This window comes from Coffea arabica, chromosome 8c, assembly GCF_036785885.1.
Source record: "Coffea arabica cultivar ET-39 chromosome 8c, Coffea Arabica ET-39 HiFi, whole genome shotgun sequence".
Lineage (NCBI taxonomy): Eukaryota > Viridiplantae > Streptophyta > Magnoliopsida > Gentianales > Rubiaceae > Coffea > Coffea arabica.
In genome coordinates, this window is record NC_092325.1 from 30,332,873 (window position 1) to 30,404,961 (window position 72,089).

At 33.6% G+C, this 72,089-nt stretch overlaps 4 protein-coding genes across 27 annotated transcripts; 2 read left to right on the plus strand and 2 right to left on the minus strand.

The window, feature by feature from the left end:
• Positions 1 to 5,757: 5,757 nt before the first annotated feature.
• On the plus strand, positions 5,758 to 6,714 carry LOC113705967 (cytosolic sulfotransferase 15-like). Its single transcript, XM_027227868.1, has one exon. The coding sequence runs from the start codon at positions 5,758 to 5,760 to the stop codon at positions 6,712 to 6,714; it is 957 nt and encodes a 318-aa protein (XP_027083669.1).
• A 9,801-nt stretch (positions 6,715 to 16,515) lies between these two features.
• On the minus strand, positions 16,516 to 16,896 carry LOC140013468 (uncharacterized). Its single transcript, XM_072062756.1, has one exon. It carries the CDS (start codon positions 16,894 to 16,896, stop codon positions 16,516 to 16,518), a length of 381 nt encoding a protein of 126 aa, XP_071918857.1.
• A 3,308-nt stretch (positions 16,897 to 20,204) lies between these two features.
• Positions 20,205 to 21,111, plus strand: LOC113705966 (flavonol 3-sulfotransferase-like). Its single transcript, XM_072062757.1, has 2 exons — positions 20,205 to 20,251; positions 20,643 to 21,111. Exons 1-2 carry the CDS (start codon positions 20,205 to 20,207, stop codon positions 21,109 to 21,111), a joined length of 516 nt encoding a protein of 171 aa, XP_071918858.1.
• Positions 21,112 to 25,108: 3,997 nt separating this feature from the next.
• LOC113705530 (probable protein S-acyltransferase 19) lies at positions 25,109 to 37,572 on the minus strand. 24 transcript variants are annotated; one of them, XM_027227415.2, is made up of 14 exons: positions 37,356 to 37,572; positions 36,795 to 36,892; positions 36,302 to 36,351; positions 36,025 to 36,079; positions 35,169 to 35,275; positions 34,866 to 34,918; positions 31,769 to 31,882; positions 29,581 to 29,991; positions 28,388 to 28,456; positions 28,234 to 28,305; positions 28,020 to 28,148; positions 27,841 to 27,921; positions 27,566 to 27,766; positions 25,109 to 26,614 (listed from the first exon to the last, which is right to left on the minus strand). In XM_027227415.2, the coding sequence occupies exons 5-14, from the start codon at positions 35,182 to 35,184 to the stop codon at positions 25,523 to 25,525; spliced, it is 2,238 nt and encodes a 745-aa protein (XP_027083216.2). In that variant the 5' UTR covers positions 35,185 to 35,275; positions 36,025 to 36,079; positions 36,302 to 36,351; positions 36,795 to 36,892; positions 37,356 to 37,572; the 3' UTR covers positions 25,109 to 25,522. The 24 variants fall into 24 exon arrangements, with proteins under 24 accessions (XP_027083216.2, XP_071920268.1, XP_027083213.2 ...); XM_072064167.1 differs by having other exon boundaries at positions 36,025 to 36,082; XM_027227412.2 differs by having other exon boundaries at positions 36,302 to 36,377.
• Positions 37,573 to 72,089: the final 34,517 nt, after the last annotated feature.

Consider the following 72,089-nt stretch of genomic DNA (forward strand, 5'->3'; position numbering starts at 1 on the left):
TGCAAGCCATACTAGTATTATACTAAGATCTATTTCAAACTGACAAGATTGGATGAGCAAGCGATAGGTAATTAAGAGTGTCCACTGCCAGAGTTTTCAGCGAAGCATCACTTCCTAATTTTGCCTTCTTCCATTTTTCTAAGATTACCATTCTGCTCCGAATCATATAAGACAAACAGCGATTCTATCATTTGTTGGCAAGCGCTCAATCATTAAGTGTAATATTTTTGTTTATCAATCCCAAGAATGTAAAGATTGAAATTAAAACCACGTATAGCATAAGAGCAACTACAATGAGGTGAGCGGTGTAATATATATTATGCGCATCGTCAGGTTTGCACCATGTCATGAAGCTAAAAGCCATGTTTTTAAACTCGGATCAGCCTGCCTGACCGGTCGAACCGAAAATCAGCCAACCATCTGGTCCAAGGGTTTTTTCCAAATTTTCCATTCTAATGATTTATTTTTTTTTAGCAAAGTAGAATCAAGTCAATAAGAAAGCATTGAGTTTGTTTGGACAAGCTAAATTTGGTTTGCAAAATTTGTTTTCACAAATTTCAATCACCTTTTTATATTCCCAATCACCTTTTTATCTCACATACATCACATCACAAAAAATGCTACAGTAAATATCTCAAATAAATCATCCAAATAAACTCTTATCCAAACAAACTCATTGTGTTTTTGTCATAATCTCATGAGACATCCTTTATACTAAATTGAGGGAATTTTTCTTAAAAAAGGTCGTATAACTTCAAAATATCAAAACTAAAAAAAAGGAAAAAAAGAAAAGAAGAAACCGGACTCACTACCATTTTGATGGCTTCTTCTTCTTCCCTTTTTTCAAACTCCTTTGACCTTTGAATAGCGCCAAGAATTAGTGTCGAATGACGTTAGAAATCTAGATTAGGAGAAAATTTTCATTCTCTAAATTCACTAAACCCCATTTCATGCAACTAAGTTTTCAAAGATTTGAAATCAAATTGGAAAAAAAAAATGGGAAAAGAGCAAAGAAGGGAAGAGAATAGATAAGAGGGAAAAAGGAAAATAATGAAGAAAAAGAGAGTTTTCATATGTGTTTGGTTTGTGTGGGACAAAAGAAAAGAAGAGAATTACTGACCTTATGGTGCAGAAAAAAGAAAACCAAGAAGAAGAAACAAAGACAAAATGAAAAGGAAAGCAAGAAGGAAGAGGCGGCTGCTGACAAAAAGAAAGCACTAGGTTTAGCATTTATTAGCTTTAGATGCCCTCAAATATTTTTATAAGTTCATTTTGATCCCATATTGTTTTAGTAAAGTATAAAACTAATCTATTACATTTTTTAAATTACACTTTTTACCTATAACTTTTAAATTTTTTAAGTGAAATCCTTTTGGATAGTGGTTGCAATCGGGTCGGGTCGCAGGTTGGTGGGTCGAGTTAAGATTCAGGTATTCCAGACAACACGTCAACTCGAATCTGACCCGAAAATTTAAATGGATCAACTTTCTTGACCCGAACACAACTCATTAATTTTGCAGGTTACCCGAACCCAACTTGAATAACTCGTTTACTTAACTTTCTTTTTATTTTTTTAAACTTCTCACTTTGGTTGTTTGGTGATTTTTTTTTATAATGGAGTTTTCATAAGAATATAGAAAATTGTAGCCCAATTTCATAGTAGTTTTTTGGTTTTTTTTTTTGTACAAAAAAAATCATGAACAAAAACAAAACTACTACACTTTCACAAATATTGTTTTGCATAATACTCATGATTCTGTTCTCGTAATACTAATTTATAGCCTTAATTAGTTTTCTTTTTATTTACTGTATACCTCTAAGTTATTAATTAAAGTATAAAATTACATATTAAATGGGTCAAACGAGTCAACTTGTGTTGACCTGAATTTGACCTGTTTGCTTAGCTGGTCATTCGGGTCCGACCTAAATTTGACACGAACCTGTGAAGAATAAACCCACACCCGCTAATTTCGTGTTTGGTTCGAGTCGTATTTTCGAGTCATATCAAGAATTGCCACCCTACTTTTGGGTTAAATTTAAACTCATCAAATGTGTATATAAAGTTACAAACCACCAATTTCAGGGCAATTTTTATATATTATATTGATTATATATTATTTATATGTATTTATGACATATTTATGACATCATCCAATTTGACCCCTGGGCTAACTGGTCGAACCCATCGACCCCTAACTCCTGAGTTCTACCGAGTCACTATCCGGTTCGAGTTTTAAAACATAGGCTAAAAATGGACCTGACTGTGATGACAATAAGAGAAAGGACCTATTTAGCAACGTTCAATTCTGTTTTTTTTTTTTTTTTTACAATGGACATTTTCTAGCCATTTATAACGGTCATTTTCTAGCCATTTTACAACGAACATTTTAGTTTTCTCTCTATAAGTACACAAGACACTTTTTTTTTTTTATTTCACCTCACAATCTCCTACTCCATTATTTCTCCTACTCCCTTATTCATTGTCTTCAACCTCTTTACATAATTTTTAAAAATTTCAGTATTTTGTCATTATGAATGAGAATTTTAGTAGTTTTAGAAATATGTTAAATGCTCCAAATATAGAAATTTCATCCCCTTCAAAAAATCAAAACCACCAAAATTTTCAAAATTACCCAAATTATCGGCTAATTGATTAGAATATAGATGTAAAAAAGAAAAGTCAGGCACTTACGGATCTGATAGAGCGTGTGTATAAAACTATGGGTGCCGGCCCGACACCTGACAGAAACCTTTTTTTTTTTTTTTAAACATGTCAGGTGCCAGGCTGTCCGGCACCTGACACATTTTTTTTTAAAAAAAGATGTCACACAGCCCGGCACCTGACATCCAATTGAGTGAATGTGAATTTCACATTCACTCAATTGAGTGAATTGCAATTCACTTTATTTGTTAAGCTAGTTGATAAATGCAATTCACTTTAATTAGTTTAGTGAATTAATTAGTTTAATTAATTGAGTGAATTAATTTTAAGAGATTCGATTAAATGCATTTAATTAAGGTGATGAATTAGGTTTAATTTATTATTTATTAAATATTCATTTATTTGTTATAAATGATTTAATTATTTAATTATAATGCATTATTTGTTGTTATTTAATTACACTTTATTTGTTGTTATTTGTTATACTATTTGTTATTATTCGTTGTTATTTAATTACCCTTTATTTGTTGTTATTTGTTATATTATTTGTTATTATTTCTTATAATTATAGAATAGCACTTGACAGGAAATTTTTTTTAAAAAATCTATCAGGTGTCGGATTGTGTCAGCCCGGTACCTGATCGAATTTTTCTGAAAAATAAAAAAAAATTAATAAGTCTACCAGACCAAACAAAATGTGCCGAGTAACAAAAAATCCTTAGTGAAACTTTCCCACTAGAATTCAAATCACTTGACTTGAAATACAATTATCTAGTATTCATATTCTTTTAATTTTGAATTTTCCTCTTTCATTTATAGCTTCTCATTTTATTCTCAAGAAAATATCGTAAGGCTGAAATTGTGATATGATTAGTAATTCTCAATCACAATTTGTGACACGTTGCATCATGCAAAAGATCAAAACCCTAAACCCTAAACACTAAACCCTAAACCCTAAACTCTAAACCCTAAACACTAAACCCTAAACCTAAAAACCCTAATCCCTAATCCCTAAAGCCTAAAGCCTAAACCCTAAAACCCTAAACCCTAAACCCTGAACCTTGAACCCTAAACCCAAAACCCTAAACCCTAACCCTAAACCCTAAACATTTTAGATTTTGTATTCATTCTCGTGTTGGTACTTATATTGAATTTTTGTAATTTACCAATTGAACATAATGCATACTAATAGAACATCTATTTAAGTTCTGAATTTTTTTCATAGTTTGTATTGTGAGGATAATTTCATAAATCTCCCATACAAAAAAAATCAAAAAACCAAAACAAGAAAAAAAGTTTAATAAAAAGCTGAGTCGACCTGAAGTACTAAATACTTTGAAATTTAAGTTAATTAATTTACATTTCAAAGTTGAAACGTAAGAAAAAGAAGAAAATAGATTTGTGCAAAATCACTAATTACTCCTATAGGATGTTAAACTACAAAAATGTTTTTCAAACAAAATATACCATTCATTTTGTAATAAGATGTAGTTCTCAAATTGTTGAGAAATAATTTGTTAGAATTTTTATGTAATTTTTAATGTTCACTATAATTTTATAAAACTAAATTTATTGTGCAATATATAAAAAAAAAAGGACCAAAAAAGAGGAAAAAATGCATAGCGTGACAACGGTGAAATGGCTAAATATAAAAATAACGATAAGCATTCAAATAATAAAAGGCTAAATTCCCATATTATAATATTTGATATTTAGCAAACATGTAATGAAGATTGTATATTTTGTCTACCGAGAAGATTCCGATCTAAACCCAAAAGATTGTATATTTTGTCTACCAAATCATCATAACCTACCATCTCTGTAAGGAACAACACTTGTTTCGGTATAGAAGGATCATATGAAATTGCCCTCCTTCGTTTATAATTTTTCCACGCCAATATACTTGAATCACCAAGCAATTATTACTTGACATGTTATACCTATTAGAGACGAGTGTTGATAGCATTTTAGAACCTCATTAATATGCTTATTTGAATAATTAATTAATTGAATCAAATATATATAATTTATAACAAATAAATAAATAATTGCGATTCTATAATTATAAGAAATAATAACAAATAATATAACAAATAACAACAACTAAAGTGTAATTAAATAACAACGAAAAATAACAAATAGTATAACAAATAACAACAAATAAAGTGTAATTAAATAACAACAAATAACAACAAATAACAACAAATAATGCATTATAATTAAATAATTAAATCATGTATAACAAATAAATGAATATTTAATAAATAACAAATTAAACCATCACCTTAATTAAATGCATTTAATCGAATCTCTTAAAATTACTTCACTCAATTAATTAAACTAATTAATCCACTAAACTAATTAAAGTGAATTGCATTTATCAACTAGCTTAACAAATAAAGTAAATTGCAATTCACTCAATTGACTCAATTGGATGAATTGCAATTCACTCAATTGGATGTCTGTCAGCCCGGCACTTGACATCTTTTTTCAAAAAAAAAAGTGTCAGGCCTGACATGTTGAAAAAAAAAAGTTCCTATCAGATCCGCAAGTGTCTAACTTTTTTTTTTTACACCTATATTCTAATTAATTAGCCCAAATTATCCAATTCCAATTCCAATGTATAATTTTTAGAAAATACCAATGTATTATTTTTCAGAGACAAAAAATATATATATTATTAAAAGTCACAAATTAGTAATATTATCTTTTAACAAATACAAAATGTAAAATGTAAAAAATTCTAATGAAAATCAATAATTTATTTTTAAATTATTAAAATAAATATTTGATATGCTTGTGGACCCATGCTATTATATTATGTTGAGTTTAATCTATTGTAAATGAAAGTATAATAAAAGAGGAAATAGTGAAATGTTGAGGTCGCATGTAGAAGAGTGTAATCCAGAGTGTAATCCACTGCGGCTAAGGAATTATTGAGGCTAACCCACAACATCCCATTATTGAACAAGTTTTATAAATGTGATATTGTTGGATTCAACAAATCCTGCCTTGCTGATATCTATCCACTTTACTTTCCCATTGAAGAAACACCAATATTCCGTCCTTCACCCTCAACCAAAGTTGTAGAGGATATGGATGAATTTCAAGGATTGCTACAAACAATTCCTAAAGAAGTAAACTGGGATGGTCTGTTGCTATACTACTACAACAATTTTTGGTGTCCAGGAGGAGTGCTTAAATCCACAATTTTCTTTCAAAGAAACTTCAAAGCTAAGGATTCCGACATTATCTTAGCTTCCATCCCTAAATCAGGCACCACTTGGCTAAAATCACTTAGCTTTAGCATCATCAACCGCAAGAAGTGCACAACACCAGAGAGCCCTCTCCTCATCACCAATCCTCATGATCTTGTAAGTTGCATGGAGTATGATTTATTTCTGAAAAGCGAAAATCCTGATCTTGAGGCCTTCTCATGTCCAAGAATTTTATCAACACATCTACCCTACCATGCCCTTCCTCAATCAATTTTGAATACCAAATGTCGCATAATTTATATATGTAGAAACCCTTTGGATCAGTTCATTTCTCTCCGGCACTTTTTGCTTGAAAATAGTGGTGAAGATCAGCAAAAAGCACTTCCTATTGATGAAGCTTTTGAATTATTTTGCAAAGGCATATACCCTTTTGGTCCCGTTTGGGATCATGCTGAGGGGTACTGGAATGCAAGCCTAAATGATGTTCAAAAGGTGGTGTTTCTCAAGTACGAGGATCTCAAAATAGATGCAACTTCTCACGTGAAGATGCTAGCAGAGTTCTTGGGATTTCCTTTTTCTCCAGAGGAAGATGAAAATGGTGTAGTCAAAGAAATAGTTAAGCTTTGTAGCTTAGAGAATCTCAAGAATATGGAGGTGAACAAGAACGGTCTTCTTGTTTTATCTCCAACTATTAAGTTTAAGGCTCGTTCCTTTTTCAGAAAGGGAGAAGTAGGAGATTGGAAAAATTTTCTCAATAATTCCATGGCAGAACGTTACAAGAAGATTATGGAAGAAAAGTTGGGAAAATCTGGTTTGGCATTTGAACTGTTATAAATGTTAAGCATCCCATGGATGTATTATTTTTTTACTTTTTTTTCTTTTTGGTTCAATGCATTTGGTCAAATCCTCCTTCCAGACCGACACATGAAGCCTTATTTGTATTTGAATGCCTTGGATCATTTTATTTGTTCTGTCGTTTTGTCTTGATGACAAACATAACCATTTCAAGTGTGGAGCATAAAATAAAGTGGTTTGAGAAGTATTCTTATCATTGTTCACAGGGTTAACTTTTTTTTTTTACCCTTTCGGCAAAACTCTGTAGAGGATAAATAACCAACTTTAAATTTTACAAAAATAACTAAAAATGATGAAGGGGCACAAGCATGATGACCTTCATTGTAAGAGTAAATGATTCTCCCTCCATCCCAATTATTTAGTCATGTTTTAGGAGTTCAACTTTTTAAAAACAGTGGTTTGATTGTGATATTTGTGCTTCTCTTTCTAATTTTAATCTCATAAATTCAAAATTTAAATTTAAATGATAGCATGCATATAATTAAAAAAAAAAGCTACATTGAAAAGAGAGAATAAAAAGTTATTTGTCTTTTTTAACATGACAAATGTTTTAAAATATTCTAATATAAAAAGGTATGACAATTTCAATTGGACGGAGGCGCAGTAAAATATCTCAAATAAGGTATGTTATGGCCATTTAAAGTTAGAAGACCGTGAATCAATTTCAGAAGGCCATCAGTTGAGATAAAGATCCGACATGGTGAATTGCACAACAAAGCAAAAGCATATGCGATTGGATACAGATGACTGATGGTTTTGCGATTGAGCCAAAAAGTGAATGAATCCGCGTCGAAAGGTTAGAAATAGGCGGGCAGGAAAAATGCTCCAAAGGCATCAAATGAATTATAAATAGGAAAGTTCCATCAAATGAAACTAAAGCTTGCCGTTGTCCGTGTCTAGTGCTTATTAACGGCTACTCAGTCGGTGTCGAAGAGAACTCGTTTTAGACACGATTTAGTTGCCAAACTTTTAGTTTCAAGATTTAAAGGTTCTATATTTAAATTCATTTCTCCCCGTCTGATTTTTTAAGTTTCATTCCTTTCTCACTAAAAATTTTTTAAAAAAAATATGACAACTACTCAATCAGCAATAATATTGGCCATCGATCTAATTTCAAACCACGCGTTCTTTGAGTACACGGAAGCGGTGTCGGTTTCGTGACCTCGCTCTTCTGTGAATTTATAAGAGGTAGGAAGAAAGAAATTAAGGTTATTACCACCAAAGGTGACCAAAGAAATTTTGGTCGGGCATGTTGCATTTGGTTTGCAGTTTTCTTGAGAAAAATTTTTGGATTGCAAATTTGTACTAATTTTGTACATTTTTCATGATCATATTTTTTAGTTACTTTTTAATCTCGTATATATCAAATCATTACAGTATATTTTTTTTTAACAAAAAATTTTAAAAATAGCAATTCAAACGAGCTCTTAATAATAATAATAAAACACCCTAGTAATTTCGTGAGAGCGATTTTTCTTGGATGTTTTAAGCCTTCCCACTGCCGGCAAATAACAATAAACACGTTTAAACCTTACTTTCACGGAGGGCCTCCGCAAAAAATTTGAGCAATCAAAGTATACCCATCAGTCTACATTTGAGAGACGTTGTTGTTCCAGGGCAAGTAAGCATGACATTATATATCTTATCTTATCGTATCTTCTTACCTGCTATAAAGCGCGAGTTTACAATTGAGGTTCCGATTGAATTGATCGATTTCGTCCCCAGATTCTTGCTCTGATTGGCGGTTGTGATTATCCTAGTTTAGTCGTTAATTTTGTGAAATTGTTGGGCATGTTGGTCATTTGGATATGTGATAGTGGGCTTTTTTTGGTATTTGAACTGTGCTGGCAACTGCTAGTAGGGTTGGCAATTTTCGACACGACCTAAAAACACGATACGAATCTAACACGAAATTAATAGGTTTGAGTTGAGGTTTCGGGGGTTTGGGTCAGAATTTGGTTGAACCCGATGAACCTGAAAAGAAAACAGGTCGATTTCGAGTCAACCTGTGGGTGACCTGATATGACCCGTTTACGAATTAAAAATAATTTAATAAACATAAAAATTATTTTATCTAACTTAACTAAGTTTTTCTTTTTTTTCAAAGGCATTAATTACTTAATCTTAAATGAATTTATTTAATTTGTAAGACGTTGAAATTATTATATTTGGACAAATAATATATTATGTTTGGGATAAAACACTTTTACGGTGTTTAATTTATTTTAGATTTGGTTTGAAATTTTTTATTTAAATTTTTATTACTTGATTATATAATTAGTTTTATAAGAAATTGATTTTATTAGAAATTACAGTGATAAATTAATAAATTAAAATTAAATTTCGGGTCAACCTGCCAACCCGAAATTTTCGGATTCGTGTCAGGTATCCTGACCCGTTTCAGATTGACGGGTCAGATTTAGATCAGCGGGTTTTCTATTATACTCGAATTTCAACCCGACCCGTCAACCCGAATTCAACTCGATTACCACCCCTAACTGCATGGGATGTGTTTGATGCCACCACGTGGCAGTTGTAATTTCGGGTTTCATGATTTGTGTCATGCAAAATGCTCTTTCTGTTTTTTTTTTTGGTCCCTTTGTCAATAGTCCTCACCGCCTAAACAAGTGTTGTTTTTTTCTCTTTATCTCATATATTCTCAACTCTCTCCACTCTTCACAGTCGCACCATCCTCTCCGTTCTATCAATCTTCTGCAAATTATGGGGCGTCGAATGTCAAATGTAATAAGTTTATGTGAATTTCCAGGACCCAAAGGCATTACAATTTCTTTTGTTTCACTTTTTGTTATGGTTATTTTCCTTGGATACGGTGAATTTGGTTGCAAAATTAATCTGGCTTTTGATTCACTTTTTTAGGTTTTAGACGAGTTATTTCTATTTTTCTATAATTGACTCAATTTAGAATTTATGATAGAATTGACTCAAATAAGAACTTATGGTGGCTGAGATAATACTAATATTATAAAGGGAAAATGACATGTTTCATCCCTCACATTTCGCAAAAATGTTCTTTTCCTCCCTCACTTTTAAAATGAAGCAAATTCGTCCCTGACATTTAAAAATTAAAACTATTACATCCCTGAATCAAATTTTCAATTTGAATCAAACCATCCAATAACCCAGTAACAAATTTCGAAAATAGAATTGATAAATCATTCGGTCAACTTCATCGTATTCACATGACATTTATTAAACCAAAAAAATAAAAATTATAACATAAAAGGCCATTCTTTGTCTTGGAATAGTAGAGTTTTTTTTTTTGATAAATCTTTTCATGCACCGTTAAATCTTTTAACTAATGGTGATACGAATTCCTTTAGGATGAGACAAATCCGCAATCCCACGGGAAAATCCCAATTCACCAAGGGGACAGGTTTGGATAAAATTTGGATGGAATTTGAGTAGACTGGCCAAAATTTGGTGAACAGCAAATTGGTACAACACTCAATCCACTTAAGAATGCGTTCAAAGTGAATCAAGATTTGGAGTTAAGCAAGAAAATCTACTCAAGTTTCGGAAAAACCTCAAAGACTCAATGTCATTAACTCTTATCTATAGAATATCGTTCTTTACACCATTATTTAAAAGAGATATCAACCTAGACTAAGTCCCATGGATCGGACACTAACAAACCAAACAAACAACTGACTCAATCATTTGGCCCATTAAGCTCAAAGGTTTAACACAAGATTGGCTTTTTATTAACTAAAACAACTATGTGAATAACTAAGTAGAAAACCAAACATTAAATAAATGATAGAAAGAAACCACGGATGGTTAGATTCAAACACCACCGATTAAGTCTAGAAACTTAATCTTCTTTCTCAAGTTACGCCAACGTCTTTCAAACTCCTCAATCCATTTAGCATGAACTTCCTTTGACTTGAATGGGCTTATCCATCAAGTTCTTGAGTTTGAATTTGAACTTGAACTTGAAGCGAGTTGGCTCTTTGACCCTCGAGTCCATCATGAGCTTGATATCCACAACATTTCTTCCATCTAGAAAAGGATTTATCCTCAAATCTAAGATGATACGCATAGCAAAATGCTTCAAATCAATGTCATCACGTCGTTCCACAATTTGCAATAGTGTAAACTCCTTAGACAACAATTTTGGTTGAACAACTGCTAGAATCACATCTCCACTTCCTTATAAATCAACCACCAAATCCATGTGATTGGTAGGAGGATGTTTCTCTTTGGCAACCAAATTCTCTAGTTCATTGATAAGCAGTTCCTTCTCGGAGTATTCATCAATCGATGTTAACATGGACTCACATTCGACCTCCTTAGGGTTCTCATCAATCAGTAGTGAGATAGGATTAGTGTCCTTTTGAGCAGTTTCATTGTGTTTGGAGCTATTTGAATTCTCCTTTCACTTACATTGTAGAAGTTGTACATAGGCTTTCCCTATTGACTTCTCTGTGATCGATTCAACTCCGGATTTAGATTGGGAAGAAATTGTCGATGAATCTTCCCCTTCTTCCTTGAATAGGTTGATGTTGAAAATGTAGAATGCATGGAACCCCTCCATTAGACATCTTGCTTGCCATTCAATCAAGTTGCCTATAGAGCAGTTCAAAAGGTTTAGCAATGATCTGCTTAAGTTCTCCTTTTATTGTATCCATCATGAGATTAAGATCAACTTTCCATGAACTCCCTTTGGCAGATATCTTTAACCTGCACGAAATGTTAGCGGAACAAAAAATATCTCACACACTCAACCTCATGTGTATACCTCAAGCACTTGTGTTCACACACTCTTTTTATGATCTCACACTTATTCAATGCCATGGCACCTTGAATTCACTCAAGATTTGGATGAATATACCAACCAATAAACACCTCAATTATGGCCTAGAAATTGAAAGAAAAAAGCTGAAAATTTGGACAGCAATGCAACAGGGAAATTTCAAGAACTAATGATGGAAATTTTCTAAAGAAGTTGGTGATTTAATGCTGAAAATTTTGGATTTCAATTTCCTAATTAGATTAAGAGTTAGACATCTAAAGATTGCTGAAAAAATAAGGCCATGTTTTCCTAATTCGATGTGGAAGCAATCCAATACAAGAAATATCAATATGATTAGGATTAGCAAAGAAACAAAAGTAGTCACAAAATTTGTAAAATTCGACTAGAATTAGGATTCACATGAATAAAGCAACAAACAAAAAAAAATTTTTTACGGATGAGCAGTGCGATAAATAGTATGTAGGAACAGTAACGCATGAACAGTAACACTACAGTAATGGCTACAGTAATGATAAAGTAATTGCTAGAGTAATGATATAGTAACACTATAGTATTCGCTACAATGCTGTGTTTTTTTTTAAATCAACAAGAAAAGGTAGCCATGAAATTAACACAATCACGACAATGAAGAACACAAGAAGCAATGAGAAAACAGACAAAAATAATTCGAATGGAAGATTTAAAATCCTAAAGACAAATAAACCCTAATTCATAAAAAAATTTTTCAAGACAATTAAGAAGAAAAACAAGAAATTAAAAGGAATATAATCTATCACCTTGAGTTGAAAATTTGATGCCAACTAATACAAATTCTCCAAAGATGAGAGAAATTTGCAATCCCACAAGAAAACCCTCGTTCGTAAGGGTATAGGTTTGGACAAAATTTAGGTAGGCCGATCACAATTGGCTAAATACCAAATTGATGTGACACTCAATCCACTCAAGAATATTCTCAAAGTGAATCAAATTTTGGAGTTAAGTAAGAAAATCAATTCAAACTTAGAGGAAATCTCAAAAACTCAATGTCATAAACTCTCAACTGTAGAACTTTTGTTCTTTACACAGTTATTTAAAAGAGACAGCAACCTAGACTAAGTCCCATGGGCCGAACCCTAACAAACAAAACAAACAACTGACTCAATCATTTGGCCTATTAAGCTCAAAGGCTTAACACAAGATTGGCCTTTTATTAACTAAAACAACTATCTAAATAACTAAATAGAAAACCAAACAATAAATAAACGATAGGAAGAAACTGCGGAGAGTTAGATTCAAACGCCACTAGTTAAGTCTAGAACTTTTCTTTCTCAAGTTACACCTACGTCTTCCAAGCAATGTTTTAAAAACCGGACCGTTAATTGAACCGGTGAAATGAAAGGGTCGAGGTTCAACCAGTCGGACCGGTTCAACCTTGGTTCAATGAATTTTTTTAAAAATAATTTATATAAATATATATATGCACAAAATAAGACATGTAATGGACTAATTTAATACTTTACATGATGAAAAGTTTACTATTTTTGAATAACTTGGATTTTTAAAAATAAATTATTTATTTTTGAATTATAAGTTAAAACAAATAAATTTCATCTCAATTTCAATTATATCTACCAAAAAATCTTAAATCCAACCCAAAAATATCACAATATTTTGAAATTATACAAAATTCACGTCTATGAGAATATAGATATTGTGAACTTAAATTTTAATTTACGTTTTGGGATTTAGAGATTGCAATTTAAAAAAGAAAGTTTGGAATTTGAAAGAAGTCAAGAGAATCGAAAATAGAAATGCAAACTTAATAAGAAACAAAAAATGAGATAAAAGTAAGTGGTTGTGGCATTAAATAATTTGGGTTAAAAAATAATTCTTTTTTAACTTTTTTAATTTAATGGACAAAAACAAAATTAAAAGATGTAAGAAAACATCAATAAATTAAAAATAAAGATGTTTGATTAAAAAGGGAGTGACAAAGGAAAAGAGAATAGAGAGAAAGAGAGAGAGAGTTGAAGATTAAAAAGAAAGAGTCATGAGAGGATGAGATTTTGTAAGAAAAATGGAAAAAAGAAATATGAGTGTTTGTTTTATATAAATAAGTTATAAAAAAATTAATAAGATGTGATAGTGCAACGGTTACTATATTGGTCTTCTATTACAAAGGTCATGAGTTCAAATCTTGAAAGCTACATTTTGCAAAACGCCAAAAAAAAAAAAAAAAAAGAGGAAAACTCGAAAACCGGAAAAAACCGATTCAATCTGGGTTCGACAGTTTCACAGTTGGACCGATTTTTGACCGGATTTCTAGCATGATCAACCTAACATAGAATTGGACCGGTGCCATGGCCGGTTCGCGATTTAACCGATCGAACCGGCCGGTCCGGTCCGATTTTCAAAACATTGCTTCCAAGCTCCTTAATCTATTTAGCACGAACTTTCTTTGACTTGAACGACTTATCCATCAAGTTCTTGAGTTTGAATTTGGCTTTTTTACTCTAGAATCCATCATGACCTTGATGTCCGCATCAAATGGGCTTTTTGTGGTTTGTCTAAATAAATAGATTACATATTAACAACTCAATAATTACTCAAATTATGTATTAATAGTTCAATAATTGGTTCTGCTTCTTAATGACGTACATAAACATCTGTTACTCTTTGGTTAATTAGGAGTTGCTTGTTTTTGCTTGTGTTGAGTCCTGAGTTTGAATTTTAGTTTGTGGGTTTTGTTTCTTAAAACAGATTTTGATTACACTACCACAATTTTTATGTTAATGCTCTTAAAAGGTGTTTCCATGGATATTACAAATATGCCTGATATTGCTTGGGTTGGAAAGACTGTCACACCAGTAGGGCTGTGCACTCTTGTAGATGTCCCACTTTATCTGCACATTTTTCCTCCAGAGCTTGAAGCCAAATTCTTTTTTTTTCCTCCAGAGCTTGAACCCAAATTCCTTAAGCATTCTCTAGAACTTGAACCCAAATTCTATCTTTTTGCTTTGTGATTGGTTGCTAAGGCTGGTTGCTTGGACCAGTTATTTGGTAATTTAGATGAATTTCAGAAATACAAGACTAGTGAGTTTGTTTGGATAGGAAGATTTGCAAACAAAATTTCAAATTTTTTTCTACTTATATCATAAACACAATTTTCAACCATCTTTTTATCTTACATACATCACATTAAAAAAAATGTTACAGTAATTATTTTAAATAAATATTTCAAATAACCTCCTATCCAAACAATTTTTGGTGATTTGGACTGGTTATTTTGCAATTTTTAGTATTTTGGCGGTCTCTTGGGCATTCAGGGATCCAGAGTTAGAGGACGTTGGGCCGTTCTCTTATTTGCCATTGGATTTGGCTGTATTTAAAAGCTGGGCCAATGATTCCAATGGTGTACATATTCCACAGGTTGCACTTTTCTGTAGTTTGTTATGTTATTCGGTGTTCGGTGCCTCATTTATTGTTACTGCCTATTCTTAAAGAATTTGTGGATGTCTTGTATCTGAAGACGAATTTGCTTTTTCCCTTTCTTGCTTTTTTTGCCTTAAGCTTTGTGTGTGTGTGTGTGTTTTTTCTTCTTTTTTGGCAGCCTCTGCCGTCTTTTACTGGTGTATTTGCATTTCTTTCTCATTAGCTATCAACTGAGGACATGCAATATGAAAGAGGGAATATTGTGTCAAGAATTTACGAATGTCTTGTTTATGAAGGTGAATTTGCTTGTTCCCTTTCTCGGTTTTTTCACCATAAGCTTCTTGGTCCTTAATAATTTTAAACCATTTCAAAAATTATGCTTGCATGTTCTTAATGCACGCAAACAATTACCAAAACTTCTATACAATTTTAAGCATTCTAATATCTTTGAATTTTGTATTAGCTCAACGTTCTTTTAGCGTTTACTTACAACAATTACCATGGACAGCTCCTAATTTTTACATGTATTCAATCTATTTATCTATTATCTTGAGCACTTAACAATCAATCTCCTAATATAACCACAGAAAAAAAAATATGAGAATGATTAACAACATTTATAATAATAGTTATAACAAATATAAAATCAACTACAACAAAATCAACTATAATAAAATAGTTAACAATAATAATATAATAGTGCATAAATGTGGTGGATTGAAGCATGGATATCTCTCTTTCTTCTAATAAGCTCTATCATTTTTAATAAAAATAACTTCAAACTTCTAATAATTTATATTGATTTTGATAAAAAAAAAATCTTAATTGTTTTCCCCATTTTAATAAAAAACCTTCAAACTTCTGATAATTTCTATTGATTTTCATAAAAATAACCTAATTTTTTTCCAAAAATTGTTGAATTATAGGGGCCAACTGCAATTAGGGACAACTATTAGTGATTTATTGATGAACTAGTACCATATAGTCTCACTCGTTCATGAATCTATCTTCGATCACCATGGACTAACTACTAGTCCGACTCCCGATTAGTGTCGAAGTAGTCACAAATTACTTGAATATCACTGATTAGTGTTGAACTAATCCATTGTCACTCAGGCTAGTCATTAGTTAATGAGTATTGTACAATATACCCACCATTAGTGCTCAACTAGCTTGGTTTTTTTTTTTAGTCACTTCGAATTTTCTTTGCTGCCTTTGTCTTCAATTATTGACTTCCAAGTTCCAACCAATATGGTTATTCTACATCCGATACAATGAATACAAGACAATCCAACAACTTAGTGACCTATTACAGCTCGTATCTGTGAAACGAAAGATATTAAAGAATAACTTCTGACTTACAAGCAAAAGAATCAAAAGAACAAGAGCCCCCACTCCGGAACTGCTCGAGCTGGCTTGAGTTTAAGTTGCAATGACTGCAATCTTTAAGAAAACAATGATACCTGCTAAACAAATGATTCCTAGCTTTTATTACTTCCTTTTGGTTCCTCCTTCCTTCACTGTTTCTTTTTCTTTATGGGTTCACTGCCATGCTTCTTTCAGTTAAAAACACTTTGTTTTCGGCTGATTACCGCTCATTGAGATAGCAACACAAGACCAGCTTCTAAATCCTCCAACCTAAGAGTAAGTAATTCATCTGTATCTATGCAGTCAAAACTGAGCCTCAAATCCAAATTTTCTCTTGCATTGACTAGCATCGGATCTACTAGACCTCCATTCATTTCCTGGCGCTGCTTTTCCGTCGTTTCTCTGCTACACGACGGGTGCAACTTAAATCCATACAACCAGATACTCTCAACTTGATTAGTCATTTTAAGATGAAGAATCTTGGCAAGATCCTCAGAACTGAAGTCGTTAAAAAGAAAAAACTTTGTTACCCTTCTGCAGAGGCCTTCATTTGAAGAAATCACACGCTTCATTGGTTCACTGTAGCCAGCAAAGATTACAACAACCATGACTGACATTCAACTAGCTTGATTGTTTGGCTGTTTAAAAGGTGATTTTGCAGAGTCATTCACAGGCAAAATTTGCCCCAAATCCAAGAACCTGAAAAATGCTGGAAAGAGCACGTTTTTATGGTATACACAAGTGGTGATTGCACCATAGGCATGAGAAGCTAAGGTTGGGATGATGGTGCAAGTGATCAGAAGAAATCTAAAGCCTGCATTTGATTATTGAACTCATTGCTGGACTTTCGTGTATTAATATTACTGAAACCTTGTATGTAGTGGAATGTTTAATTTTTCAGTCTTAACAAATATTTGATACATTTTTTACATGGATAGGTATCCTAACTTAATTTTGTTTTTCAAATTCTTCATTTTGTCATGATATTAACTACTCTTGTTTTATTTATTATTATTATTTGTTGATTTTATCTTATCATTTTATTTTCTCGTAGTTTGTTAACTTACTCATTTTTCAACATTACCAATTTATGACAAGTTTTAGCCTTCTTTCCTAACTTTCCAAAATAAAATTTTAAATTTACACACAAAAAAATGCTAGATGTTCAAAGTTTTTGGATTAAGTTTTTATGTTAACTTTCACATTATTAGTTCAAATTTTAATATTCTTATTTTTCAATTATTAAATAGTATGTCATTTTGTCAAATTGCGCACGAATGGGAAAAAATTGATAATTAGGTTTATTAGGCATTATAAGTAAATATTTAAAATTAATGATGAGTGTAAAGGATGGTATAAATTGATAATTTAGCTTACAAAAGGAATTTAGATGAGTTTGCAAAAGTTAAAATAAATCAGTTGTAAATAGACAATTAGATTACCCAACTCATTTTCTGATTTACTTATTTATACCTATTTAATTAAATGAGTATCAATAGATTAACTTATTTATACTCATTTTTCATTTTAACCCATCTAAACTCTGCCAAGTCACCCATTTTGATACCTCTAGTGCTCACACATGTAATAATCGTTCCAGAAATGTTGAATTATTGGGGCCAATATACTCACCATTGGTGACTTATTTTATTTTCTCTCACGTACCACATCATAGTTTCACATTAACTCATCGTTACACCGGTCCGTTCATTGGTCTTTTCAACAATGCTTACACCGGTCCGGTCCGGTCCGTTCATTGGTCTACTTTCAGCAAATTTAAAACTCCATCTGCTTTTCATCTTGCATGTTTCCTGTGGCTCCTTTAAAATTAGCTATTGATTTCACGCTTTGTTTTTTTTAGCCATTTTTCCACGCAGCCATCTTTTATTGTGTGGGCCCCACCAACATTCGCCCACGGTACCTGCTACGTAAATGCTCTCCAACCAATAGCTTAACAACACTGGAATTCTTTCACTTCAGTCTTGAACGCCCTCCATGTGTTGACCTTTCAACCCATTTGCAGCCAACTTTTCCGAGTTAATGTATCCTCAATTAATACTTTGTAGAAAACTCCCTGCGTACGTATATATATATATATATATATAACCAGATATCCATAGCACGTATATATATAACCAAAAAAAAAATATATATATATATACATAACCAAATATTCCTAGCAACTACTTCAGAACAAATTCATTTATTACTCTCATCCAAATAGAACCAGACCTCGTAAAAATTGATCCGAATGAATTTGTCAAATCCATTTTCTCTCCAAATCATTATATATATATGTGTGTGTGTGTTGGTTTCCAAGAAGAATCCATGATCAGATTCGCTACTACAGCCACGAATCCGTTCGCGAATTGTGTATTTACCTTTTGTCCAGAAGTTTTGGGCGATGAATCTGCTGCGGAACAGAACATGTTCCTCGATTTTGCTACCTACCTTCTGAACAATTAACTCCGAGTTCTTGACTCGGTAATCATCTATAGCATGGCCTTAATGAAAGCAATAAGAGTAGTATTCGGGCAAGTTATCATGATTTAAGTGGGATGGAGTAAGATCATTCAATCCTGACAATCCAGCACATAGGATCCTGATGCGTATCTCATGTATGTTAAACTACATATACGACATCAAGATATTGAATACTTAAGAATTAGCTTACGGATGAACCAGATCATACTTTTGCATGTTTTGCCATAAAACACTACTCGCATGACAAGCAATTATAAAGGAGTTTAATTCTTTCATTTTAACTTATAAACACATGGAAAACAATACTAAAATTTGACTAAAAATACGTAAAATATATACTGATCACTTCTTATTTGGATGTTGTCGGAATAAGAGAGGAAATTGGTTGCTGCAAAAAAAATTTTAGAGTTTGGCTTGCAAAGAAAGAAAAGAAATGAGGAGGATTCGAAGGATTTTATCCCTCCTTTATTTGGTCAAGCACCCCATTTAATGGGCATGCGTCTCACATGACCTATTTTTGTCCAAATTGCTTTGAGTTTTGTCAATTGTCCTCAAACAGTCGAAATTGAGCAACTTTGAGCATGCGATGTGTCTGGGGCGAGGCTTTGGGAAAGAAATTGGTCATCACGTGTTATGGTACAGAAACCAGAGTTGCAGGAAGCAGAATGAATCTAACTCGAATGAAACTATTCAGTAATGAATCAATGGGATAGTGATTGAATGAACTTCAATTTTCATTAATGAATCGTAACAACAAGTACAAGAACAGAGGAGACGGATTCAGATAAGAAGGTGGAAGATCTGAAAGAAATTTGGGAGGGAAAAAATGAGGATTGTTCCTCAGGTTACTACAATCAATTCCGGATGGAATAATTAAAAATCTCCTCTCACAATGAAGCAGGCATGTCTGCTTATAAAGCTATCCAATTTTTAACAAACTTCTAACTACACCAATAAGAATTAAACACGTGGCTTCCAATACAATCTAAACACGTGGCCTTCTTTTACACAGCTCACTCCATGACAGAGCCTCCCCCTTAAACAATCCTTGTCCTCAAGGATGTTGAACAAAGTTCCAAGCTTCCAAACAAAGTCTTCGGATTGATATTTGGCAATTCGCAGCAAGCAAGTAGTATAAGAAAATGGCAAAGCATTATAAAGACGTACTATAAAGATTGAAAAACATTTTAAAACGAAAAGTATAGAATAAGGAATTATTGAGGTGACACCGCAACATCCCATTATTAAACTAGTACAAATTTTGATATGTGATGTTGTTGGATTCAAGAAATCCTGACTTGCTAATACCGATCCATTTTAATTTCCCATGGAAGAAACGCCAGTATTCGCTCCTTCATCCTCAACCAAAGGTACAGAGAAAATGGATGAATTTCAAGAATTGCTACAAAAATTCCTAAAGAAGTAAACTGGGATGGCCGTTGGCAATGCTATTACGACAATTTTTGGTGTCCAGCAACAGTTCGTAGATCCACAATCTTCTTTCAAAGAAACTTCAAAGCCAAGGATCGCGACGTTATCTTAGCTTCCATGCCTAAATCAGGCACCACTTGGCTAAAATCACTAAGCTTTAGCATCATCAACCGCAAGAAGAACTCAATACTAAAGGGCCCTCTCCTCACCACCAATCCTCATGAGCTTGTACGTTTTCTGGAGTATGATTTATTTCTGGAATGTGAAAAACCTGATCTTGATGCCTTCTTGTGTCCAAGAATTTTCTCAACACATCTACCATGCCATGCCCTTCCTAAATCAATTTTGAATACAAAACGTCGCACAATTTATATACGCGGAAACCCTTTGGATCAGTTCATTTCTCACCGACACTTTTTGCTTGAAAATCGTGGTGAAGATCAGCAAAAGCACTCCCCATTGATGAAGATTTTGGATTATTTTGCAAAGGCATATACCCGTTGGGACCCTTTTGGGATCATGCTGAGGGGTACTGGAATGCAAGCTTAAATGATGTTCAAAAGGTGTTGTTTCTCAAGTACGAGGATCTCAAAATAGATGCAACTTCTCACGTGAAGAAGCTAGCAGAGTTTTTGGGATTTCCTTTTTCTCCAGAGGAAGATGAAAATGGTGTAGTTGAGGAAATTGTTAGGCTTTGTAGCTTAGAGAATCTCAGGAATTTGGAGGGGAACAAGAACGGCGGTGTTAATACTCCAGCTACTAAGTTTAAGGCTAGTTCCTTTTTTAGAAAGGGAAAAGTAGGAGATTGGACAAATTTTCTTACTCATTCCATGGCAGAACGTTACAAGAAAATCATGGAAGAAAAATTGGGAAATGTGGCTTATCATTTGAACTGTTCTAATGGTTGAGCAATATATTAATTTTCGCCTTTTTTGTTGAATGCTTTTGGTCAATCCTCTTTGGAGATCTACAAATGAAGAGTTTTAGTGTTCGAATGCTTTAGATCGATCATTTTCTTTGTTTTGATGATAGACATAACCATTTCTGATGCGGAGAATTTTGAAGTGATTTGAGAAGTACTGTTATCATTGTTTATCAGATTAATAGAACTAAGGGCTGTTTGGAGTTGCTGGAGCTTGTTGAAAAGTATTTTCTCAATAAAGCTTTTAATAAATGTACTTATTAAGTGGTTAAATGCTTTTAAATATGCTGTTTAGTCCTTAAAAAAAAGTATGCTGTTTGGAGACATAGTTTAATAAGTTTTTACTATATTGGATAATGTGTGATTTGAAAATTTTTAAATGTATTTATATCTTTATTTAGTTTATAATATAGGATAAAATGATTATGTTTAATGTTTTATTTTTTAAATCATAAAAGCTACTCTAAAAGCTTTAAATTTGATTTTTTGCTACAAATGCTTTGTCACGCCTCTCTTTTGAAAAATAAAATTACGAGTCATAAAAAATGAATTTTTTGATTAATATGAATTTTTGGTTTTTAGAGAATAAATAAAGAAAAATAGGACTTAAAAAGTGCGACGATTTTGACCCAAAATAATAGTTTAAAAAGGGTTTTTAAGAAAAAATAGGAGCCGATACTTTGTATTAAGTTAAGGTGTACCAAGTCACCCAAAAATATATTTTCAATAAAAAAAAAATAGGTAAAACTCTTTTTAAACGACTCCAGATCTTTGAAAACAAGATAAAAGAGTTCGGGAGTTACGGTTGAAGAAAAAAAAGGCAAAGATTTGATCTAAAACACCCTTTCAACCTAGTTAAAGTTAGTCGCATGATCTAGTCGAATTTTTTTTTAATTTAATCTATAAAACTTATCACATTTGGATGTTACTATATCGATGCGAACCTAAACCTAATGAATATTGAGATGGTTGAAATATCTTTTCAAAGTTTAATTGATGCAATTCACATTAATTGTGATGTCCAAAAATGATTCTTAAAAGAGATCACAAATATGCAAAATGAGACTCAAAGAAAAGAAGAATTATAATGTATAAATATACGTGACCTAAAAAAGAGGAATGCAACATAACAAGTACGGGGGACTAAGATTTGTGACTCAATTTTCCTTTTTATAGAGGAGATACGAGCGTGCTAAGGCTAAGAAGCCGTACGCGTCCATTTCCCATATTTGAAGGGTGACTCTCCTAATCTAGTCACGCAAATGAACTAACCTACTTCTAATTTTGTAAATGGAATGCAAGTCCAAATGTCATGTTTTGCACACATAGAGGTAAGAGAGATAATATATAGAGGAAATATTATGTAAGATGAGAAAAAAATCCTAAAATGAGAATATGCGTGGGGTGCAATAAATGTCACGCAAGCATGTGATTCTAGAGTGTAGACGGCATAAAGGGTCTAGCATTAGACTAATTCATTTCTACAAGTCTTTACTAGCGTTGGACTAGTGAGAAATCGGGGAGCGTGGCCACAACTAGCGTTGGACTAGTGTGGTGACGTTATGCGTTTATTATAACTAAATAAATCATATAAAACATAATTAAAGCAAATAAACACATAATGCACATAGAGCACATAACACATGAGCATAATTTTTAGATTCAAAATCCTAATGAAAGCGAGTAAACACATAAGCAAACAAACATGCAAGCACACAAGGAAATAAACGCAAATGAAAGCCTAACTATTACATTCGAGGCCTAACTATAATTTAAGGGGGGAATTCTAAAAATAATACCCTAACTATTACATTTATCTAACTAAATATATTTTTAACAAAAAATAAAACCTATCTATTACATAGGCTAGTTAAATACATGTCTTGAGCACCTATCTATCACAACTTGTCATTTTAATGCCTCTTAAATAATGATCAAAATTAAATTAAATAAATAAAACTTAAAATGAATAAGAATGAATAATTAAAAGAAAAATACTCAAAACATGCAATTGCACATAAAAACACATTGGAGCACATAAAAGAATTTAAAATAATAAAAGAGATTACCTCCCTTGAAGTTGTGGTTAAATGGGGTGAAATTTGCCCTAATTATGCTCCAAAATTAACAAAATAATCAAGACACCAATTTAATTATAAAACAAATGAAAATAATCATGAAATCTACCAATTAAAGCACTTGAATGAAGTATAATTAACAATTAAAGAAAAAAATAACTTATATTTAAGAAATCAAAACTATCAGGGATCTAATTGAAAAAATTAAGAAAAATTTTCACAAAATTTAGGGTCAAAATTAAAGAAAAATAAAGTCAGGGACCAAATTGAAAGACAACCCAAGTTCTTAAAGCCATAGTACAATTACTTACAAATATAGGGACCACTTTGCAAAATTTGTTACCAGATTTTTCTTAACAAAAGGCCATGGGCCATTTTTCCTCTTTTTGGGCCGAAAATTTCGCAAGCCTAGCCGAAAACATCAAGAAAATATGCAGGCTAGCCAATCACTTTTGACAAACAAACCCAATCAAAAAATGCAAGGGCTTTGGCTTCCAAGCCCAAGACAAACCCAATCAGAACTTATTAAAACCCATTTCCAAAAGTCAAAACATCATAACCAAAGCCGCTGTTAAATTTTCTTACAAACCCCAACAAGACAACTAAAAAAAATATTAAAAACTAATTATGTGTTACAATCCAGGATTGATCTACCCAAAAAAACTCATTTAAAATATAAAGGAGATGATTGAAACTTAAAAGGACAAAAATGGTTCAATTACAGAACCTTTTGGGCCATAACATAATTACTTAGAAAGTCAAGGATCAAAAGGCAGTTTTTAAAAGTTTTGCATGCAAAGCTTTGAAGAAGCTTTCTTCTGCAACCGAAAGCTTTCTTTCTGCAAGTCAAGAAATTTATTCAAACTCAAAATGACAGCCGCAACATTCAAGCCAAATTCATGGAATCATCAACTAAACCCAATAGGAATCACATCCCCACAAACAAAACACAGAACAACATGGGACTAATGGCTCAAAATTTCCCATCCTAGATTTGCAGATAGAAAGGAAAGCAGACAACTTTCACTCATGGACACCGAACAAAACCCCAAAACATAACTTTGCTTATGAACTGCAAGGCTTGCAAAGATAATCAAGGACAAACATTTACATTAACTTCCAAATCTTATCTTCTTTTATGCACACCAGATACATCAGACCCAGCAAAACCATAGAACCCACACCATAAGCTCATGAAAGCATAATCTGAAAAAGGTTCTCTTTTGATGAGTTAAAGATTTTTCCTTTTGTGGATTGCAGCAAGAAAATGAAAGATTAAGAATTACCTTCGATGTTTACACACAGAGAAATTGAGAAAAGTGGGATTCAAAGCTCAAATCTAGAAGCCAGGAACTTTGATGCAGAAACTTTAAGAATGATGAAGGTAACAGGTTCAAGCCCGGATTTGGAGATGTTGCAGAGGTTTTTTCCTAAAAATTTCCAACACAAAATCTTCTCCTCAATCAACGTAGATTTCCCAGAAAAAGAAAAAAGAACTAAAACGTGATGTTTATACAGGAGAAATATTAATATAATAAAAAATGAGACAGAGAGTGTTACAGGATATAGGACAGAAGATCCGTTGTGATATCTAAAACACTAAATTTGCAATCTGATTTTAAAATATTACATTCTAGTTTCAACTGTTCATGTTATTTCTTCAAACTCCAATTAATGATGAATTAGAACTTTAACTTTTAGCTCAGCGTGGCATCTTTGACACATCTTTAGATATGTTTTGATGGACAATTTGTTTTAAAATACAATAAGAACAAAACAAGTAATAAAGCTATATTTCTATATTTTTCCCTTCAGTTCTTAAGATCATTCAATCTTTGACAGGTTCATATGCTAAACTACACATGCGACATTAAGATATTGAATAACTGAGAATTAGCTTCAGGATGAACCAAATGTGACGCAGTTAGTACGTTTTGCTATTTGCTACCTGAAACATTTTTGTTGGCATAAGAATTGGAATGTATCAACAAAAAGTTACAGCCAGACAAGGCAAACCTTTTGCTTGTCTTAATCCTATAACCCTCAAATCATTCTTAATTACAAGCAAAATGATTCAGTGCTCGTGGGAATTGGATGACTTTATCCTACAAATGTACCCTCTGTAGTGTTAATATGGGAAAATCCATACAAGGAGAAACCACTAGAACCTCGCCATTGGTTACAAGAATCACCACTATCGACAGCAAGGTTCCAGGTTGAACGAGGGAGCAGTTCTTTTGGAGGTTTCTCCAACTTCCCTATATTAGACCATCGTGGGCATAGGAAGATATAAGCTATGCAAATAGTTCATATGAGATCCTACTTCAACCCTGATGCAGAGGACGGATTAGAGTCAAAATCTCCTGGAATGAAAACAGGCAACTGGTTTGAGACAGAGTCCCTTTTATATCTAGTGTCTTTAGGCATGATGATTGGAAGCCTATCCTGTCCATCTCTTGCCCCTAAGCCTCTCTCACTCTTCAAACCATCCCTAATTGGACCACTTAGAAGTGGGCCACCAAAAAATATGGACTCCCCAGCATAAAGCAACCTCTCTGACTGTTGGATTGGAAGATTTGTAAGCTGTGAAGATTCCTGTGGGTCAGCAACAGGCTGCTTGTCATTATTTTTTAATCCTGCATTTGTGTTTGACACTCCAGGAACAAATGATCTACTACGTGCATCTGAAGCTGACACTGGGACAGAAACATATCTACCAGCTTCTTGGTCCCAAACAACCGATGTCCTCTTAATATCTCGTAGTAGTGAAGTTGCAGGCGCTGCAGCTGAAAGCAATAATGGGTCAGAAGCACTAACCTTCTGATTGATCTTTACATCAGTGCCAGATGGAGGATGGAGCGTTGGGTCAGCAATCCGTGGGAAAGCAACTCTTGGGGCTAGAGGCTGCTTGGGAACGAGGCCAAGTGTAGAACTAGATGCATTAACCTGTCCTAAACCATGAGCTTGGGGAAGGGGGCTTAGTGTCACGGAGTCATGGACATGGCTTGGACTACTGAAGCTACTCACACTATGCGTGCCAGTTTCATACTCATCCTTGCTACCTTGACTGGGAGCAACTGAGTTTTGCAAAGGAGAAAGTCTCAGTTCATTTTTGTTATCCTTATTTCCTACAGTGTCAGTGCTCATACTACTACTAATGCTCAGATTTCCACTTGAGCTCATTTCAGCATCTGGCAGGCGACGGTTATCAACAGGACGCAATACAGATGAAGATGCCCTGGCTTTCGCTGCTGCTTTCACAGCCTCACTGGAATCTAATTTTGCAAGTTTCCAAGCACTGATCCGAACAGATCGTTTTGGCACTTTGTTTCCCTTTTCTCCAAATGCAGCTGCATCTGGATCAATTGTTGACGGAACCATTCCAGGTTCTAATTGAGGTGCTACTTCTTCCTATATGTATTGTTCAAAGGCAGAGTTAAAAAAGATGAGTAGTTCTAAAAAGAATAACAAGTTAATACTGATATTTAATCAATTGTGAAGTAGTACCTGCAATAGCAAGGCATTTATGCTAAAACATAAGATTTATGAATCCAAAAGCCAATAAAAAAGAAAATGTCAGTCAATTTGTACGCTAAAAGAAAACCAACGAATAAAAAATTCCATCAGTGATCCTACAGACATTATAACAATCCGAGTTTCTTACTTCAATTACTATTTTCAATTGATGCAGAAAAACCAGGCAACAGTTTCAATAAGTTCTTTAAACAGAATTTGCAAAGATCAACTCAACCACAGCAAAATAAGTTCTCTTGCATGACAGTAAGGGAGCCAATAGATGGACATTGTACATAAGGTCAGTTATACGAAATATGATATCAGATCCTAAGTTTTCAGAGCAACTCAAGCCAGGAATAAGAACATTTCTTCAATTAATAATTAATTTCTCCACATCTCAGCCATCTATTTTGCTCTTCTTACGTCATTTGTGACTTGGGGAGGCCGGTCAGGGAAACAATCTGTAAAGGATATTTTTCAATGCTGTAACAATCGGAAGCATCACTGTTCAATAGAAATATTAGACCACTTAATCAACATTTTCTCTAAGCAAACTGAGGGACTGAGTACTCTATTAAGATTATGATACTTGCAAAGTTCCAGAATCTCTGTCCTTTAAGTAAACCAAATATAAAACATAAATAACCACTTTAACTATCACATAGCAGCTGGAACAAGAAGTTTTGTTTTCAGCTGTTCCTGAAAATCTTTAATTTCAAGCAAATCCCTGCACATAAAAATAAACCCTAAATGCTGCAGTTATGAAATTAACCATGTGAAAGATGTTTCCCTTGGTATCAAGACAATCTATCCTGTTTTTGCAGTAATTTGCAGGAGGTAATATACCTGATAATCAACGAACACCCTTGGAGGGGTGCACCATGCACCTTTGTATTGCAAGCCCAAAGAACTTCCACCACTTAATCCTGTAGTAGCAGAACCCGTTGGCGAGTACATAATATTTGGCAGATCCTCATCCATAGATGGCCCAGCCGGTGCCTCACTCATAGCCCTCATTGCCACAACATATTCATAAGTCGTAATACCCTAACACAAAGCATAACCAACATAATTCATCTACCTAAATTTTAACAGCAAAAGTAGATCTGAAAGCAACTGACCTTTCTAATCAGTATCATGTGGAAAAAGAAAAGCTCGCCCAAGGGTACACAAGCAAGGATGGAAACAGCTGTACACACTGCCTGCATCAGAATAGATAACTTGCTAACTATATTTGAATCAAATGCAAAGAGAAGGGAAAAAATTCATCTTATGCCAGTTAAAATTGATAAAATATTACCACAACAGTGGCAAATGGGGCACGAGAGAAACCATTTCCAAGTCTATCAACTATTTCAGCCTCCATGTTCTTCTTGTTAACAAAACAACGCACTAAAACTGCAATCCCCACTGAAGCCTCAATAACAAGCTGAGAGAGAGAGAGAGAGAGAGAGAGAGAGATCAGTAGTATAAGAACAAATATATGAATGAACCAGATAATACTCCAAACTTACCCAAAAGAGACTCAGGGCCATTAGTGCTATAAAAGTTACATAGTTTTTTCGACCAACACAGTTATTGAGCCACTGAAAATCAACATTCAAAATTTAGAGTCCACAAAATAATTGAGGTATATCCCCAGAAACCATAAAAACTAAAAAAATTTACCCGACAATGATGATCAAATCCGTCAACGCATTTATCACAACTTCTGCAGTGTTTACTGAATTTGCGTACCTGCAGCCGAAGCATCGAGTTAAAGAGGCATTCATGTTTGTTGCATGGGCACAAATTATAGAAATTTTATCAACACCAAGTGGTATCCAGAACTTTTACAGATAAAATATAGGCAAGGAATGGCACTCAAAATAGTTATAGATCAAATGGTTTCGAATTGTGAATTAGAAATCCCATGACTATAAAGCAAGTCCACTGACTATGGCACATTAAGTAGAACAGCAGATACAAGTGGTTGCAAATTACTCTCTGACTACAGAATGAAACCATCCATATAGGTTTGGCCTATCAAATTACATAAGTTTGTACACATGTAGCAAGAGCCAGAACATTAAAGATGAATACTACCAAAGGATTACACTGTGGCAGTTATAATACAGTCAACAAAGAGTTCAAGGACATCTAAAAATTAAAAACTTTTGTGATTTTCCTCAGGCTTCAACTAGCATTGGTTGAAGATTGGCAGCCTAATTGGGAGCAAGAATATGTTAGTTAAATGTCTTTATTCATGTTCATCATAATTTATTTCCCGAGATTTAGTAGCTTCTAGACTTTTAGGTCTTGAGGCTTTGTTTGGTCTTTTACTTGTTCACAGGAAATTTCCAGCCATTATGTCACCAAGTGTCTTTTAATTATTTGTTATATTAGATAATTGATTGGAGTCAGTCTTATAGGAAAGTTCCTAAATAATTACTATAACTAATTTTGCTTTCAATTTTAAAATAGGAATTAGGAGTTTTGAAAGTTTTTTGCTTACTCATGTTTCTATGAAAATCTAGGCAGAGAGATTAAAGAATAGGAAACTAGCTCTTTTTAGACATGACTTCGACTTTATGTCAATCATCAAATTGCTTTTTAAAACTTTGTCCCGTGTATGAACATTCATATTAGATCATTTATAGTTGAGGTAACTTTGCTATGAGTACTGGCATTTGTCAAGAGTATCTCTCTCTTTTTTTTTTAAACCTTCTCTTAGTTTTGCAATGGATTGGTATACTTGAAATTTAGCTATGTTCATCAGAAGCATTTTCCATTACAATAGGGATGTAGAAAAGCAAGATTGGAAGAGTATTGGAAATGAGTTATTTCCATCAAGGAAATGTATACCAAACAAAATTAGCTACCTCAGCGTTGCACAATGTGCAAAACAAGGCATCTTCGCCTGCACCTTCTGGATCATCTATGCCATCATGATTACAGCAATCTTCATGTACAAACACTGCACAAAAGATTTTCCCAGGATGCCAACAAGATGACTTCGCGGTTGGAGATGTAACTTGCATGTTAGTACTCCCAGCTTCTAATGAAGCTCTCTTACTGGAGTCAGCTGCAGGAACGGAACTTCTTGAAGGTGATGATACAGAAGAACGAGCCCCAACACTATGTTCATCGAATTTTTGAGGCAAATCCTGAGCAGATAGCCCATTGCTCATGCTGATTTTATTTCTCGGCTCAGAATTAAATTTAGCCATGATGCCAGGATCTGCAGGATTAATTGCAGTACACCGAACATAAAGAACAAATACAAGGGTCGCCTACATGAAGAAGAGCAAACAATCCACATTAAAGTTCATTATTACCACATAACAATCCACATTAAAGTTCATTATTACCACATATAGTAGCTGAAAAGCTGACAACAAAATTAAGTGACTAAAGTAATGCTTAAGCTATAGAAACTAAGAAATCTTCACAGGAAACTGGAAAAAATAAAAAATACCAACACCTCTTTAAAATTGTCATATACGATATCCAGAAAAGGAAAAACAGCATATTCATATTTATGTATCCAGGTCCAAGACATCAGTGCACAGTAGTGATGAACCCAGATTGACTGTTAGCACTATAAAAGGATGTGGATATCGAATTTCGCCAGGCATTCAACCATGTACTAGGCCAATTTGTCAGAGTTGAACCATTTAGTTAATTTCAGGTATAGTCAAATAATTTAAAGTTCTTAAATTTAACAACAGTGAAATGACATGCCAAAAAAGAAAAAAACAGAACGGAGTTATCTGCATCCTGGAGAGGATGTGTGCAATACATTCAAATCTAGTTTCACCAAAGTCAAAATGGAGTTATATTTGCAAATAAAGTCAGCATCTTCCCTAAACTATATTCTACTATAAAAACAGTTCTAAGTTTCCACGACTTCCACATATCATGACTCATTTCTATAAACAAGTCAAGTCGCATCACATGTGCTAGTTCTTTTCCAATCACTAACAACTTAACCGTTTCTCTCAAAATTTTCAGTTTAGTTATGTCTTCAGAATTCCAGAAAGGCAAAGAACTAAGGGGCTGATTACAATCATTCCAATATGGACTGCTTGGTCCAGTACAATGGGAATTGAAATATTGGAATCATGGCTAAAGAATTGGTGATTCATGATTCCCGACCAAATTCGGAGGAATCGCCCAAAACCCTCAATTTAATCCTAATAGTGAACAAATGAACAATTATAAAAAAACAAAGAAAGAAAATATGTCTTAAACTGTTCCCTTTTCTCCATCACTTACCCTCTCTCTGCTCTCCCCATCATCGAGGCTCCTCCTTTGAGGGATTGAATTTGGTTTATTTAATTAAAGTTCCATTTGCTAATTTTCAAAAAAAGGAAAAATAAAAAGACCATCTGCCAGATTTTATATAGATTAGTCATGGATTTTCCATTGACGATTGCAAAACAAAGAACAAAAGAAGTTTTGATTGGTGGTGGTCTCATTATGATGAGCAGTGGTGGTTCAGGATTAATAATTTTGAAGTCCAGCAAAAAATAAATAAAAAATTAATTTTGACACCCATTCCAAATATGTCTATACCAAGCACTAGTGATTAGAATGATGCCACTAATTCAGACCCATAATTATTTTCTATTTATTATTTCATAGATATTTCATTCCAGCTCCAATTCCAAAGCATGAACCAAGCACCCCCTAAAATTCTAACAAATGAGAGAGAGAGAGAGAGAGAGAGAGAGAGAGAGAGAGAGAGAGAGAGAGAGAGAGAGAGATAGGGAGAGAGAGGGAGAGGGAGAGCGAAATTTAATGGTTCACTTTGGAATAGTACAAATAATAAAAGCATTGACAGTCAATAGCAAATGAAGACAGCCAAACACTGAGGCACATGCAAGCTTAATAAGACGTATGGAGGTCAGCCTTGGTTCTTTCAAACAGGAAAGAAATTTGGCCTTTCAACACTACCAGTATGAGTAAAATCTGTAGCCTAAACAGTCAATTCAGGTCCCAACATATGCTCGAGTGGAGCATGTTTTGTAACTACGTAATATGCATAAACAAAACAAAGTTACATACCACAGGAGAATAACCAGCAACCAATGCATACTCCCAAATATTGCGTCCGAGGAAAGGAGCAAAAAAAGCGAAAAATGCAACCACTAATAAGCAATATACTGTAATAGCAACCACCTGTCCAAGAAGTTAAACAGTCCACAGATTTAATGTAAGTGGTCAGCAAATATAGAAAGTAAAGCAACGCACTGGAATTCAAATACGCAAATACAAATATGCATGTAATCCACGATGATGCAAAACGTAATCCTAACAGATATATCTGCAGCATGTATCTTGTTTGAGGCACCTCTCAATGTGTTATTGGAAGTAACTCTCAGTATTTTATCTGAAGTGATTCATAACATTAACACTATACTGAAAGACAGCACAATTAGGAAGTGAGCATCCACTGCCAGAACTGTCAAGCCAGCAATACATTGATCAAATTAGAAGGAAGCATATTATTTCAAGATATCTTCTCTCCAGTTATAAACGAAGTAAAGAAACTTTCTGCTAGTTTAGAATACTCAATTTCTAGTACTCCCTCCATCCCACTTTGATAGCCCTATATTCCTTTTTCATCTGTCCCAAATTGTAGTCCACTTTCCAATTGAAGAATGTAATTGTATTTTAATTTTCCTAAAATACCCTTATTCAATGTAAGTAGTTATTACTATAAACCTACCCCATTTAATGAGAGTTGATTCTTTTTTTACCATCAATTCAAGTTCCCATAAAGTTGTACCATATTTAATGTGAGGGTATTTTAGGAAAATAGCAATCTAAATTTATTTTTCCAACAAAGTTAACTATTTTTTCTTAAACTATGTGAAAAAAGAAACATGACTATCAAAGTGGGACGGAGGGAGTATTAGTTTTCTCCCTTCAGACCTTTTTTTTTTTTTTTTTTTTGCTTATTCTCTTTTCTCTCCATGTCCTATTCACAGTAGAAGGACAACTATTTGTCAGCTTAGCCAATATTCAGTCTCTTTTCTTTTCAAAAATAGAGTGATTCACTAAAAGTTTGTATTTAGGCTCATGCCATATTGTTTTTAACATAAAATTGAAGTAGAACCATACTCTTGTCAGATCCAAAATTAGTTAACCAACAACTTGGTTTGAACAGATCACACTTCAACACTTAGGTATCATATGACCAAGTAGACAAACAAACCAAAAATATCAACTTTAGAAAGAATAAAAGAAGATTCAAACCAGTCAACTAGGCTGCTTTTGGCGCAGGTTAGGAAAAATTCATGACATACTTGTATCCTATAACCCATCAGGTGTTATAAGAAAAAAAAAGTCAAACTACAGCATAGATTGCATTTAGCTTGAGTGTAGAAAGTAGATGAATCCAGGGAACAAGAGTTACATTGGAATACTTTACACCAACTTATGATGGTAAGGGGAATCAAGTAATTTAACTTTGTAATTGAACATGATAAACACTAGGCAAACCTAAACAAACTGTCAAACCATATATGCCACAATTCTACATCACCCAATTTGGTGGTATTTAAACCCTTGATTGTGGCTCCAAAATTGCAATTACAAGATATTAAAAGCACATAATAATGGAACAGATTTAAAGTGTCAAGACCAGACAACAAGACTTGGATTCACTAAGGTCAGGAAAAAATATATGAATGCCATGTTCCAGTATCCTAACCTGAAATTAGCTACCATCGAAAACTCTTAAAATCACAGGACAAATGATTTTTTGTTTTCTTACCTAAAGAAATAGTACCAAGATAAATGGAGGAGACGTGAGGGTAATTGACGATATCCAGACCAAAGTGTAAAGAGGAAGGGGAACAAGGTGCTTCAACTACACATTTCAACATATACAACACTGGCAAAACCTAAACAAACAATATTGGAACCACGTATAGCAAACAATTTCTTAACAACCGAAAGCTAAACTTGCATCTCCCTCAATACAACAATAGATGTTTCAGAGGGAATAGCCAACAACTCAAGGTAAACAGTCTGTAGAAAAAGGATCAGGTTTGGCTTAGCTCTAGCACATAAGCAAATAGCAAAAATCCTTCAGTTGAAAACATTGAGACTTTCTCTTGTATTATTAAATGTATAGGACCCAAAGGAAGTTAAATTGAATGAAACTGGGGTTTATGGCATCCTCATCAAGGTAAAGACATGACTAGTGAAACCAATCCCGGGAGTAACAGATGATGCATTCTTCCTGAATATCAAGTTCTCCAACTACAGTAATAAGATATCTGCTCACTATTGTATCACAAAATAAATCTCCTTAAATGAATTAATTTTTTATGGTCCCAACAGAGGAGAAAAAAAATCTGCTTTAATGGGAGGGGGAAAAATAGTAAATACAAGTTGTGTACAGCTTCTCTCATCCTTTGCAAGGACTGCAAATGTTCCTTCCATGAAAAAAAGTACTATTTCATTTCTGAGACAGCTGCAGAAAATCAAGCTAGATACAGGGGTGAGAAATGAGCTAAAAGATTCACAACCATTCACCAGCTCAAACTCAATTAGGAACTTTATCCAAAAAATCACAAACCAGCTACTCTATCTGTCATTCCATTATGCTTCTTTTAAGGCCTACTTATGCTAATGGAACAAACCATTTCTATCATTTGTTAGTGTAACTTTGTCATATTAGCATCAACTCTGACTTTTAACCTCTCTATCAAGCTAAATGATGCTCACAGTGGTGTGCTTAATGTTTTTCTTAATTTTTTATTTTTATATCCACAAATAGCTGCCTTAATCAATGTAAGAGATAGAATTATTTGCTATATAATGAGTTTGTCTCTGTTCAATCTTACAATGTGTTTCCACAATTTTTCTCCTGTACAGTTAGTAATTGACTTGCAAATTTTCCAATGAAATGAAAGCTTTGACCTCTAGTCTCCTTGCAAAACTATATTGATCCTATGAGTCTCAGGATCACCAGTTTCTAAAGTTTTCAAATAAGGAACAGACGAGCAACTTATTAGGAACATTGTTTGTAGGTTTGAGGAAAAGAAGAAGAAAGCAAAGAGTCTAGTAGCAACAGCAGCAGTATGATTGCAAAAGATGATCCATCCTGAACAAGGAAACAGAAAAAGGGGGAAAAAAAGTTGAATTATACCTGAAAGGTGTGTGCCGGTAACTGCCATCCATGTTCCCTCACCATGATCACTACTATTCACCCAGACCCAAATCAAAACTTATCAGACAAGGTAATATATGTCACGCAGAAGATTAAAATCCAACAAATAAGCAACAATTCAAGAAGTAAAGGCTGGCATAACTACTTAAAATCTGAAGATACTCTTTTTAACTTCCTATATAGTATAATAATCAAAACTAAATTGACTAAGACAAGATTAATCCACCTTAGCTTACATGGCTGAAGGGAAAAGAACACAAAGCACCTAACAATCATATTAACCTGAGATCAACTTCATTAATCTTTACCTTGCCCAAGCTTGAACTTGAATACAGGTCTCCTATGACACCTTGTTTTCCATCAAGTAGACTGTACCCAAAACTAAGAAGCTGAAAACAACAGTAAGCATGTAGGTTCCATAGGTTAGATGCAGATATTAATAAATCAGGCAGTAAATAAGAGCAGAAGGAAAGTTATTCTAAGAAGTAAACAAAATATGTTTGAGTAGTGTTTACATAGAGCTAGGAAACCGTGAAACCAAACTGCAAGCAATCTGGGAAGGTCACTAAACACAAACATCTGACTGCCTAGGCAACTGGAATTCAAAATTTGAACTATTAACACCTAAGAACAATAAAACAAAGTAAGTTCGTTTATCTATAAAAATTACATGGAACACTTAATTTATGAGAAGATAAGATAGTCTATTAGAAAATTTGTTCCTTGATCTTTACAATTCATGAAGATGGCTCAACCTACTTGTAAGAAAGCACAGTAAGTCTGTTTATCCACTGTGTTTATACACTTGTGCTCAACTTGTAGATACATACAATCATCTAGGAATGTATTAATGACTTTTGCTAAATTTAGCTACATGACTACTGCCTAATTCAAACTTAGGGGGTCCAAAAAAACCAGAAAAAATGATTAAATTCAATGATGCCAAAAAATAAGATTTAGTTAGCATGATTAATTCGATCTGATTAATTGGTAAAATCATCATCTTCACCTCAACTTAGTTTCTGGCATTAACATCTTCCAACTGAACAAGCTTTTAAACTTATTAACTGGAATGTTTATTTTATGTAAATCATCTCAAGTGCATCCAAGAATACGAGTGAGTATGCTCATAATGTACCTGGATTTTGAACCCAAGGAATCTTCCACTTCCCTTTGTAGATAGGATTCTTTATCTTCTTGGGGAATTGAGTCATATCCCAACAGTGCCAAGAAAATTCAAAATGTATTGAGTTCACGTGCAGTACTTGTAGATGAATAAATAAATAAATCAAGTTCGAGTGGGAACACAATACCTCAGGCTTCACGTTGTTTGGATCCTCAAAATGTATTGAGTTCACGTGCAGTACTTGTAGATGAATAAATAAATAAATCAAGTTCGTGTGGGAACACAATACCTCAGGCTTCACATTGTTTGGATCCTCAATATATTCTCTATCATCCCAGCCTTCAGACAGCAATGATGAAGATCAACTTCAAAAAGTAGAAATGAATAAAACTCACTTAGCAACAGTTACAATTCTGCTATTTCCACCTTGGCAGAAAGATATGTATAATAATAATAATAATAATAATAATAATAATAATAATAGTAATAATAGTAATAGTAATAATAATAGTAATAATAATAATAATAGTAATAATAATAAAATAATAATAATAATAATAATAAATTCTGAACAAACGTAATCAGAAACTTAATAAAACTCCCCAGACAAAAATCGAAAACTACAAGACAAAGACTCTTAAAGCCGAATCAAGAATTCAGAGGAATGCCTCCAAATTTCATTACCATAATTCTCATAAACCAGAACAAGAAATCACAACAAATAAGCACAAAAAAATGATAAAATAGCATTAATGAATTTTAACAACAGATCAGATGCTTACCAACTAAGTCAAACTACTTTCATCGCCGACTGTCTACCTATGAAGCTTAAGAACAGCAGGAACAACGAGGTAAAGAGAAGCTGAAATTATTCATCTACCTGAAATTAGAAGAATTTTCTATTAACAGTAAGAATTAAGAAACTATCAATCCTCACGAAATTTATTGCCAGTTTAGAAAATGACACCCTGCAAACTTATACTAGCTTCAGTGTTAACCCTAACACCTTTCTCACCTTATTATTGAATTAATGCTAAATTTATTTCCAACTTAAATGCTTTTTCCTATAGTAATTTCCAGGTTTTGAAGTCTCTACTGAGTCAAAGAAAAAACAAAAACAAAAAACAAAATGCCTGAATCAGAATGCAGCTATGTAGGAAAAGAAGATGAAGCTCAAATTTGTGTAACTTCAGAATAAAATCTCAATCAACAACAACAAAAACGCACAAAAATCCTTGGAATCGGTGACAACGTTTGATAATACCAGAATTTAGCGTGAAATTATAAAGGCATTTGTTCTGAAATTATAAACTTCCCGCAGCAAAAATACAAAAAATTTTTACCAGGGGAATCAATGAAATCTGAATTGTTTCTCCCCCGCTGCCCACCTAGAACTGATGGAAGTGAAGCCGAAGTCGGAACTCAAAATTGGTACCTTTTTTTTTCTTTTCTTTTTCGTAGTATTGTTTGTCGTTATTCGGGAAATTCGTACACACCGGACCGGAGTGTGATGGTGGACTGGAGACGACTGGACACCGAAGACTGAACTACGAGATTTGTTTCCGGGAGTTACTAAGAATATTAATATTAAGGGATAATTACAGAAACCTCCCCTGAGGTTTCTTATACTAGCATTTACCTCTCTTGTGATTTAGAAAATAGCACTTATTATCCTTGAATTTAAGATTTGTGTTGCAAATTTAGTCCATGCCAGAAAAGTTACTATTAAAAAAAAAATTTTAAGGAGTGAGATGAGAAATTTGTACCAGATTTGCCCTTCATGCTGCTTGCTAAGTTATATTAATGGAGGAATAACAAAATATGAAAACCTATTAAGAATTAACAAAATTCAAGGGGTGTAAATGCAATTGAATGAAATTTACCAACAATACATGAAACAACGGTGGATACTAACAGGTAGTTAAATGATTATATATCCAAATTCTTGCAGCAAAATTTATAAAGAATACACATCACTTTTAAAAACTCTTTATTAGTAATATGAATAGCTATTTGTAGAGGTAACACAACTACTTATGTTGTCAACACCAATCATATATATATATATATATATATATAATATCGTTGAACAATTAGCTAATTAACAGCATACATAAGCATCACTAAAAGTTAATGAGCATGAGATAAGCCTAGTTACAAGTAATTAGAAGTGCATACTAATAAGATAAAGTTGCCTTTAATAAATGAAAATTGCAGTAAGTGCATTAGAACCACGTACTAAAATTGCTGCTGTTGCTGATATTTCCAAATTATAGGGTTATAACTATATTAATGGGAAGAGATATAGCAACTTGAGAAATAGTAGTAGGCTAAACTAGAGGAGGTTTTGAAATAGAAATGATTTGAGCAGATATATTTGTGCAAGTTCTCTTTATACTTATTTTAGTAGAAACTCCAGAATTGCGTACTGGCTTTTCTCTCTACAATTGTACAAAATTAGACTTAAACTAGCTGGTTTGAAGAACATAATATAGAAACATGTACGCCGTTTTTCTCCCCTTAATTGGCATCATTCCTTAGTTTTGCTTATAATGGCTAGTGATGCTAAAACTCATAGGTAATCTAATTTAATTAGTCACTTAATTTGTTGACAAAAAATAATTTTTCTTTTCTAAAATCCTTTCATTAAGTTCTGCAATTAGTTAGGGTATAAAAGTAAAATCATACAATTTATTGTTAGTAATAGGTCCAATTTCCTCCTAGGGGAGGTAAGTGCAATTTTAAAAATCATAGGGGAGATGAGTGCTAGCATCAAAAACCTCAAGGGAGGTTTCTGCAATTATCCCTAATAATAAAATGATAAAATTAAAACGATGTCGCTCCTTGTGAGGGAATTGTTTTTTGGCATTATTAACTTAACAACAACGTTGTCGTTTCACTTGAGTACTTCACTCCACCATGCAAGATGTTCTTGCAATAAAGGCTTTTATTACCGCAAATTCTACGACATGGAGCTTCTTCCATGGTTTGCAGCACCTTTTCCTTTTTCTTTTTTTTTACTCTTTTTTGTTTTTCTTTGGAATGAAAATGATTGGGTGCGTTTATACCTTTCCCTTTTATCGAATGAGTCAACTTGTGTTGATGCAACTAAATGTGTAATCAAGTTGAATCGAGTTCGAACAATGCACCACTTGAGTTCAAGCTTGTCGAGCTTTTGAAAGTTGAAATCGAACTCGAGTTTGATTTTGTTTTGCCTTTCACGAGTTCAAACTCGAGTTTGATCAAATCAGATCTGGTTGAGCTCAATCAAGTGTAATCAAGGCCAATTGAGTCTAATTAATATAAATTTATATTTTATATAATTTTAAACTAGGGACAAGATAGATATGTCACACTAATAAATAAAAAATTAATATATATGTATGTATATATATATATATATATATATATATATATATGCATGTGTAAAACTCGATTGAACTCGATTAAACTTCACTAGCTTTCGAGTTTTGCATATTAAACTTGAACTTAAGCTTGTCAAGCGATTTGAGCTACTCGAATTGAAACTTGAGTTCAATCAATATGAGCTCAAACTCAAGCTTTGACCGATTAAACTCGCAAGGTACTGTATTAAACTTGACTTATTTACATCCCTAAGTGTGGCACTCTTTCTATTTGTCATACTCAATGCATCGCAAAAGCACTACTTTGTTGTAGTGAAGCCAATAGCTTCCAGTGTCATGAAAACCAAACCGATTTGACCAGTGAACCATGAACCGGTCATGGCACTAGTTTGGTTCATTAGTAAAATTATAACATCAATTAAACTAGTCAAATCTAGTCAAGAATTGGTCAAATCGGTCAAAACCAAACTTTTGAATTGGTTCATACTAAAATTTCCTTCTTTTTAATTTTAAAGTCATCCCATCCACATAATAAATAAAAAATAACAAATAGAAAAATGTTTGAATCAGATTGAACTGATTCAACCGGTTCGAGTTATGAACCAAAAGTTCATCTGATTCACTTGACAGCCTAATTTTAAAAACATGGCAACTTCATCTTTCTTGTTTTCAAGTCACACCCACCTCTTCAGTCATCTAGAGAAGAATAGTTAAAATTAAAGAGGTGGCAGAAGAAAATATCATGGTTCTTAATCGGTTTTGCCAAAATCTTGATCTTGAGGTCTTTTTATGCCCACGAATTTTCACAACACATCTATGCTACCATGTCCTTGAATCTATTTTGAATACAAAATGTAGCATAATTTATAGAGCATATGTTACATCTTGTCACTAAATTATTTAGGATTTCCTATTTCAACCACTAAACTTTTTTTCTAGCCAAAAAAGCCATTCAACTAATTAGAACATACATTCTATGACCAAAAGTATATATCATCATTAGTTGTGTAACTAAAATAAAAGTTTTTATTAGTTGAGTGACCAAAAATATACTTTTTATTAGTTAAATAATTATTTTAAACAAAATTTCAGTATATGTAAATTATTTTTATAAAATTCATGGCCAAAATGAGGATTTCTAAATAGTTTTTTGACTTTTTTGGCCATTTGCTGTAATTTATATATGTAGAAGCCCTTTGTATCAATACATTTCTCATTGGCACTTTTAGCTTGAAAATCTTGGTAAAGATAAGCAAAAACCAAGTCTTATTGATGAAGTTTTTAGATTATTTGCAAAGACATATTACTCTTTTCAACATATATAGTATAAGAGCCAAAGAGATATTTGGTTTAGTTTCGTCTTGGTTGTCATCCCACGTGTGTTGCGCGTGGTTCCCAGATAGGTATCGCGACATTTTTTTTTTGTGCTGCATTCAATTAGAGCAGAAGTGCCACAGCGTCATTTTTTTTTGTCCTTCACTCGATTGGTGTGGCGTGGTTTAGCTTCGTGGTTTTCCTCCATGACGTTTACCACTGTACTATCTTTGGTGACTTCTTCTGTGCTGGAAAGAGCTACCTGGGTAGGAGACTGTTGTTTCTGTGCTACTTTTACTTTTACTTTTCAATCTTTCAGTCAAAACATTAATGAGGATTACATTTGATTTCTTATTATTATGGGTTTGAGCCTGGGATAGAGGCAGATGTGCTGTTGTTGCGTTCACCTCACTGCTTGCTCTCCTAGGTATTTTTTTGTTCAGCATTAGCTCTGTTGGTGTTTGGTTCTGCATAGGTATGTTCTTTTTTAATTTCTTTTTCTGAAGCTCAACCAAGCTGATGTTTAGTCTTTTTTTTTAAAAAAAAAATTACTTCAATGCAGTTGGAGGACAAAGGGCGTGGTTGTTTTGGTTTCTAAAAATACATCTCCCAGTGCTAAAGCATTTTCATCCAATTGCTGTGTTTTTCTCCTTTTTTCCCTTGGTACTCTTTTCTTCCTCGAAAGTTTTTTTAGCGTTGGATCTCACTTCTCCAGTCACTCTATCTTGTCTACTTTTTTGGCCAAATAGTTTTTTGCTTCTGTGCTGGCTTTTACGCTTGTTTTGTGCGTTGCTTGGGTACTTTTTCCTTGCTCTTGGCTCTATCATTTTTCCTTTTTTTTTCTTCCTTTTTTCCTTTTACGTTTGCTGTAACGCTTGGCTATTGTGTTTTTCATTCTTTTTCCCTAGTACTCTCTTCACTATTCTTTTAATTTCTTTTTTACTTTTCGGTGATTTTTTTTGTGGCATTTGTCCTCTTTTGGGAAATTTTTTCTTGGCCCTCTCGTCCAGGTGTTGCATTTTCCTCCTATTTTGTTCAGAGAGTTTTTTGGTTTGATTTTATCTTATATGCTTGTTTTACGCCTTGCTTGTATTTTTTCCGTAGCTTTATCATTTTTTCCTTTTTCCCTTTTGCAATTTCCCTCTTGTTTGATGTGCTATTTTGGTTAGTACAACTTTTCCTTTTCCTTTTAGAACTGTGGATTGAGTCTTTTTCCCCCTTCTCATAACAAAGTGTTTTCTCTTGTTCTTTCTTTCTTTTATGGCTAGGTTATAGCCAAAAAAAAAAGGACACAATTGGCTTGCTACAAATAAGCACACAAAATGGTTAGAACTTGGCCATCACAAGAAAAAAAAAATTGCCCCAGACAATTGTGTCTTTTTTTTTTTAAACTTCTTTTATGCCTTGTTCTGTTCTATTGTTTTATAACTCAAGATGTTTGGTGTATTGTTTTATGTTTCCCTCTTTCCTTTTCTCTTGTTTTTGTGGTTTTCGCTTATCAATTTAGAGTGCATAAGCCAGGCTTGCTTTATTTATGTTGTTGAGGAGTAGCAAGATTTTTCCCTTTTTTGGGGCAAGACCTGTGTTGTTTTTTTTCTAATATTTCTTTTATGATTGGTTTTGTTCACTTCTTTTATAACTATTGATGGCTGGTGTTTTTTTTGTGTTTCGACTTCCTTGTAATGACTTGTTTGATACTTTTATAGCCTTATTTTGGTGGCCTTTTATCCCTTTTCCCTTTTAGTTATACATTTATCAGCTCATAGTTTGGTTGAATGTCTGTATTTATGCTCTCATTTTGTTTTCTTTTGGTTTTCCCCTTTTTCCATGTCCTTTTTAACATTGGGCCTGATTTGTCTTTTTCTTTAAGTTATGTGGTCCGAGCATGTTGATGGGATGTTAGTGTGCCATAGATTAATGCTTACATGGTTTGTTGGACATCCTGAGTTCAACTTATCGAGGCATCACATGTGAAGGCAATTTGTGGCAGTGAACTAGCAAAGAAGTTTCACTACTTTGTTTTTGTTTTTATTTTTTTCTGATTTTCAGGTGTAGTTTTATGTTGTTTCATCGTTTACTTTTCCTTAATTCTTTTGCTGATTGTGGATTTGCCTATTTTGGGGTGTAAAGGTGATTGCACTTGGGATTGATGAGAACATTGATCGTGTTAGCAATCCACTTGTGCCGTTTAAGAAGTATCACATTTCAAAAACTCGTTTTTATGAGATACCTGACTCTTTGACTATTGAAACGGTAATTGATGAAGTGATCGAAGTTGAGCCTCCAACACTCCCATGTTATTTTGGACTACCATCTATTGCTTCATGCGACACTGTTGCCGACACAAAAAATTTCATAGGTAACTTTATTTTCCGTTGTGTTGTTTTTCTCCTATTCTTGAATTTTGTGTGCCTATACATTTTTTTGTTTCCTGAATTTATCTTTTTGAAGCTTCACAAATGTCAAGGGAATTGTTTTGTGTGCCTTCCTGCAAGAGAAGTATTTTGAAAGGGGGCCATCTGTTGCGTGCGACTATGTTATTGTTATCTATGAGTAGGTGTTGGGTATTTTTTTCCCTCTGTTTATTGATTTTATCTTTTGTGTTCAGGTTAATAATTAGTTTTCTTTGTATGTTCTTATGTGTTAAGATTTAGGCCTATATTATTTTGATCGTCTAGAATGAGTTCAAAACCATAGAAGGGACTGATATTATGACTAATATTGCACATAATCCAGTTTTGATATGTGTCGGCTTAGGGTGATTACGAATAATTATAAGTTTTTTTATGTTATATATAGCTTTTCCTCTTTTATCCATACTACTTTTCTTTATTCAAAATCTGGTTTTGGCTAAACTTTGTTCTTTGGATCCCTCAATCCCTTTTTTTTTTTTTTTGTGAATAGGCCCTTCCGCAATATGCTGACCTTCAACTACGTGAAGGCACAACACCAACAGTAATTCTTGCAAGTGGCTATAAAACCTATTGCATTGGCATGAACCAAAGATCCTTCAATGAGAATTGGGCCACTTTCATAGTCGAACATGCTCTTTGCCCTGGAGACATATTGTTTTTTATTCCACAATCACCCACCTATTTTGTTATTATCGTATTCAATAGAAAAGACATTGAAAAACTATATCCATAGCATTTCAATTTCAGTATTCATCCAACTTAGTCCATACTAAGTTTTTAAGCACTATGATAGTCTCTGAGAAGCAATTGTAGCGGGTGTGTACTAGAACTAGGCTCTATATTACTTCCCATTATGTATCTTACACTGTTTAGTTTAGAGCTTTCTTTATATGAAACGTGTTTCCATTGTTTATCTTGCTTTGTTCGGTTCAAATCTTTCTTTGTATGAAAAATAGCACATGTTCGTACTCATATTTTGCTCCTGCGTAGCCCATTTAGCAAAAAAAAAAAAAAAAATTGACCTAACAACCTTGGTTGTCATCTGCCGAAACACATGAATGTCCGTAGCTATATCCTCCTCCAGTATTTTTCCTCCACATCATATGCTTGTCTGTGCACCTTCTGTTTCTATACCATCGTGCACCACGTAGTTTATACCTCCTAGTGGGATCATATAGAGGGATACTTGAATGCAAACTTACATGACATTCAAAAAGTGTTATTTCTCAAGTACGAAGATCTCAAGATAGATACAACATCTCAAGTAAAGAAACTTCCAAACACGAAAGGAATCAACGGGAGCAAAGACGAGTGGCCACTCAAGATTGCATCCAAATCTTTAATAGTATGTAATAGTTTTAAGATTTTATTTAAACTACAGTTTTCTTTCCCCACAAATTTTTTAATGATGGTAATTATATGTGATCCCTCTAACATTTCTATACAAGTCTCCTATTGCAATAATCTAAATCTCTTATTCTATGTGGTATTAGTACAAGGAAAGATAACTATTAGTGATATAAGGAAATTAAACAAAAAAACAAATGAAACATTAGAATTCAATTTGTACTACAACAACTTAGAAAAGTTAACTTGATTAAAAATATTAACCATTGAAACTATATTAGCTTTATAAAATATAAAATGGGGCGACCAGCTTTTATACATTTGTAATTTGCCTTTTTCTAGTAAACCACATATGACACCCATGTAGTTTTGCATAATGCCATATGACCCCCTAACATTTTCAAATAATCATATAATCCACGATGGTTTTATGTAAAGTGGAAAACAGATTGAAAGCATCACCAATGATGGCGATGGAACCAAAGGCACTCCAAAAATGCATGTGCATGAATTATAATGTTCACTTAATCTCCTTATTACACGAATATCCACTTTATTGCCTTGTAGTTTTGACATCTATCCACATAATCTCTCTATGGTATTATAGAAGGTGGTTAAACCATCATATAACTTAGTATTTAAGTAAGGCTAATCTTGTATTTCAACTAACAATGTTATAGAGACTATTCCTTCAACTTCCTACTTTACATGAAACTATAGGACCTGTTTGGAAGCTAAGTTTTTAAACAAGTTTTTTACCTACTTGTTTTTTAACAACTTTTGCTACAGAAACCCCAAAAAACTTATTCAAAATTTTTAACCTACACACTTCAAAAATACATAAAAAACTTTCCCTTCAACTTTTTTTCTTTTTCCTCCCCCACCCAACCCACCACATCCTCCGCCGCCGGCCACCACCTCCACCACCGTTTCCGGCGCGATCACTATTCCGACCGCCAGTTCCGGCCTTCCTCTTTTTTTTTTCTCTCTCCCTCACCCCCTCTCCTCCTCTCCCCTCCCCCTTTGACCAATATGTTGGTGCCCTTCTGAAAATTTTTTCCTTTTTTTTTTCTCCCTCCCCCTCCCCCTTTGACTGATCTGGTCACGCGACCAAATCGCAAAGGAGGAGAGGGGAAAGGGAGGGGCGGCGGGGGAAGGAAGGGGAAGGGGAGGGGCGGTGGGGGAAGGAAGAGGAAGGGGAGGGGCCCGACCTGATCGCATCATGAAGGGGGTGAGGGAGGATGGAGGGGAAAAGGAGGAGAGGGGGAGAGGGAGAGGGAGAAGAGGGATGGCGGGGAAGGGAGAGGGAGGGGTGGCGGGGGAGGGAGGGGGAAGAGAAAAAAAGCAAAAAAAAAAAGAGAGGGATGGCGGGGGAAGAAAGGGGAAGGGGAAAGGGAGAAGAGAGATGGCGGGGGAGAGAGAGAGAGGGGTGGCTGGCATGGAAGAGAAAAAAAGCAAAAAAAAAAAAATACAGAAAGAAAGTTGCTGTCATGGAAGTCTCCGGGAGAGGGAACAGGGGAGGGAAGAGGGAGGGAGGAAAAGAAAAAAGATAGAGAAAAAAAAGAAAAAAGAAAATGAAAGAAAGAAAATGAAAAGGAAAAAAACTTTTTATTTTACAAAAGTTTTTCTACAATTTCGACAGTGATCTACAGTAAAGTTTTATACAAACATCCAAAAAACTCACCTTCCAAACAGGCCCCATAAGAGGTGAAGTGGATATTTGAAAATGTTATGAGGTCATGTAGAAACAGTTGAAACTATAGGAGGTTATGTGTAATTTATCCTTTTTATAATATAAAATGGTAGAATCAACTTTTGTATCATTGTAATTTGTTTTCAAGTGTAGATTCTTTTTCGATCCTCAAAACTATATTGTTGCAAAGAAAGGTTTTTTTTATTATTTGTCTTTATAATTTCCTCTATTGTATATTAAATCCTTTATTAATTTTTAATTAAAACAATTCTTGTTATTTAACAACAAAGTGCAACTCTTGTGATAAGATATTTCATCAACTACTAGAGGCACAATTATCTTTTTTGGCTATTAGAAGACTTGAGGAAAATTATAAGTCTTCATGTTAATAATGTCATTTTGTCTAGCTAGAAGACTTGAGGAAAGTTATAGGTTTTCATGTTAATAATGTCATTTTGTAAAGATTTAGCTTTTTAACCATATGCTTTTGTTAGATTCCATATTGATTTGGAAACCAGAAATAAACTACTGCAAAATTATTTGTAGGTGTTTCTTCGCTTCCTAATGATTTTGTTTTTTTATTTTGCTTTGTACTTTCTCTCTTATTATAAGCAAACAATTACTATGCTATAAGTTTTGAACTTAAAACTGTTGTATTTTTCTTTAGTACACTATTTCTAAATTTTCATGTACTTAATTGTTTGACTCCCCTAAATTAAAATTCTGATTCTGTTTGTGCCAGCAAAGTTTTTGGTTTTTCTTTTTCTCTATTTTAAAGCAAAAATAGCTTCACTATTAGGGTGCATTTGATAGAACTGAAGTCTAAAATCTAAAATTTAAAGTCTAAATTCATTAAATTATTAAATTGTTAAATATTAAATATGATACATTTGAGTGTATATCATATTAAGTGATAAGCGAATAGCTGATCACTTATTTTTTGGAGAAAATTTTGTTTAAAAAATTCAGTGTCAATTAATTAATTGGATAATTGCAGAAACCTCCCCTGAGATTTCTGACATTTGCACTGACCTCCCCTCTAGGTTTTGAAATTGCATTCACCTCCCCTGAACAGTAACAATTTGTTGCAAAAACCTCCTTGACAGCTTTTGTAGAAGTGAGATAATAAATTTCTTCCAATTTTGCCCTCTTCTTGCTTGACAATTATTATTTGCTTGACAATTGCTTAACTAATTATCTAATTAGTTAATAGTTAAACTAATTAACTATTAACTAATTATCTGATTAATTATTAACTAATTAACTAATTATCTAATTAATTAATTAACTAATTAACTAATTTCTATTTATCTAATTAACTGCTTAACTAATTAATTAATTAACTAAAGCTGTTGTCTGTCCGAAACTAACAAACTATTTTCATGTTAAACTAATTAACTAATTAACTGCTTAACTAATCAACTAATTAACTAACAAACTAATTAACAGACTATTTGCATGTTAAACTATATGCAGTACGCATTATCTATTTAAAGTATCGGCTCTTTATGGGTATTTTACTTTCAAACATTTAATTTATGATAAAAATATCAATGTTTGTAAGTAAAATTCAAAAAGTGTTACAGTAATATTCTTACAAAAAGGGAGGGGCATAGGACCATAAATTAAATGTTTGAAAGTAAGAATATTGATATTTTTTGTAATACTTTTTGAATTTTACGTACAAACATTGATAATTTTATTATAAATTAAATGTTTGAAAGTAAAATACCTATAAAAAGCCGATACTTTAAATAGGTAATGCGTACTGCATATAGTTTAACATGCAAATAGTTTGTTAATTAGTTAGCTAATTAATTAGTTAATTAGTTAAGCAGTTAATTAGTTAATTAGTTTAACATGCAAATAGTTTGTTAGTTTCGGACAGACAATAGCTTTAGTTAATTAGTTAATTAGATAAATAGAAATTAGTTAATTAGTTAATTAATTAATTAGATAATTAGTTAGTTAATTAGTTAAGCAGTTAATTAGTTTAACATGCAAATAGTTTGCTAATTAGTTAGCTAATTAATTAGTTAATTAGTTAAGCGGGTTAATTAGTTAATTAGTTTAACATGCAAATAGTTTGTTAGTTTCGGACAGACAATAGATTTAGTTAATTAGTCAATTAGATAAATAGAAATTAGTTAATTAGTTAATTAAATAATTAGATAATTAGTTAGTTAATTAGTTAAGCAGTTAATTAGTTAATTAGTTTAACATGCAAATATTTTGTTAGTTTCGGATAGACAACAGCTTTAATTAATTAGTTAATTAGTTAATTAGATAAATAGAAATTAGTTAATTAATTAATTAGATAATTGGTTAGTTAATTAGTTAAGTAGTTAGTTAATTAGTTTAACATGCAAATAGTTTGTTAGTTTCGGACAGACAACAGCTTTAGTTAATTAGTTAATTAGATAAATAGAAATTAGTTTAATTAGTTTAACATGCAAATAGTTTGTTAGTTTCGGATAGACAACAACTTTAGTTAATTGGTTAATTAGATAATTAGTTAATTAGATAAACAAAAATTAGTTAATTAATTAATTAGATAATTAGTTAGTTAATTAGTTTAACATGCAAATAGTTTGTTAGTTTATGATAGACAACAGGTTTAGTTAATTAGTTAATTAGTTAAGCAGTTAATTAGTTAATTAGTTTAACATGCAAATAGTTTGTTAGTTTCGGATAGACAACAACTTTAGTTAATTAGATAATTAGTTAATTAGTTAATTAGATAAACAAAATTAGTTAATTAGTTAATTAATTAATTAGATAATTAGGTAGTTAATTAGTTAAGCAGCTAATTAGTTAATTAGTTTAACATGCAAATAGTTTATTAGTGTCGGACAGACAACAGATTTAGTTAATTAGTTAATTAAATAAATAGATATTAGTTAATTAGATAAACAAAAATTAGTTAATTAGTTAATAGTTAATTAGATAATTAGTTAATAGTTAATTAGTTTAATTATGCAGAAATAGTTTGGTTAGTTAATAACTATTAACAATTAGATAATTAGTTAATAGTTAATTAGATAATTAGTTATTAATTAATTTGATTATTAGTTATTTAGTTAATTAGTTAAACTATGCAGAAATAGTTAATTTAGTGTAATTTTTATTAACAAATGTTTTATTGGGTTTGATGAAAGTACTCATCACATTCATTTGATAAAATTAAATCATGTCAGGGGTACTTTAGTAAATTGACTCACTTTTGCCTATTAAATTGCCTCCAACTTTTGATAGGGGAGGTCAGTGCTATTTCAAAATTAATAGGGGAGGTCAATGCTATTACTATAAAAGTCAGAGGAGGTTTCTGCAATTATCCCTTTTATTTTGGGTGAAAATGTAATAGGAATAATTGCAGAAACCTCCCCTGAAATTTCTGACATTTGCACTGACCTCCCCTCTAGGTTTTGAAATTGCATTCACCTCCCCTGAACAGTAACAATTTGTTGCAGAAACCTCCCTGACAGCTTTTGTAGAAGTGAGATAATAAATTTCTTCCAATTTTGCCCTCTTCTTGCTTGACAATTGCTTAACTAATTATCTAATTAGTTAATAGTTAAACTAATTAACTATTAACTAATTATCTGATTAATTATTAACTAATTAACTAATTATCTAATTAATTAAGTAACTAATTAACTAATTTCTATTTATCTAATTAACTGCTTAACTAATTAACTAAAGCTGTTGTCTGTTCGAAACTAACAAACTATTTGCATGTTAAACTAATTAACTAATTAACTGCTTAACTAATCAACTAATTAACTAACAAACTAATTAACAAACTATTTGCATGTTAAACTATATGCAGTACGCATTATCTATTTAAAGTATCGGCTCTTTATGGGTATTTTACTTTCAAACATTTAATTTATGATAAAAATATCAATGTTTGTAAGTAAAATTCAAAAAGTGTTACGGTAATATTCTTACAAAAAGGGAGGGGCATACGGCCATAAATTAAATGTTTGAAAGTAAGAATATTGATATTTTTTGTAACACTTTTTGAATTTTACTTACAAACATTGATAATTTTATCATAAATTAAATGTTTGAAAGTAAAATACCTATAAAAAAACCGATACTTTAAATAGGTAATGCGTACTGCATATAGTTTAACATGCAAATAGTTTTTTAATTAGTTAGCTAATTAATTAGTTAATTAGTTTAACATGCAAATAGTTTGTTAGTTTCGGACAGACAATAGCTTTAGTTAATTAGATAAATAGAAATTAGTTAATTAGTTAATTAATTAATTAGATAATTAGTTAGTTAATTAGTTAAGCAATTAATTAGTTAATTAGTTTAACATGCAAATAGTTTGCTAATTAGTTAGCTAATTAATTAGTTAATTAGTTAAGCGGGTTAATTAGTTAATTAGTTTAACATGCAAATAGTTTGTTAGTTTCGGACAGACAATAGTTTTAGTTAATTAGTTAATTAGATAAATAGAAATTAGTTAATTAGTTAATTAATTAATTAGATAATTAGTTAGTTAATTAGTTAATTAGTTTAACATGCAAATAGTTTGTTAGTTTCGGATAGACAATAGCTTTAATTAATTAGTTAATTAGATAAATAGAAATTAGTTAATTAATTAATTAGATAATTAGTTAGTTAATTAGTTAAGTAGTTAATTAGTTAATTAGTTTAACATGCAAATAGTTTGTTAGTTTCGGATAGACAATAGCTGTAGTTAATTAGTTAATTAGATAAATAGAAATTAGTTAATTAGTTTAACATGCAAATAGTTTGTTAATTTCGGATAGACAACAACTTTAGTTAATTGGTTAATTAGATAATTAGTTAATTAGAGAATTAGTTAATTAGATAAACAAAAATTAGTTAATTAATTAATTGGATAATTAGTTAGTAATTAGTTTAACATGCAAATAGTTTGTTAGTTTAGGATAGACAACAGCTTTAGTTAATTAGTTAATTAGTTAAGCAGTTAATTAGTTAATTAGTTTAATATGCAAATAGTTTGTTAGTTTCAGATAGACAACAGCTTTAGTTAATTAGATAAACAAAATTAGTTAATTAGTTAATTAGATAATTAGGTAGTTAATTAGTTAAGCAGCTAATTACTTAATTAGTTTAACATGCAAATAGTTTATTAGTTTCGGACAGACAACAGCTTTAGTTAATTAGTTAATTAGATAATTAGTTAATTAAATAAATAGATATTAGTTAATTAGATAAACAGAAATTAGTTAATTAGTTAATAGTTAATTAGATAATTAGTTAATAGTTAATTAGTTTAATTATGCAGAAATAGTTTGATTAGTTAATAACTATTAACAATTAGATAATTAGTTAATAGTTAATTAGATAATTAGTTATTAATTAATTAGATTATTAGTTATTTAGTTAATTAGTTAAACTATGCAGAAATAGTTAATTTAGTGTAATTTTTATTAACAAATGTTTTATTGGGTTTGATGAAAGTACTCATCACATTCATTTGATAAAATTAAATCATGTCAGGGGTACTTTAGTAAATTGACTCACTTTTGCCTATTAAATTGCCTCCAACTTTTGATAGGGGAGGTCAGTGCTATTTCAAAATTAATAGGGGAGGTCAATGCTATTACTATAAAAGTCAGGGGAGGTTTCTGCAATTATCCCTTAATTAATTCAGATATTAATTTTTTTTATCAAATATATCTTAACATATTAAGATTTGAATTCATTAAATTTAAGTATTGAATTGAGCTATCAAATAGGACCTTAGATTCACTTTCTTATTAGTTGACTATGATTTCTCTCCATCTATAATCTTTTTTTCTCCCTTCTCACTTAATCACAAGTATTTGCTCAGTTTTCTTTAGTTCGGTCTCTCAAGAACTATATTTGTTTTTCTCTCATATCTACTTTTCAACCACTAAAAGTTTTTCCTTGAAGATGGACTAGAGGAGGTATTGTAATTTTGCTTTTTTTTTTTTTCGTATTTTCAATACTTAATAATTCAATTGTATATTAACACTTCATATCATACTTGCATCAATTGGCTTTTTTTGAGTTTTCTTATTTGTAGTATGTGGGATTTGGACCAATTTCTTCGTTGTGATAAAAAAAAATCTTATCCACCAAAAGGGAGTGATTGATGATTGGTTCAAGCATAAGAGAGAGTCATATTTGGAGAATGCAACTACCCCGTCAGTCATATTTGACAAATACGACCGTTTCATTTTCTTTGTGATAAAAAATCCCATCCCTCCCAATAATCATCTTCCCTACAATAATCTTCTCACCCTAAACCCTAGCAGCCCTAACACCAATCCAAAAGCCCTAACTACAGGTAACCCTTTTTTGTTTTCCTTTAAATAATCTATCAAGATAATTGACAGGTGTCGAGCCTATACAATAATAAATACCTACTCGAAAAAAATAAGAATTTTGTAAATAGTGGTGAGTAGGGTCGTATCTATAGACACCAAGTTTTTAACTAATTTTATTTTATTTTTTATTTTTAGTATTATCTATTTTATTTTATTAATCTCATAATTTTTGTTTTAAGGCACCTTTTAGCATTTTATAGCATTTTAGATTTTTATTATTTATTTTTATTTTATTTTATTTTTATATTCATTTTGATCATTTAGTTATTTAATTATATTTTAAGGTTTTTTTAGTGTTAAGAGTTGCCGGAAAATGGTCACAAAAATATGCCTTATCTCTGTTAGATTTTATGCAAGTTTATTATTTATTTAATTAAAAAAAAAGAAAAAAAGAGAGAAAACCAAGCTCATGTGCCCGGAGCTGCACAGGATCCTAGCCCATTTTCTCCGTATCACATTTCAAGCACATACATGCACACGAGTACAGGAAAATTTGCAGCGGCAATATGGATTCCATTTACACCCCTTGGCTCGCATTTTTTCTTTTCCGTTAGAGCCCCTCAGTACAACAGACAAATCATTCTCTAATTCTTATACCAAATCCATCATCCAAAGGCTCCGGATAATGACCAGAAATGCAGAAAAACCAACACCATTAGATGTAGGTTTAGGTGTCTTTAGAGATATAAAAAGGAAGGAAGCTGACGGCTAGAAAAGGAAGGGGGAGAGTTTTGGCAGCTGGGTTAAGGAGAAAGGCCGAGAGAAAAAGAAAAAAGGAGAACGAGAGAGCTGGGAGGCTATGCGAAAGAGGGAGAGTTTTGTGACGACGGACAAAAAGGAAAAAACAGCGGAGAAGGTAAGGAGCTCAGAGGGTTGGTCAGATAGAAGGAAGAGCAAGAATAGAGGGCAAGCAACTAAGAGAGGAAGAAACAGAGTAGATTGAAAGACGGTGAGCTAGAAAAAAGAAAAACCAGGGAACAAGTATTCTGCTGAGGCAGCCAAAGAAAGACAGCTTGCGAGCCGAAAAGATGAGACTTTCGGATTGAACGAAGGCCCCCTATTCCATCATCCCAGACCTTGATTTTCCCTTGAAAGGGATAAAGGTAACATCTTCCACTGGGTCTTTCTTAGCTCACTTCATATGGGATGTGCTGAAGTTCTCCTCCTTATGTTTATTTCTGTGTGAATCTGGTCAGAGGGGGGAGAAGTAGAAGATTTGATGGTTTTTGAATTAGATTTTTTTGAGGTAGAAATCTAGGGTATCTATGAGGTGGTATCATCGGATCTTGCTTAAGGTTCATGGTTGTTGTGCATATGACAAACATAACCCAGAAGGATAACATGAAGTTCCGGCAAAATCTATTTTTCTGTTGTCTCCCCAGTCACAGTCGCCTCTTTTTTTTTGTTGTCGTTTGTGTAGTTTGATGTTTGATTTTCAGCAGTAAAAGGCTAAGTTGTGCATTTTGCTAGCTTGGAAACTGATTGGCATGACTTATCTGTATGATAATGAAACCTGGAAGGTTGCAGAATTTTTGTTACAGAAGAGTTGCTTGCTTGAATGTTCAATTTCTGTGATTTTGATTGCTCAATATCATGCCTTTGCTGTTTGGTTGAGAAGCTGTCTGTGTTTGAATGAAAGTTTGCATCTGATGAACATCACAAGCGTAGCTAACTGTAGCCGAAAAATTGCAGAACGCTATTTCGATGCTGGCATGATTTTTTTTTTGTCTGAGTTTTCTGATGTTCAAACATAATGATCTTGCGACATTGCATGGTCTCTTGTTGGGTTGAGTTTTGTAGGATTGGTTGATGAATCTACATGTTTATTGGAATCCATGAAATGTTTTCATGCGCATGCTATTTGCAGCAAAAAGAAACCAGCAGAATGCACGAGCTTCTTTATGAGTTAGCATGGTTTCCTTATATGATTTTTGCTTGCTTGGATTATGGTAGTTGTGCAGTTGTTAGTTAGTTCAAAGCTTGGAGGATTGATTAAAAAATTTCTAACCTATTCTTGGTTGCCGAAGCATCATAGCCTAGGAAGTAGTTGCAGAAGTTCTTTTTCCTTTCCTTCGTTACTTGCATTTTCCTTGTTCAAAAAATTATGTTTACCAAAAACTAGGTGGGTTGGTTGATGTCTTGTTAATCATGTTAGAGGATCAGAATGTTTGTGTTATAGAAATCATAAAGAAAGGTGCAGATGGCCGAACAAGCAGGTTACTGAATCATTTTTGAGTGAAAGGGTTTCAAGAATTTGCATGATTTCTTTTTCTAAGTTTTCTTGTTTGTTTGGATATCGAAGTTACGGGTTGTATTACTTACTTTGAAGCTTGGATGTTGAAGCCTTGTTTAAGTTTTTGGTTGCCAATAAGCTGCGAAAATTGTGGAAATAGAAGTCAGCTATGAGGAAGTAAAATGCTTCGTAAACTTTGCAGCAAAGGATAATGAAGTTTCCGAATCTTTGTCTGCATTTCCAGATTTTGCATGACTTTATGATTAAGTTACTGGCTTGTTGAATTTTGTATTTGCTTTGGGTTTAATGTCGAGGCTTTGTTTGGTCGGCTGAGATGTTAGTTGCATTAGGATTTCACTTGAGAAGCTCAATATATTGCAGAAACAAAGAAAGCTTGATTCGGTGGTTTTGCCTGAAGCACTTGCATGTTCTTGCATCAAAATCTTTCAATAATTGCACTTTGACCCTTTGGCTTCTAACTAATGCTGCTATGACCCAATCAATTGAATAATCTCCTCAATTTGGTCCTTGGTAGTTTTAATTTTACAACTTCATTGCTTGTTTGCTTCAATTAACTACTATGCTTTGTTTCAATTGCACTTAAGTCATGACTTTAGGGGCTTTATGATCAAGTGAGCTTTGTATTTGCACATTTCTTTTAATTTTTCTTAATTAAAGTGGTACCTTGACTTTTTTATTGTTTTGAAACTAATTTTTTCTTCATTTGATTGCCAACTCAAGGGAGGTACAAGCTATTCCTTATTTTTTACTTTATTTGACCTTACGTGCCCTATGTGATTTTACGTGATTAATTGCATGCCTCTTGAATGTTTATTTATTTATTTCACTTATTTATTTATTTGCTTTATTTGGCTTTAGTTTTGTATATTTATTTTCGTTCAATTTTGATCATTTAAAAGGTATTTAAATGCCAAGTTGTAATAGTTAGGTTTATTTTATTTATTTTCATTTCCCCCCCTTAGATTGTAGTAGGGCCTCCCCAAGTGTAATAGTTAGGGGTTTATTTGCTCCATTTTGCTTTGTGTGTGATTTCCATGCCTATGTGCTATGTGTTACTGCTTTCTTAGGGTATTGCATCTAGATAGCATGCTCATGTGTTATGTGCTATATGTGTTTACATGCTTTTATTAGGTCTTACATGATTTATTTGATTGTGACCGATGTGTAACGTCACCACACTAGTCCAACGCTAGTTGTGGCCCTTTGTTCCGATTTTTCTTGCTAGTCCAATGCTAGTGGAAAATTGTAGACATGGGCTAGTCCAACGCTAGACCCTTAGAGCCCCTTCGCGCTATAGATCATGATTGTGTGATAAAATCATTTTATCTCATGCATATTTTTCCATTTTTTTAGGATCTTTATCATTTTCACATAATATTTCCCCTAATAAAATATCCCTTACCCCTGTATATATAACATTTAGATTTGCATCTCATTTAGGAAATTAGGGGGTAGATTAGTGCATTTTGCCTGATTAGACTAGAGATAACCCTTGGATATGGGATATGGACGAGTTTGACTTTTCTAACCTTAGCACGCTCGTATTCCCTCTATTAAAAGGGAAAATTGAGTCACGAACATTAGTCCTCCGCACCCGTTATGATGCACTCCTTTAAGACATGTATATTTGCATAATTATTTTATTCCTTTTTCTTTTCTTAGAGTCTCATATTTTGCATTATTCGTGACTTCTTCAAAGAGTCTTCATTGGGCGTCACAATTAATGTGATTGGTACCAAATAAGTTTTGAAGATACATTTCGACCCCCCGACACCCCCTAGGTCTAGGGTTTGCATTCATATAGTACATCCAAATGTGATAAATTCTTTGGTTAAAACAAGAAAATCTTTGACTAAATCACGCAACTAGCCTTGGTTAGGTCGAAGGGGTGCCTTGAATTTTTATCCTTGCCTTCCCCTTCGTCAAATGTGACTCCCAAACCTTTCTTTTGATTTTCGTAGACTAGGAGTCGTTTAAAAGGGGTTTTTTCTACTTTTTCCTTTGAAAATTCATTTTTTTGGTAACTTGGTACACTTTAACTCTATACCAAATGGCAACTCCGATTTTTATCTCAAAAATCCTTTTTAAAACCATAATTTGGGCTCAAATCGTCGCATTACAAAGTCCCATTTAGGCCCATTTTCTTTTTTTAAAACAAAAATTCATTTTTTCAAATCAAAATTCGCTTTTTAAACCATTTATCTATTTTTATAAAAAATGGGGCGCGACAGTTGGCGACTTCACTGGGGACTTAGAGGGTCCGAGCATTCGATTTAGTCAACATTTTTTCTTCTTTTAACCTTTTCATATATCACATTTGGGTGTTTTAGGGTTGCATTTTTCTTTTTTTTAGGATTTTTACATTTCGCGCGTATCAACTCACTCCCTCACCTATTTGCGTACGATTGATTTGATGGATGGATAGTTTATTTATGTGATGTGATCTCGTGCCTTGCATTGCATTTGGGTGGGGGGATATTATCCTAGAGCCTCGCGTTGGTTCTCGATCCCTCCCCTCCAAACGAAGTACTAACATACGTGCATACGTTTTATCTTTTTATCTCTCATTTATTTTTCTTTTAGTGGCTTGTCACGCCACTCCACCCTATTAGGATTTTAGGCGACCTACTTGGACATGTGATCGTGACACGACGTGTGCGTAGCATGATCCGAAGGGTCACTCAATCTTCCGCTTTAAGCTTTGGGTTAATAGCCTTTAGCTTTTAGTCGAAGGTTGAGGATTTTTTATAAATTCACCCAAATATGTAGCCGTGACACAACGTGTGCGTAGCAGTGTTTGGGGAATCGCTCGAGCCACCGACAAAGGGTCTTGGAAGTGATGACCCTTGGCCACGAGTCTAAAGGCTTGGGGACCTGAGTTTATCGAGTCTAGATGCATTAGGGAGCCAAAACCTCATGCATCCATATTAGAATTGCCTAGGGTAGAGTCGACCTTACCCTATTAAGGACACTAGGCACGAGGGGAGGGATTCTATCCCTTGTTCCTTATTTGTCTTTGTTGCTTTTTTATATCATCTAATTGTCCAACGTGTTATGTGTATTTATCTAATTGAACTAACTTTTCTTGATTTTTGTCCCCATTGCATTCACAAACGTTAGGAAATAAGAGGTTTGGCATGATCCTCTTTTAGGACATACCCTTATAGATAGGCTATTGCACGTTTAAAAATTTTGGTATATTGCATTCGTAAATTAATAATGGCATATCATTTTAGGCTCACCCCCGCATACAAAAAGGGGTTCCCTTTAGGTCACATTTCATTTGTATACTGCATATTTACACGATTTAATAAACTGGCATCATTCATCCACCTTAGAAAGGAATGCCATTTAGGGAATCTCGTGTTAGGAACAAACCGCCCTATGTTTCGGATATATAATCCAATGAGATTTGTACGTTTATATTTCCTGTACTGTCCGAAGGGATAGTGCACGAGATAAAGTAGGATCCGATCTTTTCAAAGGCGGCAAAGCAATTTTTACACATTGAGATATGGGCATCTAATAATCATCTTTTGACCATTTTAAACAAAGTTGCTAAAAATTCCCTTGCGTAAAGGACATTAATTTGAAAAAATTCACAAATAATTCCTCATTATTGAGACGATAAATATAGAGGCCAAATCTTGATTTTACGAGGCTCATAGACTAATGCATTGCAATGATTTCCTGAAACTACCAATGGGTAGTTAATTCAATCGATTTTGAATAAACCATCAATTTCATCCAATCAATTCATTCAATTTTAGGACAATCTAATCATTTTTGAATAAATCATTAGCTTCATTTCATTCATTTGGCCAATTTACCCATTTTTAGGGCAATCTTATCGATTTTGAATAAATCTTCAATTTCGTCCGATCCATTTGACCAGTTTACCTATTTTTAGGGTAATTCGGACGCTTTTGAATAAATCATCATTTTACTTGATCTGTTTGATCAATTAATTTCATTCAATTCTTTGATTAGTTTATTCATTTTTAGGGTTATCCATTCAATTTTGAATAAATAATCAAATTTCATTCAATACATTTGACCCTTTTACCATTTTTACGGTAATCTAGTCAACTTTGAATAAATCATCAATTTCATCCTATCCATTTGATCTGATTTTCCTCTCTTAGGGTTTCGGTCTAAGTATCATTGAATGACTTAGTCTAAACATTGCAATCCTGTCAAGAGTAGGCTCTTTTTCACATCATTTTATGTGTCGATCAAAACAAGCAATCCATTCGGACTTCGTCCTCATTTTTAGGACAGACGTCTCTTCTCACTCCAATTGGCCAAATTTTTCAAATCATTTTTCACCCAATCAACTGACCGGATTCATCAGGTATTGTATGGTGCCTACCCTAGAGGATTGCATTTTCATACTAGACCTACCCTTGGCATAAAAGGGTTCCCCCATAAGACATGCATATCGATTTTATAGTCTTGCTTACTAACTCTGATTATTTTTCTTTTATTTTTTTTCCCACTTACCCTGCATTCATAAAAAAAAATACTTTAATAAGATGAAAATACTTTTCTATGTCTGATAAATTTGAATATTACAAGTATTACTTGATTCTTGGGCAGGTCTTGCAATGAAAATATGAAAGATCTATCTGAAAGCGTTAGGCTAAAGTCTCTAAAAGATTTCATAATTGTTTTTCAAAGAAAAATTCTGTATATTTGACTTGATAAATACATTTTTGATCCAAAAGAAAAGGAGACCAAAAGTGTATATGTGGAGTTCTTTAGAAGTTTTCTCTCCTCATTTGTGTCATAATTGAACGAGAAATTTTGTTTAAAACTTTTTCAGCAATAAAGTTTTTGGACAATTATTGTTTTGTATATATTCATGTACATTTCATTCTTTTGCTCATTGGAGATTTTATGATGAATTTTAAGAAATAAGACCAATTTGAGATTTTTTCAACCTCCAGCCTGAAAGTTCACAAGTGTATGCTTTCTAAAATCCTTGCGTACGCTAGATTGGTGATCCGAATTGTACAATAAGAGTGTTTAAAATTAAAAGAGGTCACTCGAAAGGCCCAATGAGATACCTTGTTTTCTTCACTGTACAATTCATATTTTTGCCCACTTCTATTAGCCCAAAAATAAAATCAGTCATTTTGATTAATAAATTACAAATTGGGGCAATCTTTGCTTGAAAGTGTCCACTGTGTCTAATCAGATTCAATCCACATCTCAGTGAAAGCAAAATGTGTATTATTCTTATTTGTTTTGAAAATTTGGAATGATACTTCAAGCATTCGTTTCTCTATCTATACAGATTTTATCATTTGCTCTCCCATTTGAGCCTATAAAAGAATAATTTCGTTTCAAATAAGCGCCTTGATGATCACTACCCTATATTGGAAAATTTTCAAATATAAAAAAGGGAGTGAATTCTCAATGACTATTTCGTTACTTTGGTTGTCATAAAGCGTAAGAATGATGCTTTGGCCATCGTTTCTACAACCTAAACACTGTTTATCCCTTGCATCCTCATTTGAGTTAAAATGGGTGATTTTTTTCAAAACACCTATGATCGCACCCCATATTGGGGAAGGAGATTGGAGAGTTTTTCCAAAAGGGAGAAAAGGCAAAAAACAAAAACAAAAACAAAAACAAAAAAAAATGCAAAAAAAAAATGCTAAAACTAAAAGGGGAAAGAACCGCAAATTGGGGAGATTCGATATATTTTTACTTGGGCTTCAATTTTGAGAAGAAGAAAGAGAAAAGAAAAAGAAAGAGTTTTGTCTGGCAGATTACTTATGTTTCACGGATATGGATGAACGGGAGTCTTCCTCAGTCAATTAATTCAGATACATGCAAGGAGTTTCACATTAATGAAAGTTTTCTTTCAGAGTTAATGTAAGGAACGGAACGAAAAGTCAGGCTCTCTTCTTTTCCAATCAAATATTTTATCTCTAGTTATCCCTTTTGAACCTTCAGAATAAAATACTTCGTTTGGCAACCCTTGAGAATCGCAAACCCCACACTGGGGCAAGTTTGAGTTGAAAAGGAACAAAGAGTCCCAAGAGGTGAAAAATGATAAAGCGACAAAATCAAAAAAAGAAAAAAGAAAAAAAAACCTCGGTTGAGTATAAAATGGGGCAAATTTTGAAAATTTCAAAGGAATGGCAAAAGGCCAAAGGAAAATCAATCAAAAAGAGAAGAAATGGAAAAGAAAAGAACCTCAGTTGAGAATAAATTGGGGCGAATTTTGATTTAACCCTAAAAGGAGGGTTGATACAATAATGTCATCTCAGATCATTTAAACCACTTTGAAAAATCCGCTTTCAAGCCTTAACTTTTCTAAGCACCCCACCTGACCCCATTACAAAAGTCAAAAGTTCTGACTTCTGTTCTTTGCAATATCTCTACCAAGAAATTTTCTAATTGGCAAGTGATGCGCATATACTGATGCCAGGAAATTGTTTAGATGTATTTCTGAATTAATTAGCTGTGAGGTCGACAATACTCATCATCTGAAAACTCACAAGAGCACATTTGAAAAGAAAAGAAAAAAGAAAAAGCAAGAAAATAAATGAAATACAAAAGATTCGATGGTGAAGTCCCTGTTGAAAGTCAAACAAAGTCCAAGATCTTCGAGTTCAAAATAGGGGCAATTTTTTGAAAAAATGCGATTTTCAGTGTAATGTCCTTGAAAGTCTTATTTTTTAACTATCGTTTTCAAATCGCATTACAAACTTATAAAGTCCATCGCTGACTTATTTTTCGTGACAACCCAAAGTGAGGATTGTGCTCATAAGGAACCCATCAATCACTCATGATCATAAGGTCGTAACCAGTTTTCACATGTTCGGCTATCATTTCTACCCGTATGTTACAAGCTTCTAAAACTTGTATGTTGACTAAGTTTTCTTAAGAAATAAGGGTGACAAACTATTCGCTTTCACTAAGATATGATATTGAATGGATTACATACAATTTGGGTACAAGAATAAGACAGATCCTAACCTCTCATTTTTCCTTAGCCATCTCAAAAGCAGAAATAACACCCATTTGTTTGGTCCTGCAAGATAAGTTAGCAAGGAGTGGTGACCCATTACCCTAAGCATTGATGCTAAAGTGGGAAAGAAATCTCTTGTAATTTGGTATTGTCTTGAGAAATTCATCATGAAATTTTCTGTATGAGTCTAAGCAAGACGTTTAATTTTTCTTTACATTGTATGTTGGGAAACACAGTTTCTTACTTTGTTTAAATAAATGGAGAGTCATCTAAATAAATTTTTTGCAATCAAATGGGCCCACACTGGGGCAAATTCTTTTATTTGTGAAATTTCACAAAATAAGCCCACACTGGGACAACTTTTTTGTAATACATTTGAGGATTTCAAATCAATCATACTGTTTTTTTTCATGAGTAATCGTTGCATCAATTTTAAAATAAATTTAAGTGCATGTTGTACTTGAATAATCCCCCTTGTGCAGGTAATCATGACTGAAAATAATGAAGAAGCATCCAGTGATGTGGAAGGCCGATATTGAAAAAGAAGCAAGAAGAAAGAGGAAAAGGGCCCGACACTGGGGCAAATTATTTTTGAAAAGATCCTAAAAAAAAAAATCAATCAAAACCAATTTCTTGTTTCTTGAAAAATCAAATTCAATTCTTGTTGGCGATGTCTCAGCGTACGCCGCGCACTCTTCTATCCATCTTGACAATCACATTTCTTGACTAATGTCATGGCAGGATTGGGTCTTATCTCACTAACCAAAACATCACGTTGGGCTTGGATTTTGTGCAGCCAACTTCACAAAGATCACGTTGGGCCTGGATTTCGTGCCGCCAACATCACAACATTTCGTTGGGCCTGGACTTTGTGCCGCCAACATCACAAAAATCACGTTGGGTCTGGATTTTGTACCACCAACATCACAAATATTTCGTTGGGCTTGGTTTTTGCGACACTAATCATGGCAGGCTCGGGTTTAATCCTACTGACCAATTCTTACGGCAGGCTCGGGTTTGATCCCACTGACTAATTTGTTAAAGGCAGACTCGGGTTTAATCCCACTGACTAATTTGTTAAAGGCAGGCTCGGGTTTAATCCCACTGACCGATTATCATGGCAGGATCGGGTTTAATCCCGCTGACCAATTTTCACGGCAGACTCGGGTGTTATCCCACTGACCGATTATCATAGTAGGTTCGGGTTTAATCCCACTGATCAATTCTCACGGCAGGCTCGGATTCAATCCCACTAGCCGATTATCATGGCAGACTCGGGTTTAATCCTACTGACCAATTCATCACTGGGGCAAATTTTTGGATAAATTTTCAAATAAGTCTTATACAGTTGCTTCTTACATACCAGCATTTCATTTGCACCGCCACTAGCCGTGGGTCAGTCCCACTAGCGTGCATTTTATCTTTATTGCCACTAAACATGGGTCAGTTCCACTAGTGTGCATTTTGTTTTCATTGCCGCTAAACATGGGTCAGTTCCACTAGCGCGCATTTCATGTTTCATTCATGGGTTAGTCCCACCAGTGAGCATTTTGTTTTCATTGCCGCTAAACATGGGTCAGTCCCACTAGTGTGCATTTTATCTTTATTGCCACTAAACATGGGTCAGTCCCACTAGTGTGCATTTTGTTTTCATTACCGCTAAACATGGGTCAGTCCCACCAGTGTGCACTTTATTTTCATCGCCACTAGCCGTTGGTCAGTCCCACTAGTGAGCCTTTCATTTACATTGCCGCTAAACATGGGTTAGTCCCACTAGCGTGCATTTCATTGCCACTGAACATGGGTCAGTCCCACCAGTGTGCACTTTATTTTTAGCCACTAGCCGTGGGTCAGTCCCACTAGTGAGCATTTTATTTCACCCTGTCACTAGCCGTGGGCCAGTCCCACTAGTGAGCATTTCATTCACCCTGCCACTAGCCTAGGTCAGTCCCACTAGTGAGCATTTTATTTTGCATCTCCACTAGCCGTTGGGTCAGTCCTACTAGTGAACATTTCATTTTTATTGCCGCAAAACATGGGTCAGTCCCACTAGCGTGCATCTCATTTCACTGCCACTGAACATGAGTCAGTCCCACCAGTGAGCACTTCATTTGCATTGCCACTAAACATGGGTCAGTCCCACTAGTGCGCTTTCCATTTTAAATTTTATTCGGGTCAGTCCCATGATTTTAAATTTTAGTCGAGTCAGTCCCATGATTTTAAATTTTATTCGGATCAGTCCCATATTTAAATTTCTTGTTTAGGTCAGTCCCATGATTTAAATTTTGTTCGGGTCAGTCCCATAATTTAAAGTTTGTTCGGGTCAGTCCCATGATTAATTTTTCGTTCGGGCCAGTCCCATGATTAATTTCTTGTTGGGGTCAGTCCCCTTTTAAATTTCTTGTTCAGGTTAGTCCTATTTTAAAATTTCCTATTTTGGTCAGTCTCATTTTGAATTCTTTGTTCGGGTCAGTTCCGTTTTAAATTTTGTTGGGGTCAGTCCTATTTTAAGTTTTGATTCGGGTCAGTCCCGTTTTAAATTTCTCGTCAGAGTTAGTCTCATTAAAAGTGGTCAGTCCACATTTCAAGAGCATCAGTCGCCAAACAACCACATGTGATATATTTGGTGTCTACTTTTTTGTCTCAAATTTTTCCAAAACTTAGACAAAGAGGGGCAAACTGTAGATATCAAGTTTTTAACTAATTTTATTTTATTTTTTATTTTTAGTATTATCTATTTTATTTTATTAATCTCATAATTTCTGTTTTAAGGCACCTTTTAGCATTTTAGATTGTTATTATTTATTTTTATTTTATTTTATTTTTATATTCATTTTGATCATTTAGTGGTTTAATTATATTTTAAGGTTTTTTTAGTGTTAAGAGTTGCCGGAAAATGGTCACAAAAATATGCCTTATCTCTGTTAGATTTTATGCAAGTTTATTATTTATTTCATTTAAAAAAAAAGAAAAGAAAAGAGAAAATCAAGCTCATGCGCCCGGAGCTGCACAGGATCCTAACCCATTTTCTCCGTATCACATTTCAAGCACATACATGCACACGAGTACAGGAAAATTTGCAGCGGCAATATGGATTCCATTTACACACCTTGGCTCGCATTTTTTCTTTTCCGTTAGAGCCCCTCAGTACAACAGACAAATCATCCTCTAATTCTTATCCCAAATCCATCATTCAAAGGCTCCGGATAATGATCAGAAATGCAGAAAAACCAGCACCATTAGATGTAGGTTTAGGTGTCTTTAGAGATATAAAAAGGAAGGAAGCTGACGGCTAGAAAAGGAAGGGGGAGAGTTTTGGCAGCTGGGTTAAGGAGAAAGGCTGAGAGAAAAAGAAAAAAGGAGAACGAGAGAGCTGGAAGGCTATGCGAAAGAGGGAGAGTTTTGTGACGATGGAGAAAAAGGAAAAAACAGCGGAGAAGGTAAGGAGCTCAAAGGGTTGGTCAGATAGAATGAAGAGCAAGAATAGAGGGCAAGCAACTAAGAGAGGAAGAAACAGAGTAGATTGAAAGACGGTGAGCTAGAAAAAAAAAACCAGGGAGCAAGTATTCTGCTGAGGCAGCCAAAGAAGGACAGCTTGCGAGCCGGAAAGATGAGACTTTCGGATTGAACGAAGGCCCCCTATTCCATCATCCCAGACCTTGATTTTCCCTTGAAAGGGATAAAGGTAACATCTTCCACTGGGTCTTTCTTAGCTCACTTCATATGGGATGTGCTGAAGTTCTCCTCCTTATGTTTATTTCTGTGTGAATCTAGTCGGAGGGGGGAGAAGTAGAAGATTGTATGGTTTTTGAATTAGGTTTTTTTGAGGTAGAAATCTAGGGTATCTATGAGGTCGTATCATCGGATCTTGCTTAAGGTTCATGGTTGTTGTGCATATGACAAACATAACCCAGAAGGATAACATGAAGTTCCGGCAAAATCTATTTTTCTGTTGTCTCCCCAGTCACAGTCGCCTCTTTTTTTTTGTTGTCGTTTGTGTAGTTTGATGTTTGATTTTCAGCAGTAAAAGGCTAAGTTGTGCATTTTGCTAGCTTGGAAACTGATTGGCATGACTTATCTGTATGACAATGAAACCCGGAAGGTTGCAGAATTTTTTTTACAGAAGAGTTGCTTGCTTGAATGTTCAATTTCTGTGATTTTGATTGCTCAATATCATGCCTTTGCTGTTTGGTTGAGAAGCTGTCTGTGTTTGAATGAAAGTTTGCATCTGATGAACATCACAAGCGTAGCTAACTGTAGCCGAAAAATTGCAGAACGCTATTTCGATGCTGGCATGATTTTTTTTTTGTCTGAGTTTCTGATGTTCAAACATAATGATCTTGCGACAATGCATGGTCTCTTGTTGGGTTGAGTTTTGTAGGATTGGTTGATGAATCTACATGTTCATTGGAATCCATGAAATGTTTTCATGCGCATGCTATTTGCAGCAAAAAGAAACCAGCAGAATGCATGAGCTTCTTTATGAGTTAGCATGGTTTCCTTATATGATTTTTGCTTGCTTGGATTATGGTAGTTGTGCAATTGTTAGTTAGTTCAAAGCTTGGAGGATTGATTAAAAAATTTCTAACCTATTCTTGGTTGCCGAAGCATCATAGCCTAGGAAGTAGTTGCAGAAGTTCTTTTTCCTTTCCTTCGTTACTTGCATTTTCCTTGTTCAAAAAATTATGTTTACCAAAAACTAGGTGGGTTGGTTGATGTCTTGTTAATCATGTTAGAGGATCAGAATGTTTGTGTTATAGAAATCATAAAGAAAGATGCAGATGGCCGAACAAGCAGGTTACTGAATCATTTTTGAGTGAAAGGGTTTCAAGAATTTGCATGATTTCTTTTTCTAAGTTTTCTTGTTTGTTTGGATATCGAAGTTACGGGTTGTATTACTTACTTTGAAGCTTGGATGTTGAAGCCTTGTTTAAGTTTTTGGTTGCCAATAAGCTGCGAAAATTGTGGAAATAGAAGTCAGCTATGAGGAAGTAAAATGCTTCGTAAACTTTGCAGCAAAGGATAATGAAGTTTCCGAATCTTTGTCTGCATTTCCAGATTTTGCATGACTTTATGATTAAGTTACTGGCTTGTTGAATTTTGTATTTGCTTTGGATTTAATGTCGAGGCTTTGTTTGGTCGGCTGAGATGTTAGTTGCATTAGGATTTCACTTGAGAAGCTCAGTATATTGCAGAAACAAAGAAAGCTTGATTCGGTGGTTTTGCCTGAAGCACTTGCATGTTCTTGCATGAAAATCTTTCAATAATTGCACTTTGACCCCTTGGCTTCTAACTAATGCTGCTATGACCCAATCAATTGAATAATCTCTTCAATTTGGTCCTTGGTAGTTTTAATTTTACAACTTCATTGCTTGTTTACTTCAATTAACTACTATGCTTTGTTTCAATTGCACTTAAGTCATGACTTTAGGGGCTTTATGATCAAGTGAGCTTTGTATTTGCACATTTCTTTTAATTTTTCTTAATTAAAGTGGTACCTTGACCTTTTTATTGTTTTGAAGCTAATTTTTTCTTCATTTGATTGCCAACTCAAGGGAGGTACACGCTATTCCTTATTTCTTTCTTTATTTGACCTTACGTGCCCTATTTGACTTTACGTGATTAATTGCATGCCTCTTGAGTGTTTATTTATTTATTTCACTTATTTATTTATTTGCTTTATTTGGCTTTAGTTTTGTATATTTATTTTCGTTCAATTTTGATCATTTAAAAGGTATTTAAATGCCAAGTTGTAATAGTTAGGTTTATTTTATTTATTTTCATTTCCCTCCCTTAGATTGTAGTAGGGCCTCCCCAAGTGTAATAGTTAGGGGTTTATTTGCTCCATTTTGCTTTGTGTGTGATTTGTATGCCTATGTGCTATGTGTTACCGCTTTCTTAGGGTCTTGCATCTAGATAGCATGCTCATGTGTTATGTGCTATATGTGGTTTATGTGTTTACATGCTTTTATGTGGTCTTACATGATTTATTTGATTGTGACCGATGTGTAACGTTACCACACTAGTCCAACGCTAGTTGTGGTCAATTTCTCGATTCCACACTAGTCCAACGCTAGTTGTGGCCATTTGTTCCGATTTTTCTCGCTAGTCCAATGCTAGTGGAAAATTGTAGACATGGGCTAGTCCAACGCTAGACCCTTAGAGCCCCTTCGCGCGATAGATCATGATTGTGTGATAAAATCATTTCATCTCATGCATATTTTTCCATTTTTTTAGGATCTTTATCATTTTCACATAATATTTTCCCTAATAAAATATCTCTTACCCCTGTATATATAACATTTAGATTTGCATCTCATTTAGGAAATTAGGGGGTAGATTAGTGCATTTTGCCTGATTAGACTAGAGATAACCCTTGGATATGGGATATGAACGAGTTTGGCTTTTCTAGCCTTAGCACGCTCGTATTCCCTCTATTAAAAGGGAAAATTGAGTCACGAACATTAGTCCCCCACACCCGTTATGATGCACTCCTTTAAGACATGTATATTTGCATAATTATTTTATTCATTTTTTTTCTTAGAGTTTCATATTTTGCATTATTCGTGACTTTTTCGATGAGTCTTCATTGGGCGTCACAATTAATGTGATTGGTACCAAATAAGTTTTGAAAATACATTTCGACCCCTCGACACCCCCTAGGTCTAGGGTTTGCATTCATATAGTACATCCAAATGTGATAAATTCTTTGGTTAAAACAAGAAAATCTTTGACTAAATTACACAACTAGCCTTGGCTAGGTCGAAGGGGTGCTTTGGATTTTTATCCTTGCCTTTCCCTTCGTCAAATGTGACTCCCGAACCTTTCCTTTGATTTTCGTAGACTTGGAGTCGTTTAAAAGGGGTTTTTTCTACTTTTTCCTTTGAAAATTCATTTTTTTGGTGACTTGGTACTCCTTAACTCTATACCAAGTGGCGACTCCGATTTTTATCTCAAAAATGCTTTTTAAAACCATAATTTGGGCTCAAATCGTCGCATTACAAAGTCCCATTTAGGCCCATTTTCTTTTTTTAAAACAAAAATTCATTTTTTCAAATCAAAATTCGCTTTTTAAACCATTTTTCTATTTTTATAAAAAATGGGGCACGACAGTATCCACAGGGACTGGAGAGAAATCTATTCCTTTCTAGAGTAAAATTACGAGGGGGATTTTTTTATGAATTTAAAAATACCTAATTAATCACTAAATCCTGAGTACTAAATAGGAAATCAACAAATTACAGAAATAACTAAAAAACAAATTAACAACACAATAAATGAGAATTAAATTAACAGGAGACGCGACTCTAGCCAAAAGTACAACTCTCAGCCACGGTTCAGACAATAGATCACTGATGCAAAAATAATTCAAATATTTACTGATAGATTGGTTATAGTCATCAACAAGTTCTGATAACCAACTCTTCCTTATTTTTTCGACAGTCAAAGTATGACCGTTGACTATTTTCCTAATCAAGGAACAACCTTAGGTACGACTGTAAGATTTAATTCCTCAATCGCATTAAGAATTAAAGAAACCCAACCTTAATTAACAAACATGCTACGAGGGTTTGTTTAAGTTAGATCATTCGTTTCTCTAACATGGAACTGATCACGCTAGTTGCCACTAATGCTAATCGATCAAACAATTATGGATTTAATCATTTAAACTGGTAGTAAATTATTAAGTTAATTCAAATATCGGGCCTTTGACATTCAAACAATAAAATAATCATGAGAAATTAAAGCAGAAAACATACAAATATCAATGAATTAAAGAAATAAATATCAAGAGGTAAGGCAAGCTCGGAACCCCTCTTGGATATTCCCCCGCATTTGGTTCCCTCAGCTCCCACTTAAAATCTCTTTCTTTATGTTACGTCTATTGATGCGGAGGCTACCGCTGGATGATATATTCGGTAAATTTGGCTTTCAATTACCTTCAAAATGTTTCTGTTGCTTCATGGCGGCTAGGGAAGCTATTGACCACATTTTCTCAACGGGACAACTAGCGGTAGAGCTTTGGGACATCTTCGGCTCCTCGTGCAGAATATGTCTACCTATAGTATCACTGCGAGAGGGATTGGTTGCTTGGTGGCTGTCTGCACGTTCGGATACTCAGAGACGTTTTGTGGTCTCTATTCTACCAAGTTTCATCTGGAAGGCACATCTGGAAGGCACGGAACAAAGCAATTTTTTAAGGGGTCAAAATGACTAGTGGGGAGATTTGTTATGGCATTCTCCAGGACATTACCAAGGCGGATAAGGTTAAATTTCAGCATGTGATTGTAGCGCGGAATTTTGATCAGTTCTTTGAAAGGCTTTCTCAGCAGTCTTCATTACGCCGGGTCCGTTTGGTTAGGTGGCAAGCAGCTGGGAGGGGGTTCCTATCCCTAAATACGGATGGGTGCTCGAAGGGGAATCTAGGAATAAGTGGATGAGGTGGAATACTACAGGAGTCAAATGGTCAGGTGTTAGTGGCATTCTCGGTTTCCCTGAGGGTCAATACCAGCTTGCACGCTGAAGCATTAGCGCTATTAATGGGGTTTCGCTTATGCTTTCAATGAGGCTTTGTGCAGGTTCGAGTGCAGACAGATTCGCTGGTACTAGTGGGTATATTACAGCGGCGGTTCCAGTGCCCATGGCACATTCAAAGGGAAGTGCATCAACTATGGCAGTTAGTTGCGTATCCTACACAGTTCTCCCATTGTTTTAGGGAAGCCAACAAAGTGGCTGACATATTAGCTAATATAGGTATCCTGCATTCGCAGGATCCTGTAAGGGTGTATCACCACCTCTGTTCTCTTCCACGGCTAGCGAGAGGGGAAGTTAGGATGGATATGCTAGGCTTTCCCTCTATTAGAACTATCAAAGGATCGTCTTGATGACCGGTCCAGTACTCGGCTTGTAAGTTTTTGATTGAGCAATAAAAGTAGTGTTTTTTGCGAAAAAAAGAAATAAATAAAATTAATTCAATCTCACAGATATTTGGAACCTTGACTTCAAGTCGACCCTTGACTAGAAAATGGAGATTTAGCTACACATCATAAAATAAATTTCGCAAGACTCCATTGAATCTGATTGCATATGGTTTTTCTTTAAAATTAAAGAAAAGCAAGACGAATTGAGAAAACAAGTGACAGCTCTCTTATGTTCCAAAGAATCACCCCTCTCCCTCTCGAAATTGTTGCTGGCTGAACTCTTAATCACACTGGTTCGTTTGTCATTTTCTCCCCTTGTTTCCTACTTAACATCAACTACTAATAATAAGACATGTTCTCCAAAATAGAAAAAGGAAACTACTAAAGATAATATTCCAAATTTTCTCATCCAATACTAAAACTAATAATGAAAATTAAAGTCTTCAAAATCTTCCTCCAAAAGTTGCCCTGAGTTTGATTTGGACTTGAAAACCGACCCCAAATGTACCACCATCAAATTAACTAAAAAATTACCCCTTCTAATCACGTTTTGCTCCTTTCCTGCAATTAGCACCATTAACTAAATATAAGTAGAATCTATCAATTAAAATAATATTTGGCTAAAATTAAAGGGAAAATAATAATAAATTAAATAGCAATTTTTCACCCTATCAATTCCCCCCACACGTAGACCATACTTGTTCTCAAACATGAGAACAACAATTCAACAAATAAAGTCTAACAACTCAAATCATCTATTGCCAAGATGCATTTAACCCTTGTGAAGTCTTAGTGGCTACGTTTTAAGGTTTATTCTCCGGTTAGTTTCTAAAATCTAAGACTCTTCCAGTTCACAGTTAACTAATCTAAGAAGTTAGAATATTAAACCGGCATTTATCAGTAAATGGGTCAACTATTAACCAAAATCTCAACATTAAAACCATGGATTAGCAGGTACAATTCCATTTTTTTCTTTCACAACTTTTTTTTTATTTTTTTAGGGAATAGGGCTTAGTCCATAGCCATTTATGTTTTTTGACACGAACTCCGACATCTGCTAAATGCACAAGTGATTAGAATTCGTCCATAAGGATTAATACTTTTGAAGTCCAGCAAAAAAAAATAAAAATTAATTTTGACACCCATTCCAAATATGTCTATACCAAGCACTAGTGATTAGAATGATGCCACTAATTCAAATCCATAATTATTTTCTATTTATTATTTCATAGATATTTCATTCCAGCTCCAATTCCAAAGCATGAACCAAGCACCCCCTAAAATTCTAACAAATGAGAGAGAGACAGGGAGAGAGAGAGGGAGAGGGAGAGGGAAATTTAATGGCTCGCTTTGGAATAGTACAAATAATAAAAGCATTGACAGTAAATAGCAAATGAAGACAGCCAAACACTGAGGCATATGTGA

What these genes read in the sequence shown, in the direction of transcription:
- LOC113705967 (XM_027227868.1), top strand. Translation starts at nt 5,758, where the DNA reads ATGGATGAATTTCAAGGATTGCTACAAACAATTCCTAAAGAAGTAAAC.
- LOC140013468 (XM_072062756.1), bottom strand. Translation starts at nt 16,896, where the DNA reads ATGGTTGTTGTAATCTTTGCTGGCTACAGTGAACCAATGAAGCGTGTG.
- LOC113705966 (XM_072062757.1), top strand. Translation starts at nt 20,205, where the DNA reads ATGGCCGTTGGCAATGCTATTACGACAATTTTTGGTGTCCAGCAACA. An exon ending in ATTTTTGGTGTCCAGCAACA is followed by an intron (nt 20,252 to 20,642) that starts GTTCGTAGATCC and finishes ATCGTGGTGAAG; the next exon opens with ATCAGCAAAAGCACTCCCCA.
- LOC113705530 (XM_072064165.1), bottom strand. An exon ending in TTGCTGGTTATTCTCCTGTG is followed by an intron (nt 29,992 to 31,768) that starts GTATGTAACTTT and finishes TTCTTCATGTAG; the next exon opens with GCGACCCTTGTATTTGTTCT. An exon ending in GCACATTGTGCAACGCTGAG is followed by an intron (nt 28,457 to 29,580) that starts GTAGCTAATTTT and finishes CTTCGGCTGCAG; the next exon opens with GTACGCAAATTCAGTAAACA.